At 37.7% G+C, this 72,089-nt stretch overlaps 1 non-coding gene across 1 annotated transcript; it reads right to left on the bottom strand.

Moving 5' to 3' along the window:
• Positions 1-52,374: 52,374 nt before the first annotated feature.
• On the bottom strand, positions 52,375-52,507 carry LOC123456967. Its single transcript, XR_006634824.1, has one exon. It is a non-coding gene; the product is annotated as a small nucleolar RNA SNORA51 (small nucleolar RNA).
• Between the last annotated feature and the right edge of the window lie 19,582 nt (positions 52,508-72,089).

The following is a 72,089-nucleotide window of genomic DNA, read 5'->3' as shown; positions in this document are numbered from 1 at the left end:
AAATTCCACAAATATGAAACCTTTCTATCTTAAGGAGTATATCAAAATGGCTTCTGATTTCCTGGTAGGAAATAATAATTGAGTCATTGCTTAAAATCAAAAGTTCATGTGGATCTATTGGTTTGAAATATTAAAAAAGAAATGATCCATCTCTTAAACTTAGAAAATATATAGAGAGGGCTGGAGGGATGGTTTAGCGGTTAAGGCGTTTGCCTGCAAAGATGCACAAGGAGGCGCACACATCTGGAATTCGTTTGCAGTGGCTGGAGGCCCTGGAGTGCCCCTTCTCTCTCTCTCTCTCCCTCTTTCTCTGTCAAATAAATAGATAAAAATACAATATTTTTTTAAAAAAGAAAATATATAGAGAAAGGAATATCCTTTAGGTATTTCTTCAATAAATCATATTTACAGTTTCTTGGTAATTTTTATCACTAATGTCCAAAATGGCAAGAGCACATTCTAAGACCTTCTAGCTAGCCATTGATACCCTACATTGAGGTTATTGAATATCCTTCCAATACCAAGCTAGTCCTTTGCTAGTCTGGTGGGAACATGTGGGTTTTTAGGTGCCTTAGTTCCTAAGTATCATTCCATCTTGCCATTAGAACAGTCTTCCCTTTCTATTATTTTCTCAATTATGCTTATTTATCTTCCCAAATATACTTCTAGTTACATAAGATTCAGAGTGCAGTAGGCATTTTTGAGACCCAGACCTCTGAAAAGGAAAAGTGTCCAATGTTAGTCTAGGTCTGAAAATTCAAGTCATAGAGAAAGATAGAAAGAGGAGTAAAGGGATAGAAGGAGGGAGGAGGAGAGAGAGAGGAAGACAGAAAAAGAGAGAGAAACGAAGAACACAGAGGGACAGGAAACTTTATGAAGGAAGGAGAGAAAATTGTTTTAACGGAATGTCACAAATGTTTTGTTGAGATTTGAGGCCATATTTTGGAATATAGGGACATATGGTGACAGAACATGAAGGCAATATCAATTTTCTGAAGTTATGGAATGGTCACATTTTTTCTTCATAGAATCAAAACAATTTTGTAGACAGAGATACTGCCTCACCTAAATGATGGATTTTACTTTGAAGGAATATAACCATTATTAAAGAGCAAACCAACAGAAAGCCAATTAGGCCTTCATCCTGGGAATGTAGCTGAAATTAATTTGATTTGTTGAAAGTCTTTTTGTCTCAGTTTATGGAAATTAAGTGCCACTTCCTCTACTACCTATCTGTAATTAAAACTGCTTTATTTAGGGGCATCATACTTGGAGATAGAAATGATTTGCTAAAGTTTTGTAAGATACCTGGTCCAGCAGGACTTTTTTAGTCTTATGTTGAGGGCTGCCCTTCTTTGCAGCTGACACATGACATGGCAGAAGCTTAGATTAAAATATAGTACAAAACCTTCTTTCAGTTGGTTGGAAGATTTAGTACTGTCTTCTCCTATAAATAGGCAGCAGATGACTTAACTGAAATAGCATTTTTTTTTTTTTGTGGTAGCTGCAAGAGGGATCCCTCAAGGCTAAGGACAAGGCTTTGGGAAACTTCCAGAACTAGCTTTCCTCCACTAGCAAACCTGGACTATAGACACAAGAAGTCAGGGATGTCAGTGACCTTTTTCTTGATATTTCACTTCCATTTTCAGTGTCTCTTTCTTCCTATACCTTCTTTATCTTCCCCTCCCCCCCAATACACACTGCTTGTCCCAAACCCCAGGGACCTCAGGGTGCTCTATTCATTTCTCATGATGCTATTCATGATCTGGACTTTTTCTTTCAATAATGACTCCTAAGGCCAATACTGAGATATTAATTTTTTCTAAAATACCTACAAGCAACATAATGGCATTCCTTTGGATAGGCGTTTTCAGTTAGCAGAGCCAACCAAGAGAATGAGGATAGTGGTTACAAGGAGGGACTTCATGAAATTTGTTTTGAATATTTATATGTTTGCTTGTGTCTTTTCAAATTAGTCTTAAAAGCACTTTAGTTTAGGGCTTTGAGGATTGTGAAAAAGATTATTTTTCACAATTGCAATATCTGAGGATCTTGAAACCCAGGCCCAAACAGAAACCAGTTTTAGAAAAATTTCATCACACTTTTTCTTTTAGCAAATTGCTCTCTTTGTCCTTTACCAAAGCTTTGGGAGCCCTTCTAGTTCAGTAATTTAACATTAAAATGTGTTAGGGATTCTCAATTAGCTAGTTACTACATCCTAGACTCCCAAATCCAAGTTAATCTTATTGTTTGACATTCTCTGGACTCATTTGGACTATAATAGAAGAATTTACTAGGTAATATATTAGCTGGATATTGGTTACTGAGTCATTGACTTTGGAAAGTGTGTCAAGGTCAACTGGATTGACTTCATCAAACAGTTTTAATCCCACTGAATGCTGCTGCTTTGGGTATAGTGGGTTAGCTAGGCACTGGGGAAAGAAACACTACAATAATGGTTGAAGATCAAAGCAGGTGTATAGGGCTGACTTTGCTCTGGAGAGAAGTCTCAGAGGGAACTTTCATTTCTATTCTACTATTGGCTAACCATTGGGATTCTTCATTGGTCTTTAGGAATCCTTTCAATTTCTTAGCTTTCCTTAAATTGTTCTCATTTACTCAGACTAAGGTTATTCAATGGAAGGTGAAAAGCTCAGTTACACAATTGCTTTGTTTCTATTTGACTTGAATTTGATTTTTTTTCTCTTTTGAATTGTTTGAAATGACCTATTCTCCTGAATTAAATGTCTCATTTGAAATTCTTCTTCCTTTTCTAGTAAGAGAAAAGCACTTTTGGGGTTATTTTCCTGAAAGTAAATATATCCTAATTGATTTTTTTGAGGTAGGGTCTTACTGCAACTCAGGCTTACCTGGAATTCACCATGTAGTCTCAAAGTGGCTTTGAAGTCATGGTGATCTTTCTACCTCCGCTTCCCAAGTGCTGGGATTAAAGGCATGTGCCATCATGCCTGGATTCTTAATTGATTTAAAAAAATTTTTTTTGTTTATTTATTTGAGAGTGACAGACACAGAGAGAAAGACAGATAGAGGGAGAGAGAGAGAATGGGCACGCCAGGGCTTCCAGCCTCTGCAAATGAACTCCAGACGAGTGCGTCTCCTTGTGCATCTGGCTAACGTGGGACCTGGGGAACCAAGCCTCGAACCAGGGTCCTTAGGCTTCACAGGCAAGCGCTTAACAGCTAAGCCGTCTCTCCGGCCCTTGTTTTGTTTTTTAATGTAAGGTCACCACACCATGCCAGGCAGATTCTGGCCTTTAAAAAAATATTTATTTGCAAGCAGAAAGAGATAGAGAATGGGCACACCACGGCCTCCAGCCACTGTAAATGAACTCTACATATGTGCCCCTTGTGTATCTGGCTTACATGAGCCCTGGAGAATTGATCCTGGGTCTTTTGCCTTTGCAGGCAAATGCTTTAACCACTAAGCCACCTGTCTAACCCCATAACTTATTTTTTATAGAGAGAATAAGAATACGTAGAAAGAAATGTTCATAGTACATTGGCCTTATTCAAGCTATGTTAAATTCTAGAAGTTGCTCATATTGGCCTGCCTATACATAGGGATTACCACTCTTTCCTCTCCTCTTAATCGTCATTACCATACCGACATACCCATATCCAGAATGAGGAAATATTTCTCTCATTTGGAGAGAAGGAAATGAAGGAGCCACTTACAAAACAGGTATCAGTGAACCCCAGGTATTGACACTATAATTTAATTTGTCAAAGTAAGTTGGTCTTGAGTTCCAATCCTTACATTGGCAACCATGTTTAAAGGCATTAATTGCATATAGCTGTAAGGCTCTGAGAAACTTCATATTCTGAATGAATTCTCGTTTGATCTTCACATTTACTGGTATACATCTTACTGTTGCCCAATATGGTTAGTTATGGGTTTGAAAGACTGTTTTTCTTTGTAACACCTGTACATTTGTCAACAAATCATGTCATTCTTGTTTGGACTATGAAGCAATGGAAGTGACCTGGACTCCCTCTTCTATAAATGTCATATCCTGTTTCTGGCAGTTTCAGTCATGTTGAACTCCCATAAGTGATGCCTCAGTTCAACATAGCCCCTTATCATGAAAAGTCCTCACTATAGGGGTATTTAATTCATAGACACACAAACATAATCAGGAGGAAATTATTCACATAACTCAACAGATTCTCAACTTTACCAAATGTTTAACTTCAAGGTCTGCTTAAATAGCAAATCACCATAGTTGACTTAAAATTACTTGATTTTCAAAAGATATATTTGAGGTTTCTAAGGACATTTATTATGCTAAATTCTATAAACTTGTGTTAACTCTGCAGATACTATACTAATTGAATATGGGATATTTGAATTCTCTTTGTCAAGTTGAGGATGCACATCTGGCTTTACAAAGTACTGTGTTTCAAGGAAATAAGGTATTTTGTAGTATTCTCATGTGTTTTTATATCCCTCTAGGTTGTAGGTCATCAGCCAATCAGCCATATTCAAGGATTCCATAATATTGGTAAGCTTTGATATTCTTATTTTCTGTGGAATTTCCTTCTTTCCTCACTCTTCTATCAGCAAAAGTAGTTTGTTTTGACTCTAGGATATATTCCTGCCAGAGGCTTTCATCAGTTACAGAGCAGTATTCCACTACTCATCCCCAATTCCCCTTACTGACAGACTGGTCCTGACCTTTCCCTCCCATTCCGATAATTGGCCAAATGTCTTATTTTGAGAGCTAGTCTTTCCTTTATATCTTGGCTCTGATTATTGCCTTACTCCCTACGATTAAAATCTTACCTTGGTAACTGTCCAACATCTTTATTCACCTAGGACTGGCCTCTACCTTGATTTTGTCAGTGCTACTATCCTTCCCACAATGCTGTGGATAGTCCTTGAATTCCAGCCCATGTCTGAGCTCTACTAGCTAATAGGCCAACAGTCAGCTTAAGTGACTAACCAAATACCACCCTTTCTTAGATTTTGATTTTATTTTTTGTTTAAATAAACCAAGGCAGGAGTTATGTCTCAGTTATTGCAATTTCTCAAGTATTCACCTTGGACTTTTCATGTGTTCAGTTCAATAGGTGAGAATATGAACAAGCAAGTGAATGAACAAATAAATTAATGAATGAAAAAATGAAATAAGTGACAGTAGATTGGATTGATTACAACTGATTATCTGACCTACAGCCCATATCCTTATGGGTCCTGTTCTGCCTGACAGATTGGATTCACCTTCCCCATGCCCTGCATCATCAGCAACAGAGTATAATTCCTGAAATTTCCAGCCAACTTTCATATGTAGATTTATTACCAGGCCTTGTCTTTATTCAATGCATCCTTTGTCCTCAAGGGGACTATATTCTATGAAGACATTCATGACAAATGTAAATCACTAGTGCTCTTATTGAATGATGAAGATTTTCTGATTCATGTTAGGAAACTATAACTGGAATAAGCATTATTCATTCATAAATATTTTTGGAGCACCTGTGTATTAGTTATGTCCTCACATAAAAGACGGGCATATTTAGTCTGAGATGACTCCAGAAATGTTTACTTACAAATTACTAATTAAATAGGCCTGGAAAGGATATGAAATAAAATATAATATAATAGGGGCAGCTATGAAGAGTTAGTATCTATGAGAGTCCAAAAGGTGAGGTGAAGGCATGTACAATGTATCCTGAAGAAGAGGGTAGAGTAGAAGAGGCTATATTGAGAGAAACAATGACCTTCTATGATGGACACAACTGCCCCAAGGTGACCCTACAAAGAGGACTATATCCTGTAACTCCTTTCCTTTATCTCCCAATATTTTTCTCCTGGAACTCCTCTCTGGAAGCCAGAGAGAAGTGAGGAGAAGCATGCAAACTGGCTCTGGGGGAAAATTATGTGTAACAATTTGATATATAGCTGTTTTTAAGTGCTGAGAAATTTCTTTTTAAGTTTTTAAGTGCGAGAAATTTCTTCACAGGAATGCTAAAGAAGACAAAGTACCACTATTGTGTGACAGAAATGAGAAGAGTCACAGACACTGGTAGAAAGTTGTAATTAACTGTGAGTAATACACATACATGAATAAGAACTTTCAAGACCACTACCTGCTTATACTGTGGCAAGGCCAGTATTCTCTGCTAGTAATTTAATGTTCTCTTTGTGGTTAGACTCCTTCTTGGTATGTGTTGACTAATAGAGACACGATGTGCAATGAAGTTCATTAGCAGTGAGAACAATGGGTTCCATTCCAATGGATTCACTGGGTCACAGTTAGTAGCTTCCATGATTGCTTTGATGTGTGCAGGAGAGATTGAATAGCTATAAAGACTGTAGCCAGAGTAAACTAACAACATTTTAGCCAGCAACAGGCATTATTAAAACAAAATATCTAGTTCTTTAATAGATAACACAATGTTGATTATTGGCTGACTCTATAATAGGAAGTTGTAGGGCTGCAAAATGGAGTACATCATTCCAGCCCAAGCATTGACATCCTGGTGTACTACAGAGCTGTGAAGGCCAAGGAAAACATGTCCGAGAGAAACATATCATCTTCAGGTCCACATTTTGTAAACCATAATCTTCAATTTTTCTTATTTGTGGTACTAGGGAAGGACCCCATGAAAGGTCTTGCAAGTGCAAGGCAAATGATCTGCCACTGAGCTAAAACTAAATCTCTCACATCTTGCAACTACTGAATTTTGTAAGAAATGTGTGAGAGGATGATTAGTGAATAAGGTCTGTAATGGGGAAAATGTGGTAAAGGATCACAGTGTGAATAACAAATATGGGAAGGGGTTCTTTTTTTTTTTTTTTCTTGAGGTATGGTCTCACTCTGGTCCAGGCTGACCTGGAACTAACTATGTAGTGTCAGGGTGACCTCGAACTCACGGTGATCCTCCTACCTCTGCCTCCCAAGTGCTGGGATTAAAGGCGTGCGCCACCACGCCTGGCAAGGGAAGGGGTTCTTACTACTTAGTTAACATTCTTCATGTCTATAATTAAAATGCATCCTAATTTTAGTTATGGCTAAATCAACATAGGCAGTATTACCTTCTCAATTCCTCACCCCCCCAAAGGTTGGGGAATACTGATGTAATTTCATCTAGCAAGAACATAAATCTCTGCTATCTAAAGACATAATGCAGTAATGTATCAAGAGAAACTGAAGGGAGCAAGGTGATATCAATAGCTATGTGTAATCTATTAAGAATTAACTTGAGGGCTGGAGAGATGAGTCAGAAGTTAAGGCACTTGCCTGGAAAGCCTAATGACCTGGGTTTGATTCCCCAGTACTCACGTAAAGTCAGATTCACAAAGTGGCACATGCATCTGGAGTTTGTTTAAATGGCTAGGGGGTCCCAGCATGTCATTCTCCCTTTCTTTCTCTCCCTACAAATAAATACAATTTTAAAAATTGGCAACATTACAAAAAAAAAAACTGGTTGGGGGTGGTGCACACCTTTAATCCCAGCACTTTGGAGGCAGAGGTAGGAGGATCACAGTGAGTTTGAGGCCAGCATGAGACTACATAGGTCAGCCTGGGCTACAGTGAGACCCTATCTTGAAAAAAATAGAGAAAAAAAGAAAAAATAAATAAAGAAATAAAAGGAAAAGTGAAAAGACTCAGGGGAAAAATCCCCATACACATAACTGGCATGCTGCAAGGAGATTCTGATGCTGTCACTAGGCCACACTGCAGCAGTTTGTTTACTGTTAGGTTCCTGTGAACAGTTCAGTAATGAAAAATACAACCTTTTTAAAACTGACTTTCACAGAAGAGATTCTTTTTTGGGGCATGAGGTTGGGAGTGGTGGGAGTGGTGGGAGTGGTGGGAGTGGAGGGGATCAAACTGACAAAGCAAGAAATAGTTAAAACTATTTCATAACTATTTAAAGATTTATAGAAATTCTTAGAGACAAATTTTGGATATTTGTGTTAGTTTAATTTTTAGTGGCATATTTATGCCTCTAACATGCTTTGATACTAGTAAATCATGATGAAATTAGGGTTAATATGGCAGTATTATGTTGAGCCATCCAATTCTCTGGTTAACTTGAGTAGGCCCAAATTTCCACCTCCTTCTTTTTTAAATTTTATTTTATTTTTAATAATTTTATTTATTATTTATTTGAGAGTGACAGACACAGAGAGAAAGACAGATAAGAGGGAGAGAGAGAGAATGGGCACGCCAGGGCTTCCAGCCTCTGCAAACGAACTCCAGACGCGTGCGCCCCCTTGTGCATCTGGCTAACGTGGGAGCTGGGGAACCGAGCCTCGAACTGGGGTCCTTAGGCTTCACAGGCAAGCGCTTAACCTCTAAGCCATCTCTCCAGCCCTCCACCTCCTTCTTTAATATGCTTTCTTTGATAACTACATATATGTCTACCACCACACTCCCATCCATACAATACATTTGTTAAGTCATTTCTACTATGAAAGTACTTGGAGCATTTTGAAAGTATAATAGGTGCAGGAATATGAATACAGAAAAAAAAATCAGGATATAAATACCAAAAGTTGGACATTGGCCGGCCCAGGAGACACAGATGTTTAATACAGCCAAACAGAGAAGTGTGACAGATACCATAGCATCTATACAAAAATGAGATCAAGTCCAGAAAGGCCAACTTAAGACTTTGGGTCAAAGGGAAGAGTCTACATTCTAGAGGATTTCACAATACCACTGATTGGATGCAGCCTGGGAGGCCAGGGTCATGTATCATGAGGAAAAACCTGATGGTACTCTATATGTCAAAGCATTTGAGAATGCACAGATATATTATAGTGGCTGGGGAGGCCATTCTATAGGGAAGCATTTTCTTAACGTGCAAGATGTCCTAGCTTCCACCAACACTACTACACATAAAAAAGTCAAGAGTTGCTATTTTCATTAGGTAGTTCTCATAACTAGGTTTCTGCCATATATGTGTGCAATAACACTTTGGACTACCAGGGTGAAAGCCTTATTCTGAATTAGCCTATTTACACTATAAGACAATTCTGAAATAGGCCAGGGACATCTTTATATGCCAATGTAAATTAGCAAATGCTGATGTCTTCCCAGAAGTGAAGAAAGTTTACCAAATTTAGGCCAAGACCTTGATTGAGTGAGCTTATTATGAGTATTCCAGAATATATGACATCTGGGAACTGGCCAGTTATGGTGTCTTGTCATTTTGTGCTAAAGGAATATCAAGTATAAGTTTCCTTTTTTTTTTGTAAATGGATTTCTAGGGGAGCAGAAAGAAATTTACATACAAAGAATTTCATTTGAGCTGGGTGTGGTGGTGCACACCTTTAATCCCAGCACTCAGGAGGCAGAGGTAGGAGGATCACCATTAGTTCGAAGCCACCCTGAGACTACATAGTGAATTCCAGGTCAGCCTGAGCTAGAGTGAGACCCTACCTTGAAAACAAAACAAAACAAAATAAGCAAAGAATTTCATTTGACATAGGTTCTTTCCATGGATTTCAAGTATTTGTATTTTACTTAAAGTCACGTAGATAGAAAATAAGCAAGTAAAGTTTGAAACTTGGGTCTGTCTCCAAACTTTACATTATATCCATCTTAGTAAAAGCTGAGCACTTCAAACTAGTGTTTTTTTTTTTTTGTTGTTGTTGTTAGAAACTCTCAAATGTGGCTTCTTTTACATAGAACCATGAATAAAATGAAACATTTTTAAATTTTTACAAGTGAGTTCATCTTTTGGATGTTACTTACTGAATGTTTCATTATACAATGGCACTTCAATATTTTAATAATTATCAACTTTCTGTAACTAACTCCAGTCTGGATTAGTGAGAGGCTTTGTCTTATGAACTGATGAATTTATTGGCCATCTTTTCCTCAAAGGAGATGCTAGTAATGTTCTCTAAAACCCAATGAAGCTAGTATGTCTTTGAAATATAAAATACAAAATCCTTGATTTTAATCTGTAGACTATGCATTGTATTTCACTCTGGGGAAAATCCCAATCTTGCTTTATTATTATTTTCTTGGTTGTTTCTTTTAAATCCCAAGACTCAAATAATGCTTCAGAAAATATGAGAAGTTAAATGCCACATTTACAATTGTTTTGGAAAGGCCTAACCTTTATTAAAGTAACTGGGTAAATACAATCCAAAAGGGTTTATTTCTCTTGTAAATTAAATGGTATGTTTGTAGACTGAAAGGTCAAATTTTTTTCAGCAGTGTATGGTTTTCAAAAACTATCACCTTTTTTTCCATGAAAAATCAAGAAAGCTAATTTGTTTTACACATATGATACATAAGCCAAAATGCTGTTCATCTCATTTCAAGCTCAGTTACTTGGGGCATGAACACTTTTTTTTGATGATGTGTAAATGCTGACTTATGAAGACAGGTGTGAAAGAACTTTGGACTGAAATAGTTGGTTTACTTATACTCAAGTAACAGAATCCATTTTCTCAGATATGCAACCCAATTGTGCTCTACATGTCACTTTGGGTCTGTTGAATCATTTCTTACCTTGCTGAAAAAATATTATTTTTTTCTTTTTTCATTAAACAGAAAAATCCCTTTCTTTCCATTATCCAAAAATTCATTAAAATCATAGCCTATTTTAAGATCTCTCTTTGTCTGTATTTCTCTCTTTCTCCCTTTCCTACTTATTTAACATACACACACACAAACACACACACACAGAGACATCATATCACATCACATCAATCACATCACATCACATCACATCACATCACATCACATCACATCACATCACATCACATCACATCACATCACATCACATCACATCACATCCAAACACCGTTACACAGCCCAGGGATTCTGTTTACTGGCTTTTGGTTTCAGGTTCTTGTTTTGGCTTTGAATTTACCTTTGAAATCCTTTTACTTAACAATGAAATGCATGAGGGAAGTCATGTTTTGAGATTGCTGGCCTTCAGAAAATTTCCCAGAGCAAATAAATATAATTGATAAAGGGAATCTTGGAGTTGATTCATTTTTGGGTTTCAAAGATTATCATGAGCTTTTCCACAGATAAACAGGTAGTCATCTCAACACCAGATACTAATTGTTAAGTCAATGATAAATACAAAGACTGGTAAACACTTGCTTTATTTTGGATATATGAATAATTATTTCTTTTAATATGCTTTACTTTTTGTGAGTGGCATTTCAGATGGGCTTTGGAGAATGGGTATGATTTAATAAGCAGAAGTACACAGAAAGACTGTTTAAGCACACGGCTTAATAATAAAAGCCTAGGACAGAAATGCACAATATTTGTCTGCAATGCAGAGTTCTTATAGGGAGTGGTGGGAAATAAGACTGCAAAAAGGATTTATAACCATTTGGGGGAGGGATTCCCATGCCATTTGAAGAGTTTGAAGTTAGTTCTGTTGCTAATGGAGGAATGGCATTAAAGTATTTATTTTGTAGTGGAAATGTGAAATAGTTTTTGCAGGAAAATAATAACAGTTTATGTAAGATGGGTTGAAATAGAAAATTCACTTTTAAATAACAAAACTTGTCCTTCTGGTTGCAACAATAATACAAGTTAATTGTAGAAAATAAATAGGAGCACAAAGGGCAAAAAATCACATACAGTTTCATCATCCAGCCATACACATTATTTATACCTATATGTATCTGTTGCACTCATATTTTCTGTATATGGATGATATTGTGTATCATCTATATTTTTATATATCAAAAATAATTATTGAAGTGCATTCAAGTGAATATAAAACTGTTTTAAGTGGTAAATTATGGTACTTTTGTGTATAAATGGCAAGTTTACAATGTCATAAAACCGAGAAGTTTGTTTTAATAAACATAAGAAATAGTTGTAATTAGAATGTCAATTACTTGATCATAGTGCTTGTATAGTATGTAGTTTTTATAAGGAGGTTTAATATGGTATTTCCATGGTAGCTAATATTTCAAAAGTATTAATACAATGTCGAGCCATAACATTTTTCTCTAGATTTTAAGAACTCCAAATCAGTGTGTTCCAAATTAGTGATGATCATTTTGCATCATCAAACTTATTTAGAAATAGAAATTTTCACCACTACTTGTATTTTATTTTTTCTTCTTATTGGTCAACAAATTGACTGTTTCCTGGTCAGTTTCTTTCTATTGTTAGCACTTCAGTTATTTGGAGGGATGATTCTGACATTCTCATGGGCTTTTAAAACACTTGTCACAATGACACAAAAATTTAAAAACTATACTTATTATTAGAAAAAGAAATGTGGCTGTCAAGAAGCTGTAGAGAGTAATGTTATGTGTAGCCTGCTTTTTTACAGTAAGATTTTCCACAGTGTTTTATTATGTAACTGAAGGATTACAAAAATTCATTTTGCAATACTATGTTTTGGTTATTAATCTCTTAATTCATGTGTAGCTCTCTCCTCCTTTGCAAGTCATGCCTTGGTTGTATAAACTACTGTCTTACCTGTCATTGACTTCCAACTAAAGTGATGCTTCAGTGCTGCGTTCTTCGTTTAGCTTGTCAGGAGACTTCCCTGGAACCCCTTCTGCTTTATAGCCCTGTATTTCATAACTAGAATGTGGTTGCAACAGGCTCTTGTGGCTGATACTATAAACTGTGCTGTAATGGCTCCTAGGATTAGATAGAGGCTATTATACCTCTAGCCTGGAGTGCTAATGCCTAAAATTAGGTATGGAATTTGTAAATTGTAATGAAATGGGAAAAAAATGACTTTCAGATATATTTTGGCCCTGTACTGTGCAATCACAACCATAATTTATCAGAGAACCTTGCCCTCTCTCTCATGATTAAATGCTGCACTCTTCCTTAACTAGACCATTGAATTATATGTGTAAATCTCAGTGTCCCTTAAATATTATTAATGCCGTAAAACTGGGATGCTTTAATTACCAATATTTTTTCCCTTCTTGAATTATTTGCTCTTTCTGGGTTGTCTCTGTGACTTCAGTACATTAGTGGCTGACCCAGTCACAGACCTATAGCCTTTGCCCTATCATAAAGTGCGTTTTTGTTTAAAGAGGTGGTAAGAATGCATTTAGAACATTTCCCTTAACGACAGGGTTGAGAACATGAAGCCATTTTTACTACAAAGGCCCCTGGAATAGAGGAGTCTGAAAATCATTGTTTGGGAGAATCCTTTACCCAGGATTCAAAGGAAGTACATATCAGAACACAGGAAGACATGGACATAGAAGTCATACTAATTGGTAATTGATTTAGTGTGTCCCAAGAGGGATTTTTATTGTGCAAAGGGACTCAATGCAACATTCCTAAAATGTGAAGCACTTCTTGGGACATTAAAGTTTATTTTTGCAAACTTTATTGTACTATTATAAAAGGCTGTCTTCTTGCAAGTGTATAATAATGGGAGTTGAGCATATTCCCCTTCCTTATAACCCAGTACCATTCACCATTCACCCCAGATTCCCTCCTGTTAGTCTCCTGTGTTTATGTACAAAGCTTGGCTTTGGGCGGGGGGCTTGGAAGCTTTTATTTGCAGATCACTGCTTGTTTGGTCAGCACTGGACACATGCTAATTGGCTGAGTTCTCCTGCACGTGAAATTCTTCTAACATGAGCCTCCTTGTTTCTCAAAGTACTGTGTAGCCAAGTGGAGAAAACAGAAAGAAGGTCATACAGTTTTTATTACCTGAGTGCTTACTATGTCCCAGAACCTTTGTACATAATTATTACAACTTTAGGAATTTTAAACTAGCTTCACATATCAACAGACTGATGCATTGTCAGAATTGTGCAGGAATGTGGTAATACTGATTCCAACTCCTTTCTATCATAAAGGAGTATATTCTATAAATATCAGCCAATGGGATTTATTTGGGAGCTTTTCATAAGTGTCCATTATTGTCAGATGTGAACTAGTATATAACAAGAGGCACATTGTAGGTAAATTTATTTTAAGTTCATAAGTTAATTCAATAAAGGGTCCAAGAGATTTTCCTTGATATTTATTCAATATGGTCTCTAAGAACTTCCTTTAACATAAGAAATGATAATCTTATGGCATAGTAAATCTCTAAAAAATTGTTCAAAGGCTAGAAAATATTTCTGAATTTGTTTCTTCGTGGGATTATTTGTATTTACACTCTTCCATTATAGGAGTGGATAGGTATTATACGCAAATTCACATTTAGCAATTTCTTGACACATCTGCTTAAGGTACATTCATTGAGGGAGTGTGAGGCATCAAAAGGAAAGTCAGCCCTAGAAGTCAAACAAGGATAGTTTTAAATTAGTTTTCTAGTCATTAGTTGAAAAATCTTGGTGAAATCACTTCATTTTTCTTGGCTTTAATTTCCTCATCTGTTCATATTTTTTTAAAAAAATTCTTTTGAAAAGAACATGTTTCTATAGGTGTAATCATTTCCTTTCCACTATCACTACTAACCACAGGAGCATTCTAACCAATCACATCCCTATTCATACGGATGGGTTCCTTGACAGATACATAATCAAGTTAGTGAGAGCCATCTTCCACAATTTGGAAGAAGAGAAATTGTTTTCCTGTAAATGTGAAGCTGATGTAATATGATTCTGGAGATAATGTGACCATTTTATGATTACAAGGAACAAAAATGTCTCAGCACAAATTAGATCCATACCAGGAATGAAAGAATCATTTCAATGACATCCTCTGAGTCCCTAAATCAAAATATGCCTGAAGTTAGTAAGGTCTTCCCTTGAAGGCTTGCATTTATATGAAGGAGTAAGCCCCCAGCCTCTTAAAAATTCTCATTTTGAAAAGCTAGCTTGAGATGGCTTTTCTATCTATTGAAATCTAAATACTACTAATTGCTATAAGTCTATATAGGTCTTAAAGTTAAATGATATGTCATTTAAACATATCTGATGCAGAACTTAATGTACCAGAGTGTATTTAGGTCACCGTTTATCTTCCTTTAGTAGTATGTACAGAGTCTGGAAACAAGAGAAGACTACCATTTAATCCCAGTGATATACTCTAGGGTGTCCATGTAACTTCACAGCCATTTACACTGGAGATCTTCGAGCAGTGTTTATTAGTTGGATTCTACCAGCTTCTCTCCCCAGTGTTTCATAAAGAACACAGGTATCTCAATGAATCAGTGCTCAAGCTCTAAAGTGAGCCTTTACTAATCTCCATACAGAAGTTGCTTGAATGAAGTCTGCTCACTTTAAGGCTAGGAAATTAAAGAGATGACTGGTGGTTTATATATCCCAGGACCAGGGTACCAGTACCTCAGTTTCAGATCACTGTTGATGTGCTTCTGAAATCACTGACATGGGTATATCTAGCTCTAATTCATTTCCAGTTTTTCACAATTTTATATTAAGCTTTATACATTTTGTAAATTCTACCATAAGTTAACTTGGCTGATGTAACTTGTGGAAGCAAATCATGTGATCTCTTTACTTAAAACTCTTTATTTTCATTTAATTTCAGAAATCCAAATGTTATTATATATCAACCCTTCACAAACTAGTAACTGTCTAGTCTTCAAGTATGATAGATGGTCATTTTCTAATATAAACTCACTACTCCAGTCAGACCAATGCACAGACAATTCCTTAAGCATTTCTAGTCCTCTCACACACTACTTCTATTGCCTGGAGTGATCTTTTACCCTCTACATTCTATGAATGGCAGCCTGTTACTTAACACTCAGGTTAAGCCCCCTACCCACTGTGGAAAGAAGTCAGTGAGGTTGTCTCTCTGTGCCTTCTCATGTGACTCAGATACACTTTGTATTTTCCACTGTCAGCCTGCAGCACCATCATGTCTGATTTCTCTGTCCCCATCTTTAGACAAGATCTCCTGTCAGGACAAGATTCACATCTTATCAGTGTTTCTCATACCTAGCACAGCTTGTGGAATTGTATAGACATTCAGTATATGTTTTGTCTAATTTGCACGAAGTAGCCAAACTCTAATCATTCTGCCAAATTCCTAATGCAAAGTATTGTTTGGTGTTAATACAAAAATAAATGAGCATTTTATAGGATAAAATACCATATTTTTGACAATGTTGAAAAGTCTGAGCTTGGAACTTGCTTTATTGTGGTATCAGTGTAGGGAAAATCAGATTGATCACACAGAATCTAGAAAGGCACAAACAGTTCAGAGTTGTAAGAATTTAGTACTTATTTTTAGTTTTCTTTGTTTTTGAGACACAGTTTTGATTAGAAGTCCTGGATAGCCTTGGACATTAAGCAATCATCTTGCCTCAGCCTTCTCAGATCTCAAAATCTACATACTAATTTATGGCATATATCATCATGCCTAGCTTAGAATTCAGTATTTTACAAGGATGCTTGAAGAGTACTTATTCCACAACTAAATCTATTATAGCAACTGACTATCCAGTAAGGAAATAGGACACAAACAACTTTTTATAGGATCACCAAGGAGTTTCAGATGTATTAATCATCTAAATGTAAAAATTGAAAAAGAATATTAGAAAGATCATATAAGTGAGATTAAAAAGAATGCCTGAATTTTAGCATTATCAAATTTTGCCTGCATGAGCTTAGCCAAATCATTTCATCTTTGCATGTCTTATATTCTTCATTATCTATGAAATGGATATAACAAAAGCACCCATGTAAGTTTATTAGGAAGATTAAGTGAATTAATGCATGTAAAGCAATTAGCATAGTGTCTGGTACCTAGTAAAGTGGGTTGCTTATAAACAACAGGACTTTATTTCTCATATCTCAGAGCAATGAGAAGCCTAAGATCAATGTGTTGAAAGATTGCAAACTTGATTTTTGCTTCATACACAGCCTACTATCTCATTTATTAAGGAAGTATTATTACTATGTAATTATATACTAGAAGAGTGAAGGGGTTCTCAGGTGGCACTAATCATATTTTTGATATTTGTGCCCTCACAGTCTAATCATCCAAAATCATCACCTTTGAGAGTGAGAATTTTGATATATAAGTTTTGGGAGAACACCTTCATGAAGACTAGAGTTGTTCATGTTTCAATTTCACTCATTCTTAAGGCTCACATAGCCTCCCCTCTGCAGCATCTCTCTTGATGTTCCAATTTAAATTATTTGGCTTGTGAGATGGCTCAGAGTGCTTGTCAATTTAAATTATTACATATTTCTCCATTCTCTTTATTATATCATCCTGATTATTATGTCCCAAAATACTGAAACTAATAGATAATTAGATGTGGGTGTAATTAGATGTGTTCATTGTCTACCTAGACAAGTCCCTCTAGCATGCTCATGAGGGAGCACAGCTATCTACCTTATAGCAACCAAGAAGCAGAGAGAGAGGTAGAAAGGTGTTGAAATCCAGGTGTGTCTTTCCAGTGTATACTTCACTAACTGATTTCTTCCAAGATATATATATTCCCTACTGTTCACTTCCTCTAATAGTGCCATTAAATTTTGAATCATCAGTAGATTAGTATATTGATGAGATCAGGGTCCTTAGGATCAAATAACTTCTCAATGATTGGAACCTCAGACTGGATTCCTAGTCTGACTGGGGACCTAGAAGCTTTAGGGGGCATAATACATATGTAAATCAAAACAATGAATATGTGTGTTGGAGGAATCTGGCCAATTATTTGATTTCCTATAAAGCTAGTAGTATATTATGATGATAAAATGTAGATGACAGAGTAAAATGTGTTAAGTTCACTGCTTTATTGTCTGCTTGATCAGCTTTATACCATATTTAAGAAAAGTATTCTACCTCACTTTCCTTTAATTTTCTCATCTGTGACTTTGGGCTAAATTTAATGGATTATTTTCAAGTGTGGGGATAGTAATCAAGGAAAAGAAAGACAACTTTGTAAGAAGAGAGTTAATGAAATGGTTCTTCAACTCAGAATATATACTGGATATATGTGTATGTGTGTCTGTGTATATGTAATTTAAATTCCTCTCCATTGATGATTGTTGCAGTTACCTTTGCATGCTTGGTGGGAGGATAGAGTTCATTTTGGCTTACAGTGTTGAGTCGAAACTTCATGATGGTAGGAATATATGGTGGAACAGAGATTACACATCACCTCCTTGCCATAGTAAGTGGAAAACAGTAGCTGTAGTGTGAGTCAAGCTCTGGCAAGGGAGATCTGGCTATAATACCCCAAAGCCTACCCACAGTAACATAACTCCTGCAATGAGATTCCATCGCCAATCAGCTGGGGATCAAGCACTCAAAACACATAACTTTGTGGGAGACATTTAATTCAGACCACTAAAATGATTAAATAATAGTGAGTGACCAAATGAATAGATGGATGAGTGAAAATATTGTGAGAATCTCATTGGTACTTTCAAATGTAAACTATTTTTTACATTCTTTCGATAGACATTATATTAACTCTTCCATAAGTTCCAAAATGAATATTAGAGATTAAATGAAGTCTCTTTTACTTTGTGGACTTTATTTGAAAGTAATAGATATGGACATATTCAGTATGTAAACAACACATTCTGATACCATCATTTCCATAATCCCTGCCCCTTTTCTGAAGAGGACCTCCTCTTTGGGGATTCAGGTCATTCCCATGGAGATTGGGGGTTGTGCATTGTTGGGGTAGCTGTCAGTTATGAGGAAGAGGCAATGTCTCTGTGAATAATGTCCAAACTTGTGGCTCTAACAATCTTTCTACCCTCTCTTCTATGAAATTTCCTGGGCCATGTTGGGTGCATTTTTAGTCTACTTCAGTGATGGGCTCTTAGAAGCCTCTGGATCTCTGGTTTGGTAGGTTTTGAGTGTCCTCAGTGTTATCTCCTTCACCCTTGTGCTGATATCAGGTTCATTGAGAAAGCATCATTCTTGTTCATTTCCTCAATTCCTCTATGGTTTCAGGAGGGGCTCTGGAAAAGTGTGATGGGTCATTTCTCTCTTCAGGATATACTTCTGTCTGAAAAAAATAAGTAGATTCTCCAGTGGAAACTAAAGTCAGCACAGGTTTAATGGAATAACCATTATTAGTTTAGAGAGAATTTAATGGGTGTAGACCATCTTGCAGCCCAAGATTAGTGGGAGCTTGATATTGGAAAGCAAACTCATTTTCTGGATATGATTTTGAATTGTTTCCTTCCCACTGAGCAGATATGTTAGACAATCCAAGAACAATTGGTTACCCACCATGGCTGTGTGCCACTATTGCACTTGTGTGAGCATCATGTCATGTTGTTAGCTTCTGAGTAGCTTAGACCTCGAGTTGCTCAGACAGATGTTGGATACTTTCCCCCAGTAGCTCATGAAGCACCTTCTATCACTACACAGGCTGTCTAGGGACTTGCTCTCTTCCAGATTCCATACAGGTTTCTCCATGTTCTATACTGACAGCATATGGTGTCTTTAGTAATAGGGTCTTACCATTAACCACTGGTGGGTAATCAAGTGCTATGACAAAAGTCTGTCTTGTTTTGGGAAACCTTGTAGGTCTCTGATCAACAACTCATTTTGGGTGTTAACATCATGCTGGTACTGGGAGTTACATGGCCAGTGCAAAGGGAACAGAAAGAAGGAAAAGAAAGAAAATAGAAAATCAAACAAAAGAAAAAAAAAACATGATAAATTAATGTTAGGCCTCATCTCACCCTCTCAAGTGTCCTGTAATTCAGGTGTTCTTTTTTTTTAATTTTTTTTGTTCATTTATTTATTTATTTATTTGAGAGCGACAGACATAGAGAGAAAGACAGATGGAGGGAGAGAGAGAGAATGGCGTGCCAGGGCTTCCAGCCACTGCAAACGAACTCCAGACGCATGCGCCCCCTTGTGCATCTGGCTAACGTGGGACCTGGGGAACCGAGCCTCAAACCATGGTCCTTAGGCTTCACAGGCAAGTGCTTAACCGCTAAGCCATCTCTCCAGCCCAATTCAGGTGTTCTTTTTAAGGTCCCATTGAGGGTTAACTACTTTTTAGTCTGTCTTCCCAAATATAGTATTCTGTAGTACCAGTTCAATTTTGGTTTAGTTTTGTGTTCCCCCTTATCCTCCCCTCAAGCCCTACCCTCCTTATTTTCCAGGCCTATTAGGTATGTCAGCATCTCTGGCTGATTCAGGTTAGGAGCTGCAAATGAGTGAGACCATGCAAAGACTGTTTGTGGTTATCCATTCATCCAATGATGGGCACCTAGGTTGATTATATTTTGTAGCTATTATGAATTGAGCAGCTGCAAACATGGTTGAGCAACTATCTCTGAACTGAAGCATGGAGCTTTTAGGGTAAATTCCCAGGCAGGAAGGGAATAACTGGGTCTGTTGGTAACTCTATAGTCAACCTTTTTAGGGGTCTCCATATTGCTTTCCATAGTGGTTGCACCAGCTCACATATCCACCAACTGTGAATGAGGGGTAACATTTCTTCATATCCTCAACAACATTGGTTGTCATTTGATTTTTAAATGATTGATAACCTTACTGGGGCAAGGTGGAATCTCATAGTTGTTTTTTTAATATTTATTTATTTTTTTGACAGAGAAAGAGGGAGAGAGAATGGGTGTTCCAGGACCTCCAGCCACTGCGAACGAACTCTAGACACATGCACCCTCTTGTGCATCTGGCTAACATAGGTCTTAGGAACTCAAACCTGAGTCCTTTGGCTTTGCAGGCAAACACCTTAACAGCTAAGCTATCCTTCTAGCCCTCATAATTGTTTTAATTTGCATTTTCCTGATGGCAAGGAAAGTTGAACATTTTCTTAAGTGTATGTTTGCCATTTGTATATGTTCCCCTGAGAACTCTATATTCAGTTCTCTGCCCCAGTTTGTAATTGGGTTGTCTGACATTTAATTTTTTTGGGGGGGGGTGAGTTATTTGTAGATTCTTGAAATTAGGCCTCTGCCACTTCTAAAGCAGAAAATAATTTTCTCCCATTCAGTGGGTAATCTATTGACTCTGCATATGGTCTGTGAAAAAAAAATCATCTTCAAGAGATTCCAGTGGTTGGGTCATTTTTTACCTTCCTGAGCTACTATGGTTTTGTTCAGGAAGCCTTTCCCCACTCCTATATCATGGAGAGTTCCTCCTACTTTTCATTCCTGTATTAGGAGAGTTTCAGGTCTTATATTTAGGTGTTTGATACATTTGGACTTGATTTTTGTGCTAGTGAGATGTGTGGTCAAGTTTCATTTTTGGGCATATGGTTTTCCAGGTTGTCCAGCACCATTTGTGGAAGATGTTTTCTTTTCTCCAGTCTATATTATTAGGGAATTTGTTGAAGATCAAATAGCTGTAGTTACTTGAACCTAAGTCTGGATCCTCAATTCTGTTCCACTGGTCTATATTCCTATTTTTGTGCCATTAACATGTTATTTTTTTTAACTATAGCTTTGTACTATAGCTTTTGATCAGGTATGGTGATGTATTCAGGGGTGTTTCCTTTGCTGAGGACATGCTTGAATATCCAAGGCCTGCTGTCATACTACATGAATTTTGAGATCATTTTATTCGACTTCTATGAAGAATGATGCTGGGATTTTTGTTGGTATTGCATTAAATCTATATATTGATTTTGGTAGAATTTTCATTTTCACAATGTTATTTCTGCCTATCTAGGAGCATGGGGGGTCTTTCCATTTTCTCAAGTCCTCCTAAAATTCTTTCTCGAGTGTTTATATATTTTTATTATCTATATCTTTCACGTCTTTGGTTGGTGCTATTTCAAGGTATTTTATTTTATTTTTTTGTTATTGGAAATGGGACCGTATCACTCTGTATCTTTGCCCTTTCCATATAGACAGGCTACTGATTTTTGTGCTTTGATTTTGTATCCTGCTACTTTTCTGAATGAATTAATCATCTTTAAGAGTTTTGAGATGGGGGCTCTTAGGTCATTTATTCATAGGATCATGTCATCTGCAAATAATGCTAACTTGACTTCTTCCTTTCCAATTTATATAACTTTTTTAAACAGCTGACTTTTCAATTTTTATTTATTTATTTATTTGAGAACAACAGGCAGAGAGAAAGAGGCAGAGAGAAAGAGAAAGAGAATGGGTACACCAGGGTATCTAGCTATTGCAAATGACCTCCAAATGCATGTGCACCTAGTGCATCTGGCTTACATGGGTATTGAGGAAATCAAGCCTTGAACCAGGGTTCTTAGGCTTCACAGGCAAGCACTTAACCATTAAGCCAACTCTCCAGCCCCCAATTTATATATCTTTTATTTGTTTCTCCTGTTTTATTGCTTGGGCTAGGACTTCTAGTTCTATGTTGAAGAGCAGAGGTGACAGTGGGTACCCCTGTCTTGTTCCTGATCTCAATGAGGATTCCTACAGTCTCTCTTCATTAAGTATTATTTGTGCTTTAGGTGCTTCATATATGGCCTTTAGTATGTTGAGTTATAAACTGCCCATACCTGTTCTATCCAACATCTCAGTCATGAAGTGATGTTGCATTTTTACAAAGGTCTTTTCTGCATCTATTGAAATGATCAGAAAATGTGGTTTTTCTGATTAAGCTTATTTATGGGGTGTATTACATTGACAGATTTCCATATGTTGAACCAATCCTGAATTCCTGGGATGAAGCCTACTTGATCAAGGTAGATAATGCTTTTGATGTGTTGTTGAATTTGGTTTGTGAGAATTTTGTTCAGGATCTTTGTATGTAAGTTCATCAGGGATATAGGCCAGTAGTTTTCTTGTATCTCTGTGTGGTTTTGGTTTAGGGTGTTACTAGCTTCATAAAAGGAGTTGGGGAGGTTTCCCTATTCTCCAATTATGTGGAACAGTTTGAGTAAAATTGGTTTCATTTCTGTCATGAAGGTTTGACATAATTTGGCTGAGAAGCCATCTGGTCCTGCACTCTTCTTTTTATAGAAAATTTTTTTATTACCTTTTCAATTTCAATGGGTGTGATAGGTTTATTGGGGAGATTAATTTTACTAATATCTGTTGTGATCTCTTCATTTTAATCTTGTTAATTTGAAGTAGTTCTTTTTTTTGCTTGATCAAATTGGCAAGGGATTTATTAATTTTGTTCACTTTTTAAAAGAACCAACTCTTTGTTTCATCAATTTCTTAGTTGATTTTTTTTTTCATTTCCAATTGATTAACTTCTGGTATGATCTTGATTATTTTGTTCTATCTGGATCTTTTTGGGTTGGATTATTCTTGTTTTCCAATGCCTTTAGATGTACAGCTAGGTTATTGATTTGGGATCTCTCCATCTTTGTTATGAAGGTATTTAGTACTATGAATTTTTCCCTAAGGACTACCATCATTATGTACCATAAGTTTTGGTATGATGTGTTCTTATTGTCATTCAATTCTAGAAATTTTTCAATTTCCTTTTTTATTTCATCCGCTACCCATTTATTGTTTAAAACATTTATTATTTAAAAATGTGTTGTTTAGTCTCCAGGAGCTGATAGAGTTCCTGGCACATCTCTTGTTAATTCCTAGTTTTACAGCATTGTGGTCAGATATTATGCAGGGAATTATATAGATTTTCATAAATGTATGCATGCAAGCTTCATGGCCCAGTATATGATCTGTTTTGGAGACAGTTCCAAGGGCTGCTGAGAAGAATGTGTATTCTGTAGATTTGTGATAGTATGTTCTTTCAATGTTCATTAGGTCTAGCTGATCTATGATATTATTGAGCTCTCTTACTTTCTTGTTAATTTTATGTTTGGATGATCTATCTGTTGATGATAGTGGAGTATTGAAATTCCCAATGATGATATTATTGGTATTTATTTCTGGTTTGTTATCAAGTATGCTTTGTTTTATGAATTGTGGTGCACCTGTGTTTGGTGAATAAAGATTGATGATTGTGATATTCTCTATTGGATTATTCCCTTGATGAGCAAGAATTGGCCTTTGTATTTTCTGATTACTTTTGGTTTGAAGTCTATTTTATCTGATATTAATATAGCAACTCTTGCTTGTTTCCTATTTCCATTTGCTTGGAATATAATTTTCACCCTTTCACCCTAAGGAGGTGCCTGTCTTTAGTGGTGACTTGGTTTTCTTGAAGACAGCAGATTGAGGGGTCCGTTTTTCTGATCTACCTTGTTAAGCTGTTGCAGTTAGGTCAGCATTGCTGGTAGAAATTGCCCAACCAAGAGCAGCTTGTGGGAAAAAAATATGTTTATTTTGTCTTGCAGACTCGATGGGAATCCCCATCATGGCAGGAGGAAACGATGGCATGAGCAGAGAGTGGACATCACAGATGCACCATAGCAACAAGAGAGTGTGCCAAATACTGGCATGGGGAAGCTGGCTATAATACCTATAAGCCCACCCTCAATAATATACTGCCTCCAGGAGATGATGGTCCCCAAATCTCCATCAACTTGGAACCTAACATTCAGAACACCTAAGTTTATTGGGGACACCTGAATTAAACCACCACATAACTTGTGTCTTTTGGTGGGTGAATTAAGGCCATTAATGTTTATGGTAATAACTATGAGGTTTGATTTAATCTCTGTCATACTATGATGCTTTATGTGTTTTAGTGTTTTCCTGGAATTTCTATTTTTTATTAGATATGGACATATTTAGTATGTAAACAACACATGTTGATACCATCCTTTCCCTCCTCCCTGCCACTTTTCTGATGAGGACTTCCTAACTGGGGATGCAGGTCAACTCCATGGGGATTGTGGGTCATGCATTGTGGAGGCAGCAATTACAGGGGAGAGGCAATGTCTGTGTGCAAAATGTCCCAGCTTGTGGCTCTAACAATCTTTCTGCCCCTTCTTCCATAAAATTACCTGAGCCATACTGGGAGCATTTTATGTCTATTGCAGTGGTGAAGACTTTTTAGGAGCCTCTGGATCACTGTTTTGGTAGGTGTTCAGTGTCTTCAGTGTCTATCTCCTTCACCCTTGTACTGATATCAGATTCACTAAGAAAGTAGCACTTTCGCTCATTTTCTCAAATCCTCTGTGATTTCAGCTAGGTCCAGGGTGGAGTGCACTGGGTCATTTATCTCCTCAGGTCATGCTCAAATCTGAAAAAGAGAAACATATTCTCCAATGGACACTGAAGTCAGAACCAGTTAAATGGGATAACCATTATTAATTTAGAGATAATTTAAAGGTGTAGACCTTCTTATAGCCCAAGATTAGTGGGAGGTTGACAATGGAAAAAAAAAAACAATCATTATCTGGATATGATTCTAACTTGTTTCCCAGTTCCAGATATGGTTTCCTTTCAACTGTTAGCTAATCCAAGAGCAGATGGTTACCCACTACTATTACACTTGTGTGAGCATCATGTCAGGTTGTTTGCTTCTGAGTTGCTTGGACAGATGTTGGCCACTTTCCCCTGGTAGCTCATGTAGTGCCTTCCAGAACTAGATGTGCTAATTGTCTGGGGACTGGCTCTCTTCTGGATTATAACTAGATCTCTCCATGGTATGTGCCAACAGTGTATAGTGTCTTCAGCAGTAGGGACTTACCATTAATCTCTGGTGGGTAATCAAATGCTCTGTTAGAAATCTGTCTTGTTTGTTTTGGGAGATCTAGTAGGACTCTCTGATCAACAGCTCCTTGTGGATGTAAACTACATCCTGGTACAGGGTATTTCAGGTCAGTCCTATTGGAAAAAAAAAGAAAGAAAAACCAGGGAAGGAAGAAAAACAGGAGAAATTTAAGGTTGGTTTCCTCTCACCCTCTCCAGAGCCCTTTGATTCAGGTGTTCCCCCTAAAGTATCTTGAGGGTTACTGTTCAGTCTAACTTCCAGGATATATGATTCTATGGTATTAGTTCGATTTTGGTTCAGTTTTGTATCCCCTGCCTACTTTCCCCTTCCCCCAGTACATACCCTCCCTATTGTCCATGACTCAAGATGCTATTCATGTATGTCAGCAACTAGGGCTGATCCAGGTTAGGAACAGCAGATGGGTGAGATCATGAGACAATTATCTTTCTGTGATTGTGCGAATTCACTTAGAATGATCTGTTCCAAATTTGACCATTTTTCTACAAATTTCATAGTATTATTTTTTTTTCTTACTGCTGAGTAGTACTCAATCATGTAGATGTATCTTATCTTGTTTATCCATTCATCCAATGATGGGCCCTGGATTGATTCCAGTTTTTAGCTATTATGAATTGAGCAGCTATAAACTTGGTTGAGCAAATATCTCAGAACTGAGATGTGGAACTTTTAGGGTTAATACCCAGTGAGGGAATATCATAGTCTGTTGGTAACTCTATATTCATCATTTTCAAGAGTCTCCATATTGCTTTCCATAGTGGTTGTACCAGCTAATATTCTCACCAACAATGAATGAGTGTTCCTATTTCTCTACATCCTTGCCAAGATTTTTGTCATTTGATTTTTATGTTTTCTATCCTTACTGGAGTAAAGTGAAATCTCATAGTTGCTTTAATTTGCCTTTACCTAGAGGATAGGGATGATGAATGTGTTTCTTTAAGTGTGTGTTAGCCATTGGTAATTCTTTACCTGAGAACTCACTATTTAGTTCTTTGCTCCTCTTCTGGAGTGAGTAATTTGCATTTTATTGTTTAGTTTGTTGAGTTCTCTATAGATTCTAGATATTAGGCTTATGTCTTTGGTATAGCTGGTAAAGATTTTCTCCCATTCAGTGGGTAATCTATTGGCTCTCCTTATGGTGTTTGTCTGTGCAAAAGCTTTTTAGTTTCCTGAGATCCTATTGGGTGAATGCTTTTTAATTTCCTGGGCTATTGGGGTTTTGTTCAGGAAGTCTTTTCCCAGTACTATATTCTGGAGAGTGTCTCCTATTTTTTCTTCCATTAGTTGAAGAGTTTCAGACTTTCCAGCTTTTTGAGCCTTCTCTAGGTTTGGTTATTGTGCCCTGCTTCTGCTAGGCTCTTGAGGTTTGTTTAACTCTTCTGTGTGGAGAATTGCCTGAAGCACTCTGTGTAAGTTTGGCTTTGTATTCATATAGTTATAGAACTTAATTTTTAAAAAAAAAAATTCCAGGATATGTTTGGATATGCGAGGCCTTCTGCCTTTCCATATGAAATTTGAGATCATTTTTTCAATCTCTGTGAAGAACACTGTAGGGATTTTAATTGGAATAGCATTAAATCTATATATTGCCTTTGGTAGGATTGTCATCTTCACAATGTTAATTCTGCCTATCCAGGAGCATGGGAGGTCTTTCCGTTTTCTCAAGTCCTCCTCAATTACTTTTTTGAGTGTTTTTATGTTTTCATTGTATAGATCTTTCACTTCCTTGGTTAACGTTATTCCAAGGTATTTTATTTTTTTGTTGCTATTGAAAATGGGACTATGCCCCTTATTTCTTTCTCTGTATCTTTGTCATTTGCATATAGAAATGCTACCAATTTTTGTGCATTGATTTTTGTATCCTGCTACTTTGCTATAGTAGTTAATCACCTTCAGGAGTTTTGGGATGGAGTCTCTCGGATCTCTTACATATACAATCATGTCATTAGTGAATAGAGCTAACTTAACTTCTTCTTTTCCAAATTATATCCCTTTTATTTCCTTCTCCTGTCTTATTGCTTGAGCTAGGACTTCCATTACTATATTGAAAAGCAGAGGTGAGAGAGGACATCCCTGTCTTGTTCTTAATGGTCTTAATTCCTCCAGTATCTCTCCATTAATTATTATTTGGGCCTTCAGAGCTTTGTATATTGCCTTTATTATGTTAAGATATGTACCAACTATGCCAATTCTCTCCAATGTTTTGATCATGAAGTGATGTAGTATCCTCTCAAAGGCCTTTTCTGCACCTATCAAAATGATCATGTGGTTTTTATGTTTAAGCTTATTTATGTGGTGTATTACATTGACACATTTCCTTATGTTGAGCCACCCTTGTGTTCCTGTGATGAATCCCACTTGGTCAAGGTGCTTTTGATGTGTTGTTGGATTCAGTTTGTGAGTATTTTGTTCAGGATCTTTGCATCTAAGTTCATTAGGGAAATAGGCCAGTAGTTTTCTTTTCTTGTGACATCTCTGCCTGGTTTTGGGATTAGGGTAATACTAGCTTCATAAAAGGAGTTGTTTAGCTTTCCCTGTTCTCCAATAGTGTGGCACAGTTTTAGGAAGATTGGTTTGAGTTCTTCCATGAAGCTTTGATAAAATTCAGCTGGGAATCCATCTGGTCCTGGACTCTTCTTTTGGGGGAGGTTTTGTTATTACTTTTTCAATCTCCATATCCTCAGCAAAAGAAATACCTCTGGTGGCATCACCATACCTGATGTAAAGCTATATTACAAAGCCATAGTAATAAAAACAGCATGGTACTGGCATAAAAACAGGAATATAGAACAAAGGAATAGACTTGAGGATCCAGACTTTGGGTCAAGCAACTATAGCTACTTTATATTCGACAAAGGCCTGAAAAATATAGGCTGGAAAAAAGACAGCATTTTCAACAAATGGTGCTGGACAAACTGGATGCAGGAAACTGAAACTTGATCCACACATTTCACCATACACTTCACTCAAATCCAAATGGATCAAAGACCTCAATATAACACCAGAAACTCAAATCCTACTGGAAGAAAATTTAGGAACTACTTTCCATGATATAGGAATGGAAAAAGACTTCCTGAACAAAACCCTAGTAGCTCATGATCTTAAATAGTCACTCAACCGATGGGATCACATGAAGATGAAGAGTTTCTTTACAGATAATCAAAACCAATAGATTACCCACAGAATGGGAGAAAATATTTGCCAGTTATCCACCTAATAGAGGCTTAATCTTTAGAATCTACAAAGAACTCAAAAATCAAAACAGTAAGAAGTCAAACACCCCACTTACAAAATGGGACAAAGAGCTGAACAGGCAGTTCACAGAGGAAGAAACACAAATGGCAAACACACACTTAAGAAAATTTTCATAATCCCTAATCATCAGAGAAATGTAAATTAAAACAACTATGAGATTCTACCTTACCCCAGTAAGGATAGCAAACATCAAAAAACCAAACAAAAATAAATGCTGGTGAGGATGTGGAGAAGTAGGAACACTCATCCACGGTTGGTGGGAATGTAGGATGGTACAACCACTTTGGAAAGCAATATGGAGACTCCTGAAAAAACTGACTATAGAGATACCATCAGACCCACTTATTCCCTTACTGGGCATCTACCCTAAAACCTTCAAACCACAGGCCAGAGAAATTTGCTCAACTATGTTTGTAGTGGCTCAATTCATAATAGCTAAGAGCTGGAATCAACCCAGATGTCTATCATTAGAAGAATGGATAACTATGATGTGGTATATCTATACAATGAAAATCTATACAGCAGTAAGAAAAAATGACACAAATAAATTTGAGGAAAAATGGTTGAACCTAGAACAGATATTCTCAGTGAACTTACCCAGTCACAGAAAAAAAATCACATATAGTCTCACTCATCTACAGCACCTAACCTGAATCTACCCAAGATATCTTTCATACCCAGGAAGTAGACATTAGGATGGGTGGGGAGGGAGTAGAGTGCATTGAAGGGGTTTGGAAACACTAATCTATTTATTACCAGAAATGAAGAATCCATTACCCCTGGGTGATAGCCTCTCCTGGTGCTGCTGGTAATTGATGAAGAAACAAAGAAATTGTATTTAGCCAGTAACCCTGTTATCTCTGGCCTGAATAGGACTCCTTCCCCATACAAACCTATATAAACCTATGTGTAAAAATAAAATCTTGAGACCTTGACAAACAAAAAAATAAAAAATTTTCCAGATAAATATTTTTATTAGAAATTTCTTTAGTTCATTTTAACTATATCAAGTTATACACATACACACATATTCATAGATACATACACATACCATATATATATATATATATATATATATATATATATATATATATATATCCATTGTTGTTCAACTTACCATTTCTCTGAATGCTTTTATATATAGAATTTATTTATTTTAGGTTTCAATGTATGCCCACAGCCATAAAGTAATTCTCTTTTTTGTTTAATGCTTTATTTTATTAAATTTATTTTTATTAGAAGTGGACATACTTAATATGTAAACAACACATGTTGGTACCATCCTTTAAATCATCCTTGCCCCTTTTCTGAAGATGCCCTCCTTGTTGGAGATGCAAGTCAACCCCATGGGGACTGTGGGTCATGCATTGTGGGGGCAGCAGTTACAGGGGAGAGGCAATGTCTATGTGCATAATGTCCCAACTTAAGGCTCTAACAATCTTTCTGACCCCTCTGCCAGAAAATTCCCTGAGCCATGTTAGGTACATTTTAAGTGTACTTCAGTGATGGGCTCTTAAGAGCCTCTGGATCTCTGGTTTGTTAAGTGTTGAGTCTCCTCAGTATCTATTTCCTTCACCTTTTTGCTGATTTCAGCTTTATTGAGAAAGCAGCATTCTTGCTCATTTCTCCAATTCATCTGTTGCTTCAGCTGGGGCCAGGGAAGAGTGCACTAGGTTGTTTATCTCCTCAGGTCCTGCTCAAATCTGAATAAGAGAATCAGATTCTTCAATGGAGAGTGATGTCAGCACAGGTTAAATAGGTGAATCGCTATTAATTTAGAGAGAATTTAAAGTTTGTAGACCAACTTATAGCCCAAGATTAGTGGGAACTTGACTTTGGAAAGCAAAATCATTATCTGGATATGATTCTGACTTGTTGTACAGTTCCAGATATGGTTTCCTTTCCACTGTCCACATCTATTAGCCAAACCAAAAGCAGTTGGTTACCCATCGTGGCTGTATGCCAGTATTTCACATCAGGTGGCTTGCTTCTGAGTCACTTAGACATTGAGTTGCTTGGAAAGATGTTCGCCACTTTCCCCTGTTGGCTCATGTAGCACATTCAAGCACTAGCTGGGCTAACTATCTGGGGACTGGACTTCTCCCAGATTCCATCAAGGTCTCTGCATGGTCCATATTGACAGCATATGGTGTCTTCAGTGGTGGGTCTTACCATTAACTTCTGCTGGGTAATCAAGTGTTCTGACTTGACAGGAGGTTTTCTTGTTTGTTTTGGGAGACCTTTTAGGTTTCTCTGATCAACAGCTCATTGTGGATGTTAACCATATCCTGGTACAGGGAAGTAAAGGCCAGTGTCAAGAGAAAAGAAAAAGACAGAAAAAAAAGAGAAATAGGAGAAATTTAAGGTTGTTTCATCTTACTTTCTCCAGATCCTTCAATTCAGATGCTCACCCTAAGGTCTTGTTGAAGGTTCAAACTTTTATTATAACTTCCAGAATATAGGTTCCTATGGTACCAGCTGAATTTGGATCCATTTTTGTGACCCCCCCTACTCTCCCCCTTTCCCCAAGTTCTACCCTTCCTATTGTTCAAGCCTTGAGATGCCATTCAGTTATGTCAGCAACTCAGGCTGATCCAGGTTAGGAACCACAGATGAGTGATACCATGTGATGATTATCTTTCTGTGATTGTGTGAGTTCACTTACTATGATCTATTTCAAGTTCGACCATTTTCCTCCAAACTTCAATGTGACATTTTTTTCTAACTGTAGAATTCCATTGTGTAGCTATACCACATCTTGGTTATCTATTCCTCCAATGATTGTCACCTAAGTTGTTCCAGTTTTTAACTATTATGTATTGAGAAGCTATAAAGATGATTGAGAAAATATCTCTGAACTGAGATGTACAGCTTTTCAGGTAAATGCCCAGTAAGAGAATAACAGGGACTGTTTGTAACTCTATATTAATGCTTTTCAGAAGTCTCCATACTGATTTGCATTGTGGCTGTACCAGCTTACATTCCCACCAACAGTGAATGAGTGTTCCTATTTCCAAGTTATTTTATTTTTTTGTTGCTGTTGAAAATGGGACAGCCTCACTAATTACTTTCTCTTTATAATTGTCTTTTGCAGGTAGAAAAGAAACTAATTTTTGTGCATTGATTTTGTATCTTTCCACTTTACTGAAGGAATTAATCACCTTTAGAAGTTTTACAGTGGAGACTTTTGGGTCAGTTATGTACAGGATCATATAACATGCAAATAGGGATAACTTGATTTCTTCCTTTACAATTTGAATCACTTTTATTTCTTTCTCCTGTCTTACTGCTAGGGCTAGTAGTTCTCATGCTATGTTAAAGAGCAGTGGAGAGAGTGTGCACCTTTGTCTTGTTCCCAATCTCAGTGGGCACTCATTGAGTCTTTCCCCATTAGCTATTATTTGGGCATTAGGTGCTTTATATATAGCCTTTATTGCGTTGAGATATAAACCAGCCATGCCTATTCTTTCCAGCATTTTGATCATGATGTTGTGTTCCATGATTTTGATCATGATGTGGTGTTATATTTTGTCAAAGGCCTTCACTGCATCAATTGAAATCTTGGTTATTTTTTCAAAGAACATACTCTTCATTTCATCAATTTAAAAAATTGTTTTCTGAGTTTCTAATTCATTAATTTCTGTTCTAATCTTGATTATCCTTTTCTGTATGGAGCTCTTTGGGTTGGATTCTTCTTGATTTCCCAGTGCCTGTAGGTGGTCAGTTAGGTTGTTAATTTGGAATCTCTCTGTCTTTGTACTGAAGACATTTATTTAGTGCTATGAATTTTCCCTTTAGGACCAGCCTTAATTGTTTCCCATAAGTTTGTGTAGGTTATGTTTTCATTATGATTCAATTCTAAGATTTTGAATTTTCTTTTTCATTTATTTCATGACCCATTCATTGTATAAAAGTATGTTGTTTAGTCTCCAGGATCTGATGTAGTTCGTGATGTGTCTCTTGTTGTTAATTTCTAGCTTTAAAGCATTGTGATTTGACATGATGCAGAAAGTTACTTCACTTTTCCTTACTTTATTGAGGCATGCTTTATGGTCTAATATATGGTCAATTTTGGAGAAGGTTCCATGGGCTGCTGAGAAGAATATATATTCTGTAGAGTTGGAGTGAAAACTTCTGTAGATGTCCATTAGGTCTAGTAGATCTATGATGTTGTCGAGCTCTATTATTTCCCTGTTGATTTTCTGCTTGGATTATCTGTCTATTAATGATAGTTGAGTATTGAAGTGTTCAACTATGATGTTATTTGTGTTTGTTTCTGTTTTGTTGTCAAGTAGATTTTGTTTCATAAACTGGTGTACCTGTGTTTGGCAATTTATATTTATGATAATGATGTGTTCATGTTTGATTGATCCTTTGATGAGTAAGAGGTGGCATTATTTGTCCTTTTTGATTATTTTTGGTTTGAAGTCTATCTTATCAGATATTAATATAGCAGTGCCTGCTTGTTTTATATTTCCATTTGCTTGCAACATCATTTTCTATCCTTCTACCCTTAGGAGGTGCTTATCTTTAGTTGTCAGGTGGCTTTCTTGAAGATAGCAGATAGAACAGTCCATTTTTTTAATATATTTTTTCAATTATTTATTTATTTATTTATTTGAGAGTGACAGACACAGAGAGAAAGACAGATAGAGGGAGAGAGAGAAAATGGGTGCACCAGGGCTTCCAGCCTCTGCAAACGAACTCCAGACGCGTGCGCCTCCTTGTGCATCTGGCTAACGTGGGACCTGGGGAACCGAGCCTCGAACCTGGGTCCTTAGGCTTCACAGGCAAGCGCTTAACCGCCAAGCCATCTCTCCAGCCCCAGTCCATTGTTTTGATTCACCTTGATAGCTTGTTCCTTTTGATGGGTGACTTGATACCATTAAGATTATTACTATGAGGTTTGAATTACGCCCTACCATGATGAAGTGTTTTATGGGGTTTGATACTTTCTAGTGTTTTGTACTATGTTAAGCCTGGTCTGTTTTTAGTTATTGTGATCTTCTTGTGGGCTCTTGAGATTGGATGTTTGACTGTTCTGTGTGGAGTACTCCATGAACCATTTTCTGTAGATTTGGCTTTGTGGTCATATAATCATAGAGTTGACTTTTTCATAGCAAGTTTTCCTTTCACCGCCTATTATGAGGGATAATTTTGCTGGGTAGAGTAGCTTGAGTTGTAAGCCATAGTTTTTTAGACTTTGAAGTGTTCCTTTCTGGAATTTCTAGCTTTCAAAGCTTTCATTGAGAAATTTTATATAATTCTCATGGGATTTCCTTTGTATGTAGTGAATTGTTTTTCTCTTGCAGTTTTTAGCACTTTCTCTTTGTTTTCATTGTTAAGAGTTTTAACTATGATGTGCCTTGGAGAGTTTCTTCTTTGGTCCTGTCTGTTTGGTGTTCTGTGGGCTTCTTGTATATGGATGGGCTTCTCTTTTGAGAGATTTGTAAAATTTTCCTCAATAATTTTGTTGAATATGTTCTGTATGCCACTGGCTTGGATTTCCTCTCCTTCTGGTATACTGATGATTTGGATGTTTGGTTGTTTAAGAGTATCCCACAGTTCCCTCATATTTTGTTCACTTGATTTTTTGAATTTAGCAAAGTTTTTGACCTCCCAATCAATTATTTCTGTCTTGTCTTCCAGGCCAAAGGTTCTGTTTTCCACATGAGAACCTCTGTTTGTGAGGGGTTCTTGAGAAGGTTTTCTTCTTGTTTGTTTGTTTGTTTTCGAGGTAAGGTCTCACTCTATATCAGGCTGTCCTGCAATTCACTATATATTCTCAGAGTGGGCTCGGACTTATGATGATCCTCTTACCTCCGCCTCCCAAGTGCTGGGACAAAAGACATGCACTACTATTCCTGGATTGAGAGGGTTTTTTTTGGATTTTTTAAATTTTTATTTATTTATTTATTTGAGAGCAACAGACAGAGAGAGAGAAAGAGGCAGATAGAGAGAGAGAGAATGGGAGTGCCAGGGCCTCCAGCCACTGCAAATGAACTCCAGATGTGTACACTCCATTGTGCATCTGGCTAACATGGGTCTTGGGGAATTGAGCCTCGAACTGGGGTTCTTAGGCTTCACAGTCAAGCACTTAATCACTAAGCCATCTCTCCAGCTCGAGAGGTTTTTTTTTTTGTTTTGTTTTTAAGTTTTCTTTGATTTTTGTTTTCTGCTGTGTTATTTTGCATCATGTCTATCTCTTTTTTGAGGTCTGATTTCAGTTTGAGTTCTGATTTTCTTGATGCTTCCTGGAATTCTTTGCTACCTTTGATCAAGTCTTTATTAATCTTAGTCATCTGGTTGTTGAGATCTTCCATTTCTTGACTCATCTTCAATTCATTCATATCTCTTTTGAGGGTTCTACCATTTTCTTCAATCAAGATAAGCTTGCTGTCAAAAGTTGAATGCTTTAAAAGATGATTCTCTTCAATTTTGTTGATAATATTGTTGGTTCTTTCTTGGTTTGCTTCCAATTCAGCTATTCTTTTGATCAGGGTCTCATTGGTTGTTGTGTTTTCATTTTAGGATTCAATTTCTTTTGATTTCTCTATTATTTCATTGGATACTTCCATTGTAGGACTAGGTGTACTTGGTAGAGATCTCTCTGTTTTCTGACTTTCATTGGACTTTTTTGCATTGTGGTCTACCCATTTTAGGGAGACTATTTTATTGAGGAGGAAGCAAGTTTTTGTCTTTTGGCCCATGCACCTTCTGACTCAGCTGAACAGGGATGTTGTTACACAGTGACCAGAGCAACAGGCCTGATTCCATAGTCCACACAGGCACAAGGCCTCCCCAAGCAAGGCACAATGAGACCTACTGGCACCAGGAAACTGGGAGGAGGCAGGAAGCAGGAATCTGGCCTATTCACTCCATGCCTTTCCTGTCCTCACACCATCCAGTGCAGGCAACCAGGACAAAGGAATTGGAAGGAGCTGGGAAACAGGGATCTGGCCTACTCACTCCATGCTGTGCTTGCTCTCACACCATCCAGTGCAGGGAACCTAGAGCTGACTTTTGTCATGGAAAGTTTTTCTTTCACTATCTCATATGAGGGATACCTTTGCTGGGTACAGTAGTTTGGGTTGGAATCCATAAGTTCGTAGACTTTACAGTGTTCCATGCCAGGCCCTTCTGACTTTAAGGATTTCCATTGAGATGTCAGAAGTAATTCTGATGGGATTACATTTACATGTAATATATTGTTTCTGTCTTGCTGCATGTAAGACTTTCTTTGTTTTCGTTGTTTAGAGTTTTAATGATAATACGTCTTGGAGAGTTTCTCCTTTGGTCCTCTCTGTTTGGAGTTCTGTTAACTTCTTATATCTTTTTTTTTTTTTTAAATTTTTACTAACATTTTCCATGATTATAAAATATATCCCATGGTAATTCCCTCCCTCCCCACCCCCACACTTTCCCATTTGAAATTCCATTCTCCATCATATTACCTCCCCATTACAATCATTGTAATTACATATATACAATATCAACCTATTAAGTATCCTCCTCCCTTCCTTTCTCCACCCTTTATGTCTCCTTTTCAACTTACTGGCCTCTGCTACTAAGTATTTTCATTCTCATGCAGAAACCCAGTCATCTGTAGCTAGGATCCACATATGAGAGAGAACATGTGGCGCTTGGCTTTCTGGGCCTGGGTTACCTGACTTAGTGTAATACTTTCCAGGTCCATCAATTTTTCTGCAAATTTCATAACTTCATTTTTCTTTACCGCTGAGTAGAACTCCATTGTATAAATGTACCACATCTTCATTATCCACTCATCTGTTGAGGGACATCTAGGCTGGTTCCATTTCCCAGCTATTATAAATTGAGCAGCAATAAACATGGTTGAGCATGTACTTCTAAGGAAATGAGATGAGTCCTTTGGATATATGCCTAGGAGCGCTATAGCTGGGTCATATGGTAGATAAATCTCTAGCTGCTTTAGGAACCTCCACACTGTTTTCCACAATGGCTGGACCAGATTGCATTCCCACCAGCAGTGCAGAAGGGTTCCTTTTTTTCCACATCCCCGCCAACATTTATGATCATTTGTTTTCATGATGGTGGCCAATCTGACAGGAGTGAGATGGAATCTCAATGTAGTTTTAATCTGCATTTCCCTGATGACTAGTGACGTAGAACATTTTTTTAGATGCTTACATGCCATTCGTATTTCTTCCTTTGAGAACTCTCTATTTAGCTCCATAGCCCATTTTTTGATTGGGTTGTTTGATTCCTTATTATTTAACTTTTTGAGTTCTTTGTATATCCTAGATATTAATCCTCTATCAGATATATAGCTGGCGAAGGTTTTTTCCCATTCTGTAGGTTGCCTCTTTGCTTTTTTCACTGTGTCCTTTGCGGTGCAAAATCTTTGTAATTTCATTAGGTCCCAGTGGTTAATCTGTGGTTTTATTGCCTGAGCAATTGGGGTTGTATTCAGAAAGTCTTTGCCAAGACCAATATGTTGAAGGGTTTCCCCTACTTTTTCCTCTAGCAGTTTCAGAGTTTCTGGTCTGATGTTAAGGTCTTTAATCCATTTGGACTTAATTCTTGTGCATGGCGAGAGAGAAGAATCTATTTTCATCCTTCTGCAGATATATATCCAGTTTTCAAAACACCATTTGCTGAAGAGGCTGTCTCTTCTCCAATTAGTATTTTTGGCATTTTTATGGAATATCAGGTGGCTATAGCTACTTGGGCTTACATCTGGGTCCTCTATTCTGTTCCACTGATCTATATGTCTGTTTTTGTGCCAGTACCATGCTGTTTTTGTTACTATGGCTCTGTAGTATAGGTTAAAATCAGGTATGGTAATACCACCAGCCTCTTTTTTGTTGCTCAGTATTATTTTAGTTATTCGAGGTTTTTTGTGATTCCAAATGAATTTTTGGATTGTTTTTTCTATTTCCATGAAGAAAGCCTTTGGAATTTTGATAGGGATTGCATTAAATGTGTAGATTGCTTTAGGTAAGATTGCCATTTTCACAATATTGATTCTTCCAATCCAGGAACAAGGGATGTTTCTCCACTTTCTAGTGTCTTCTGCAATTTCTCGCTTGAGTGTTTTAAAGTTCTCATTGTAGAGATTCTTTACTTCCTTGGTTAGGTTTATTCCAAGGAACTTTTTTTTTTTTTTTTTTTTGATGCAATTGTGAATGGGAGTGATTCTCTGATTTCATCCTCTGTGTGTTTGTTGTTAGCATATATGAAGGCTACTGATTTCTGTGTATTTATTTTGTATCCTGCTACATTGCTGTAGGTTTTGTAACAGCTTGCTAGTAGAGTCTTCAGGGTCCTTTATGTATACAATCATGTCATCTGCAAATAATGATAACTTGATTTCTTCCTTTCCAATTTGTATCCCTTTTATGTGTGTCTCTTGCCTTATTGCTATGGCTAAGACTTCCAAAACTATATTAAATAGAAGTGGAGACAGTGGACACCCTTGTCTTGTTCCTGATTTTAGTGGAAAAGCTTCCAGTTTTTCCCCATTTAGTAATATGTTGGCTGTAGGCTTGTCATAAATAGCCTTTATTATATTGAGATATGTTCCTTCTATTCCCAGTCTCTGTAGGACTTTTATCATGAAGGGATGTTGGATTTTGTCAAATGCTTTCTCTGCATCTAATGAGATGATCATGTGATTTTTGTCCTTCAACCCATTTATGTAATGTATTACATTTATAGATTTGCGTATGTTGAACCATCCCTGAATCTCTGGGATAAAGCCTACTTGGTCAGGGTGAATGATCTTTTTGATATACTCTTGTATTCTGTTTGCCAATATTTTGTTGAGAATTTTTGCATCTATGTTCATGAGGGAGATTGGTCTGTAATTTTCTTTTTTTGTTCTATCTTTGCCTGGTTTTGGTATCAGGGTGATGCTGGCCTCATAGAAAGAGTTTGGTAGAATTCCTTCTTTTTCTATTTCCTGAAAAAGCTTAAGAGGCAATGGTATTAGCTCTTCCTTAAAAGTCTGGTAAAATTCAGCAGTGAATCCATCCGGGCCTGGGCTTTTTTTAGTTGGGAGATTATTGATAACTGTTCGGATCTCCATGTTTGTTATAGGTCTATTTAAGTGATTAATCTCATTTTGATTTTATTTAGGTAGGTCATATAGATCAAGGAAATCATCCATTTCTTTCAGATTTTCATACTTTGTGGAGTATATGCTTTTATAGTATGTCCCTATGATTTTTTGAATTTCTTTGGAATCTGTTGTGATGTTACCTTGTTCATCTCTGATTTTATTAATTTGTGTCTCTTCTCTCTTTCTTTTGGTCAGATTTGCTAAGGGTTTATCAATCTTGTTTATCCTTTCAAAGAACCAACTCTTTGTTTCATTAATTCTTTGGATTGTTCTTTTTGTTTCTATTTCATTAATTTCTGTCCTAATCTTTATTATTTCTTCCCATCTACTAATTTTTGGTTTGCCTTGTTCTTCTTTTTCCAAGGCTTTAAGGCGAAGCATTAGGTCGTTTACTTGCGACCTTTCTAATTTCTTAATATAGGCACTTAAGGCTATAAATTTACCTCTTAGAACTGCCTTCATTGTGTCCCAGAGATTTTGGTATGTCGTGTTCTCATTATCATTTGACTCTATAAATTTTTTGATTTCCTTTTTGATTTCTTCATTGACCCACTCATCATTTAGTAGTGTATTGTTTAGTTTCCATGATTTTGTGTATGCTCTATAGCCTTTCTTGCTACTGATTTGTAGTGTAATTCCATAGTGGTCAGATAGAATGCAAGGAATTATTTCAATTTTCCTGAATTTGTTAAGATTTGCTTTGTGTCCTAATATATGGTCTATTTTAGAGAATGTTCCATGTGCTGCTGAAAAGAATGTATATTCTGCAGCCTTTGGATGAAATGTCCTGTATATATCTGTTAGGTCCATTCCTTCTATGACCTCATTTAGTCCAGATGCCTCTCTGTTTATTCTTTCCCTGGATGACCTGTCAATTGATGAGAGTGGGGTGTTAAAGTCACCCACCACCACTGTGTTTGGTGTTATCTGTGACCTTAGTTCTAATAGTGTTTGTTTGACGAATTTGGGAGCCCCCATGTTAGGTGCATATATGTTTAGGATTGTAATGTCCTCCTGTTGGAGTGTGCCCTTAATCAATATAAAGTGACCTTCCTTATCTTTCTTGACTAACGTCGGACTAAAGTCTACCCTGTCTGATATTAGGATAGCAACCCCTGCTTGTTTTCTAGGCCCATTTGCTTGAAACACCGTCTTCCAACCTTTCACCCTAAGATAATGTCTATCCTTTGTAGAAAGGTGAGTTTCTTGGAGACAACAAATTGTAGGATCCTGCTTTTTAACCCAGTCTGCAAATCTATGTCTTTTCGTTGGGGCATTGAGGCCTTTGATATTAAGAGATATTATTGAAAGGTGCGTATTTATGTTTGCCATTTTTTTGTGTGTGTGTGTGTTACTGGTTCTACCTGTGCTCTCTTCTGTTAACTGGTATTTGAGTATGGCTTGTTTTTTCTAGGTTCCTTATATGTGTGCTTTTCCTTTTGTTCAGCATGGAGGATTCTATCAAGTATTTTCTGTAGAGCTGGTTTTGTCTTCAAATACTCCTTTAACCTGCTTTTGTCATGGAATGTCTTTATTTCTCCATCTATTTGAATGGATAACTTTGCAGGATAAAGTAACCTTGGTTGACAGTTGTTATCTTTCAGAACTTGGAATATATCACTCCAAGCCCTTCTGGCTTTAAAAGTTTGTGTTGAATAATCTGCTGTAATCCTGATGGGCTTGCTTTTGTAGGTAACTTGATTTTTCTCTCTAACTGCTTTCAATATTTTTTCTTTGGTGTGTGTGTTTGGATGTTTGATTATAATATGGCGAGGAGAGGTTCTTTCTGGGTTTTGTCTGGCTGGGGTTCTAAAGGCTTCCTGTGTCTGTATTGGCACCTCTTTCCCAATTTGGGGGAAATTTTCCTCTATGATTTTGTTGAAGATGCCTACTATGCCCCTGGAGTGGAGTTCTTCTCCTTCTACTATGCCCTGAATTCTTATATTGGATCTTTTCATAGTGTCCCGAATATCTTGAAATTCCCACTCATACTTTTCTATAAGTTTGTCTTTCTCTTTGTTGGACTGCATTAGGTCTGCCACCTGGTCTTCTAGCTTAGATATTCTGTCCTCTCCCTCATCCATCCTACTGGTGAGATTTTCTACAGAGTTTTTTTTATTTCATTAACTGTGTTCTTCATTGCTAGTAATTCTGACTGGTTTTTCTTTATTATTTCTATTTCCCTATTTATGTCTTGTATTGCCTTCTTTATTTCATTAAATTGGTGTCCTGCCTCTTCTTTGATTCCTTTGATTTCCTCTTTGATTTCTTCTTTGATTGTTTTCATGTGTTCTTTGACCTCTTTGAACATATTTATAATTATTCTTTTGAACTCTTTCTCAGGCATTTCCTCTAACTCTTTCTTACTGGAGGACATTTCTGATGTATTAATACTTTTAGGTGGATTTATATCGTCTTGCTTTTAAGTGTTTCTTGTGTTATAATGTATATATTTTTGCATCTTGGATTAAGTTAATTCTTGGATTTTGAAGCTAGCTGTGTATTCTTAGCTGTATCAATTGATTTGATGTAATATATTTTCAGGGTAGGACCTTAAGGTATTAGGTGTGGCTCTTAAGACTCTCAGAGTATCTACAAAGTTGTTCTTAGGGGTTGAGTTTCCCTGCTATAGGAGTAGTCAAGCAGGCTGAGTGGAATAAAATACAGGTAGATTCTAAAATTTAACTAAACACTATACACATTCAATCAAAAACAGCCCCGAGTATGTATGCAAGAGTAGTTATTATAATGACCAGATCCTCTATCAACAAAGAGGTTTAGATTTCTGGTCTGTTGAGGGATCCAAGTCAGCTTGTGACCAAGTGAGACCCTTCCCTGGTGCAATCCCAGTTACCTTGGGTGATTTTGGTCTCAGTCAAGTTGCTGCCTGGGTCGTCGGGCTGCTGTTCTGATTTCTGGAGCTGGGCACTTGCTTTTCCTACGGGGCAAACCGAGCTGCTGCTGCTGCCTCTGCTGCTGCTGTAGCTGCCACCACCGGAGCCACCACTGCTGCTGAAGCTGCTGCTGCCGTGTCCACCACCGCTGCTCCCCCCGAAGCTGCTGCTGCGGGATCTGCCACCGCTGCCGCTCCTGGGTCCGCTGCTGCTGGGGCAGCTGGTACCGGTGCTGGAGTCGCTGAAGTTGCTGCCGAACTCTGCTCCTGCTTGGGTCCTGCTGTCAGCCCAAGTTGGCGTGGCCAGGTCCCGGGCCGCTGCTGTGTTTGCTGGAGCTGGGTTCAGGCGTTGGGGGAGGGGAGGGAGCCGTGGCTGCTCTGGTTGTCTCGCTGCTCCACGTGTTCTTCTACCTCACGGTCTTCTCCTCCGCTGCTCGCTGCCGCTCTCCCCTCAGATTTCCCGAGTTGCAGATAGCGCGGTGTGAGGGGAAAATCCCGCACCTGGCTTTTCCTGCGGCTCGAGCTGGTCTGGTGGTTTTCTGCTGCGCCGCAGCCGTGGCGGTTGGCCGAGCTCCTGGAGCCGCTTTTCCCGCCTGTGCAGGCTCTGGATGCTCTATAACTCTTCTACTTCTCCGCTGCCGCTTCAATTTCCTATACACCTCACTTTTTAGGAAAAGTGTGTATTTTGCTGAGGTTTTTTGGTCTTTTTCCCCCCTAGGCTGCTTTGGCGTGGTACCTACGCCGCCATCTTAACCGGAAGTCCAACTTCTTATATCTTGATGGGACTTTCTTTTGAGAAGGTGGGGATGTTTTCTTAGATAATTTTGTTGGATAAGTTCTCCATGACTTTGGTGTGAATTTCTTCCCCCCCTGGTATACCCATGATCTGAATGTTGGGTTGTTTCAGGATATCCCACAGTTTCCTAATTTTTTTTTTTTTTTGCAAAAAAAATTGAACTTATTCAGGTTTTGGACTTGTGAACTGTTTCTTCTGTCTTGTCTTTCAGTTCTGAGATTCTGTCCTCCACATGACTAATTTTGATGTTCAGGGATTCTAGGGAGATCTGGACTTGTTCAATTAGGTTTGTATTTTCTATTGCCTTTTTCTTTATGGTATCCATCACTCTGTTGAGCTCCCTTTCTGATTTTCTTAAAGCTTCTTATAATTCATCCTTGCATTTATTTATGTTTTCATTGAGTTTAGCCAGCTTATTATTGAGGTCCTCCATTTTTGGCTGTCCTTCAGATCACTTAACTCTCTTTTGAAGTCTCTCTGTTTTTCTTTTTCTTTTTCTTTTTCTTCCTTTTTCTTTTTCTTTCTTTCTTTTTTTCCTATTAGGTCCTGCCAAGCAAGGACGGAATTCATACAACTGTTGGCCTTTTGCTGATTTTTTGCAAGTTCTGCCAATTGCTTGGCCAGGGTCACATATCTTTTATCTTCATTTTGGTGTTCTGATTCTGTTGTCTCATATATATATATATATATATATATATATATATATATATATATATATATATATTTTATTTTTATTTATTTATTTGAGAGCTAGAGAGAGAAAAAGAGAGAGAGAGAGAGAGAGAGAGGGAGAGAATGGGTGCGCCAGGGCTTCCAGCTACTGCAAACGAACTCCAGATGTGTGCACCCTCTTGTGCATCTGGTTAATGTGGGTCCTGGGGAACTGAGCCTTGAAATGGGGTCCTTAGGCTTCACAGGCAAGAGTTTTACCATTAAGCCATCTCTCCAGCCCTCTTTTATCTTTTAATTAGAGACTTCCATTTGGGGACTTGGCAACGTTGTTTGGGTTCCTTCCATCTGATGTTTCCTCTTGTTCCTTTTGCATTGTGGTCTGCCCATCACAGTGTGGGAATCTTATTCAATTCAGGAGGAGGCTTTAATTTACGCTTTAAGTGTCTTCAGTGATTATTCTTTTTTTATATTTGACTAGATTAGGCTTTTGACAGCAAGGGATACTGTCTGCTCAGGCAGGAGGAGTAGACACAGTACAGATGGCAAGCTGGAGACCCTGTGGAAGATTGGGGAGAGGAGACTAGAGATTACTTGGTCTTGGATGCAGGTGTTGGGGAGGGGGAATGGGACCATGCTGAACTGTTGGCAGGTAGAAGGGTGTGTGTGGGGGGAGATGGGACAGTGTAGACCTGTTGGTGATTGGCCCAGTGGAAGATGCTATGGCCTGGACCTGGTGGCATGGACTTGGTTGCATGGCAGGGACAAGGGATGGGATGGCATGAACTTTGTGGTGTGGTTGGATGGGGGATTGGATTGTGCAGACCTAGTATCACTGACTTGGTGGCATGGACTTGTTAACATATGGTGGGCCACATGAATGGGAAGGTAAGGACCCAGTGGTGCAGGGGGATGGACTGGTGTGGATGTGCTGACAAATGAAGGGGTGGGAGGATGGAACATCTTGGACCAGTTGGCAGAGACTGTGTGGTTTGGACCTGGTGTGTGGACTCTGTTGTGTGGACCTGACAGGATGGTGTGGACCAGATGGCATGGACCTGGTGGTGTGGTGGGGTGGAGGGATGGGATAGCACAGTACCAGTGGTGAGGAAAGGGAGGAGGAAGGGAGCAAAGCCATGGGAGGGTGGGAGAAATGAGGGATGATTGGCATGGGGAAAGGTGAGAGGTCCCTGGCCCAGATCTGCAGAACCTGCAGGTAGCACAGGAGTGAACCTGGTCTGTGGCATGGCCGCTGGGATAGCTGTGTGAGGGATCTGGTGGGTCTAGTGGGCTACCAGAGCATGTGGTAATCAGTGGATTCCCTACTGTGCTCTTCTGCACCCTCCCACTGGAGGTCTGCTAGGCCCTGCTGGCCCTGGAACCACACAGATCTTGCCTGATGTTATAACTGGAGTTGAAGTGTGGTTAGGTGCACACCATCTTGACCAGAAGAGTGAAAGTATCTTTAACTACTTAGGCATCTCTCTAGCCCTGAAATTAGTTTGAGGTTGAAGAGGTATATATTTACTATAGTATTTGTATTCTTGAATTTGGGATGCATGTTCATGTAGTAAATACTTTTTAAGTGCTTTAGTAATTAATGTAATATAAGACGTTCATCCATTATATTTTTCAAACATTGCTCTTACTAATAAAATATTTTAATAGCTTATATATGACAAATGTTTGTGTATAAGGACTAAGGATGATGCAGTTATTTTCTCTTCCTTAATTATTATTAGTTTTAATAAAATTACAGATGATTTTCCAGGCAAGCAGCAACATCTGTGATAGATTATTATCTATCATATATTATATAGATATTTTATAGATATTATTATATAGTATATTATCTATCTCATTGCAACATCTTGAGTTTATGATAAAAGTATTAAGTGATAATAGTAAAACTGCCTTATGGTCTTGTGTCTTATTGTGATAGTAACTCTTCTAGTTTTATGGTCAACAGTGACTTTTGAATCATAGTAAGGTAATTATATGCATAATCCTTATTATTAAGCAAAAGCTTTGTGTATGTGCATGATGAATGTATATTTGTGGATGTGTGTCTGTGTTTGCGTATGGATGAAGATGTAGATGTACATATGTCATGGCACACATGTTAAAATTAGAGGACAACCTCAGATGTTGGACCTTTCCTTCCACCTTGTATGAGCTAGGATCTCTCATCCTAACCCACTGTGTTTGACAGGATCACTGTCCCATGAGCTTCCTGGGATTCTCATGTCTCCGCCTCTTACCTCCCTGAAGGTACCTTGCAGTCAGGTTTGCACTGCTGGCAGAAATCACCTAACCAAGAGCAACTTGTGAAAAAAAAAATGCAGTCGTTATTATATCCATATATTTTATTTTAAATTGGGAACAATTTAAAATTAAATAAATAATTTAGCATTAGAAATGATGAAGAGTTGACCTTATATTCATTTAAATAGATGATGAACTTTGAGGATACTGGCTGTTAATAGCAATTTAAATACAGCAACAATTAGATTGATCAGAGAGTAAAATGAACATAGAACATTATGCAAAGATTATGTCATGCATTATGAATTGATAAACAGAAAATCTGAATGCTTCATATTTATTGTGTTTTTTTCCAAGGAAAACTGAACGGAATAAGATGTCATTGAACATCATAACTCAGAATAATGACCTTTTCAGTCTGACTTAGAAAGACTGTCATAGAAAACCAGTAACTTCAGGAATCGTTTTATATATATAGAGAGATAGATAGATAGATATAGATATAGATAGATATAGATATAGATTATATAGCTATATAGATATATAGATATAGACCATATGCCCACAACAAGCTCATGAAGAAAATGCTGTTATGGTTGCTACCTTATAAAACGGTTCTCAAATAGATTAAATAATTTGCTCAAAGTTGTACCACTGGTAACTAATAACATTGAAGCTTGAACATAGGGTATCTGATCTCAGTACCTTAGCACATGAATTTCTAGGCTTTCTTTGGTGTGTTAATGAGGGTTGAAATTGCTAATATGGTGGATATTTTTAGCATAATTTTCTTCAATATTCTGGCTGTCCCATATTAGTATGTGGGCAAGAAACACCTCCTCCCTTCTGTAAGAGATTTGGTCTCCTCCCCATTGGCTGTAGCACACTGGCAGGACATAGCCAGCTATAAATGCTATACCAGTGGAGGTCAAAAGAGAGTACAGTCAGAAGAGGGGTTGCCAGGTAGTATCAAGGGAGACAATGCAAGTATTTTAAAAATTCACAATGATTGAGATGGGGAGGTAATATGAGGAAGAATAGAATTTCAAAGGGGAAAGTGCAGGGGGGAGGTATTACCATGGGATATTTTTATAATTATGGAAAATGTTAATAAAAATGGTGACATAAAAAATTACATTAAAAAATAAAAATAAATAAAAAATAATAAAAAATTCCAACCAAAGTGTGGCCTTGAAGCAACTGTTTAAAGCATGTATTGTTAACCATAGTTCTTCAAGATGGCGAAGACTTGTCAATATGATCTCTATGATTTTTGCAGAATCTTCATGAGCTTCTTTGTGCTGATTAATTTCCAACTTGCTTTATGAATATGAACAGAAAAAAAAACTCACCAGACACATGGACAGAATCTTTACTTTGATGGAGGGTGATTAGGTTTAGCAATAAGGTATTTGGCCCCACCAAAAGAGTGGGGAAAAGGAAGGGTGTTAGAAGAGGATTATGATCATGTATATTGTTTATATTATAGAAGTTGTCAACAAAAAGTTTTTAAAAGTTTCAATTTTGTGTAGATAAGCATTTATACACATTTGTACCATATGCGTCTGCATATATAAGAGACATGGTTTAGTATATAACATTTTATTTTATTTTTTTAAATTTTTTATTTATTTATTTGAGAGCGATAGAGACAGAGAGAAAGACAGATAGCGGGAGAGAGACAGAATGGGCGCGCCAGGGCTTCCAGCCTCTGCAAACGAACTCCAGACGCGTGCGCCCCCTTGTGCATCTGGCTAACGTGGGACCTGGGGAACCGAGCCTCGAACCGGGGTCCTAGGCTTCACAGGCAAGCGCTTTACCGCAAAGCCATCTCTCCAGCCCAACATTTTATTTTTTTTTTAATATTTTTTTAAAAATTTTTTATTTATTTTATTTGAGAGCGAGAGACACAGAGAGAAAGACAGATAGAGGGAGAGAAAGAGAATGGGCGCGCCAGGGCTTCCAGCCACTGCAAACGAACTCCAGACGCGTGCGCCCCCTTGTGCATCTGGCTAACGTGGGACCTGGGGATCCGAGCCTCCAACCGGGGTCCTTAGGCTTCATAGGCAAGCGCTTAACCACTAAGCCATCTCTCCAGCCCCCAACATTTTATTTTATACTAGGCCAGAAAGAACAAATGGAGGGACACCCTCAACATTTAAAATGTGAATTATCTTCATATAATTCCAAATATCTTTTAAAAGTTTTTGTTTGTTTGTTTGTTTGTTTATTTATTTGAGAGTGACAGACAGATAGAGAAAGAGGCAGAGAGTAAGAGAGAGAGAGAAAATCGGCATGCCAGGGCCTACAGCCATTGCAAATGAACTCCAGACACGTGCCCCCCCCCCTTGTGCATCTGGCTGACATGGGTCCTGGGGAATCGAACCTCGAACAGGGGTCCTTATGCTTCACAGGCAAGTGCTTAACTGCTAAGCCATCTCTCCAGCCCCCAAATAATTTTAAATAAAGCATTTCAAGATTTCTTGTGGAAAATTTGGCAATTTTTTATTCTAGTTTATTTTAATGAACAAAAGAAATTGTGTGGCTAAGACAAATACAAAAGAAACATTATGATGGATGAAAGTGAAAAAATTATAAAAATAGAAAAAGGTTCCAGTAAGAAAGAGTTCAGTGAAGGGGAATGGACAAGGGCAGGGGAAAGAAGATACTGGGAGGGGATTATGATTTAATTACATTATGGGTATATATGAAAATGGTCAATAAAAAAGTTGTAAAAAAGTAAAACAACTAATTTTTGAATAGGGTAGTTATTCTACCAGATATCAAAGCAGCCTATCAAAATAATTAATGTAATTGGCATAGGAAATACCAGATAGACACAAACAATATCATAGATGATCCAGAAATTAATAATGTTGTTATTTATCTGTATATTCATCCAAAATATAAGAACTTGCTATACATTAATGCATTTAAATAGACTGGAATATTTTCCAAAGGATTTGGAGACAATTAGATAGCAAGGTGTGATAATTTCATATCCATCTAAATCTCATACAGAATAATATTCCAGAAGAAATAAATATTTATATGATGGCATTAGAAGAAAGCTAGATGTTTATATTGTTTTCATGATGACACACATAGACAAAGATCTTCTGTATATGATACATAGTTCAGGAAAAGCATGGAATAATTATTTAAATTGTTATTAATATACACCTACACACATATTTGCATGGACCTTTTATAGCAAAGTACAGCAAAATAATGTTGAAAGAGCAACAAGTTGGGAAATGACTTCATACATTCATGGCAGACAAAAGATAATATTCTCTATATATTAAACAACCATGTTAGGCAAAGCTCTTTTAGTCACAAGTGATAGATATCAAGTCAAATAGAAAAAATGAGAAACACTGCAATATAATAATGAGCAACAGAAAAACAAAACAAGGGCAGCATTAATAAGAAAGATATTCAGTTAGAGTATTCAGGAGGTTTGTTGAAGTGAATGTTGTTTAGGAAAAAAACAGGCTATAACAGTATGAATTGTGTGTCTATACTTGTACAAATCAGTGCATTTACAGATATTTATATATGCCTATAAAATTTGCAAGCATATACTGGTAACCTACCCTGTCTATTATGGAAGGCAATAACAACACACAGATATTGAGAAATGAGTGCTATTCAGAACTAAGATGTATATGTGTGTAAAATACACACTGAACATTGAAGACTTGGCAAAAAAATATAGAATATGTCATTAATAATTTTATATTAACTTCATGTTGGAATAACATATTGAAACTCGTCAGATAAAATTTATTAATTAAGTCCACTCCCATTTTTATATTCCCTTGTAGCTCCTGGAAAGTTTAAATGTATGTATGTATGTTCTCTCGTTATATTTCTATTTTTTTATTAACATACTTTGTATGGATATTTCATGTGTTGGTACCATCTTTTTCTCCTCCCTGCCTCCATTCCACTGGGGGCCCTCCTCAGTGGGGTTTCTGGCATTCACCATGGGGTTGTAAATTATGTGTTGTGGGAACAGCAGTCAGTTATTGGGGAGGGGGAATGCCTCTGGGCATCATGTCCCAATCCGTGGCTCTTAAAATTTTCTGCCCCCCTCTTCTAAAAAAATACTGAACCTTGGTGGGTGTGTTTTAAGTCTACTTCAGTGATGAGTTCTCAGGAGCCTTTGGATTTCTGCTTTGGTGTGTGTTGAGTATCCTCTCTATCTCCTTCACTCTGGTGCTGATTGTCAAGTTCACCATGGAAACAGCACTCTTGCTCATCTCCCCAATTCCTCTTTGGTTTTGCTTGGGCCTTAAGTGGGATGTGAGGGGTGGTTTATCTCCTCGACTCTCACTACCTTCTGAAAAAGAAAAAGAAAAAAAAATACAGATTAACCAACAGAGTGAAGTCAGCATAGGTTAAATGGGATAAGCATTATTAATCTACGTAGCCCCTGTTTTGTCCAGACTAGTGGAAGCTTGACATTGGAGGGCATAATCATTGTCTCCATAGAATTCAGACCTGGTTCCCAGTTCAGATATGGGTTCTTTTCCACTGAGAAGATCTCTCAGCCAATCAGAAAGCCATTGGTTCCTCATTAAGACTTTGTGCCACCATTGCGCTGGTGTGTAGTTCAAGTCAGGCTAGTTCCTTCTTAGTAGCTTAGACCCCTCCTTGCTCACACTTTTCCCCAGTAGCTCAAGTAGCACTTTCTAGCACTAGATGGGCAGTATAAGGACTAGTATTTTTTCTGGATTGCAACCTGGTCTTTCCATGTTCTATGCTGGCCACATAGGGTGTCTCCAGCAATACCTCAGATGGGTAATTCAGTGGTTAAACAAAAACCTGTCTTGTTTTGGGGACCTCATAAATCTCTCTGGTCAATGCAGGTAGTACCAATTTCTACTACTGGGGGTTATAGGTCAGAACCAAAGTTTTTATTTATTTTTTATATTTTTTTAAATTATTTATTTGAGAGCACAGACACAGAGAGAAAGACAGATAGAGGGAGAGAGAGAGAGAATGGGCGCGCCAGGGCTTCCAGCCTCTGCAAACGAACTCCAGACGCGTGCGCCCCCTTGTGCATCTGGCTAACGTGGGACCTGGGGAACCGAGCCTCCAACCGGGGTCCTTAGGCTTCACAGGCAAGCGCTTAACCGCTAAGCCATCTCTCTAGCCCCAGAACCAAAGTTTTTAGACTTTGAAGTGTTTCATTTCAGGCCTTTCTGGCTTTCAAGGTTTCCATTGAGAAACCTAAAGTAATTCTGATGTGATTACCTTTGTATTTAGTGAGTTGTTTCTCTTGCTGCTTTTAGAACTCTCTTTGTTTTCATTGTTAACAGTTTTAACTATAATGTGCCTTGGAGAGTTTCTTTTTGGCCCTATCTAGTGTTGTGTGAGCTTATTGTATCTGGATGGGCCTCTCTTTTGTAATATTGGGAAAATTTTCCTCAATAATTTTGTTGAATATGTTCTCTGGCTCTTGTCTGGATTTCTTTCCCTTCTTGTATGCCCATGATCTGGATATTTGGTTGTTTTAGGGTATCCAATATTTCCCTCATGTTTTTGGACTCCTTATCGATTTCTTCTGTCTTGCCTTCCATCTCAGAGGTTCTGTACTCCACATGAGTGATTCTAATAGTGAGGGATTCTAGAGAGGTTTTTTTTTTTTTTAAGCTCTATTTTATTTTTGTTTTCTTTTTCTTAATTTTTTTTTATTATTATTCTGTATCAGAGTAAGAGAGAGAGAGATAGAGAATTGGTGCCCCAGGGTCTACAGACACTGCAATCAAACTCCATATACATGTGCCATCTTGTGCTCATGTGCAACCTTGTGGGCTTGTGCTACCTTGTGCATCTGGATTACATGGAAAAGTAGAACATGGGTCCTTAGGCTTTGCAGGCAAGTGCTTTAACCACTAAGCAATCTCTGCAGCCTGTGTCCATCTCTTGTTTGAGGTACAATTTCAGTTTGAGGTATGATTTTCTTGATGCTTCTTGGAATTCATTTTTGCATTTGATTAAGTCTTCATTAAGCTGATTATTGAGATCCTCTTGTGTTTTAATCACCTTCAATTTATTTATTTCTCTTTTGAGGGCTCTCTGTTTTTTTTTTTTTTTCCAATTAGATTATGCCTAGTGACAAAAGCTGTGTGCTCTGAGATGATTCTGATCAATTTCATTTATGCAATTGCTGTTTTTTGATGTTTTGCTTCTAGTTCAGCAATTCTCTTGAACAGGGTTACATAGCTTGTTGTGTTTTCATTTTGGGATTTAATTTCAGTTGTTTTCTGTATATTTTCATTGGAGGCTTCCATTGTGGGACTAAGCATCCTTGGAGGAGATCTCTCAGTTTTCTGGCTTTCGTTTTTTTTTTTTTTTCATTGTGGACTACCCTTCTTAGGGTAAAAGTCTTATTTTATTGAGGAGGAAGCAAGCATTTGTCCTTGCAGAACCTTCAGTGAGTTTCTGTTTTAAATGTGAACCAGATTGAAGAAGGATGGGATTATAACTACAAATGCAGATTGTGGAGGTTGCAAGTCCACCAAGGGTACTTTGGAACTAGGAAGAGGGTAACTGAGAGCTCAGGCCTACTACCTCCCCTTGCACACATTCTTCAACACAGGAGGGTAACTAGGGGTTGGGGAACTAGAAGCTGGAAAGTTGGGGAGCCAGGAGCAAGAACTCAGCTTCCCCAGTAGCCCTTGCTCACTCTGGCTCAGGGCAACAGTTAGTTAGGGCCCAGGGGTTAGTCAATCAAGAAGCCAGAGCAAAAGGCCTGCTTCCACAGACCACATGCAGGGTCCAACCCTCCACCCCTCCTGCCAGAAGCAGGGGTACCATTACCAGGGAATTGGGAGGTGGGGAATGAACAAGGATCACTGGCTTACTCACCCTGTGTGGACATTCTCCAGACCTCTCATTATATTTCTTTGACAGAATATTTTTATTTATTTATTTTTCTGTATCTCCTTATTCACAATATAGACCAGGCACAGTGGCCTAGGCTGAGGTGTACATGGGGTAGGTTTACTTTTCTTCTATTTTCTATACAGTCAATATAAGAACACAGACTGTGGTAAGCAGTAGGAGGCTGAGAATGTTTTTATAAACAGTTAAAATGCTTATTTATGACTTGGTCAAATTATGTAAGTACACTTTATTTTATATATCCAAGTATTCAGTCCATACAATGTAAGTTATTTAGCTGAATATTATACATTACTTTATATTGAGAAAAATGTATGATTTCGTTTGTAAGGGAAATTCAGTGAACAGAGATAAGCATCTTTACCTTGCAGTGATTTAGCTCATATTGTTCTTTGTTGTTAGCAGCTTATTCATCAAGCTTCTTTCCAAGTTTTTTTTTTTTTTCTGTCTGCTCAAAAAAAAAAAAAAAAAATCCCACTCCAAGAAAGGATTTGATGAGGTTTTCAGGCAAATTCGTTCCAGCTGCAAAGGTAATTCCCAAGGAGATTCCACATGTGCTTTGAGCTATAGCTGAGGGTAAACAGATGGCTGAAGACACCAGCCAAATGAAACTTGGGAGAGATTTTAAGAATAATCAGCCGTTTAAAGTCCAGGTCAGATGTGGCTTTTACTAGAGCATGACACCTGATGGAGATCACACATACAGGTGTCACACAGAGACTTGGGTGATGCTGATGTTCAGCTTGAGAAAAGAGATGTCAGAAAAAAAATCACAAAAAACAAGAACTAGACAAGTGCAAGGATTTTGAGGGACCTTAATTAAAGATGGTGTCATAAGAAGTATGTTTTGAAAAGGGGGCTGAAGTGACACTTTTCATGGGCCAATGTGTTCTGGTACTCAGGGGATAAATAAAGAGTGGATTCCTGGTCAAGTCTCAGGTATCATACTGCATTAGTTTTCCTTCATTTATCTATGTAAGAATTTGAAGTCAAAAGAACCAAGAAAAAGATGAGCCAACATAATGATGAAGGATGGATATGACCAACAGCAGATTCTTGTCAAATCTGTGTCAGTGCAGGGATTTGGAACCTGTATTGAAATAGCTGTATTCACTTCAGTAGGGCATGGTGAGTTCATGGTGGAGCAGGACTTGCAGTACTTACATAATGTGCTTCAAAGATAGCTCTTTCAACTAACTAAGCACCAAGGACTTAGCTTCTCTTCTAGCTATGCTCTTATGATACCATCCAAAGATATTTGTACTTATTAGTTTGTGAATTTTTGTGGTTCCTTCAAGTTAGCCTATTTAAAACCCTGTACTATAATAGACTTTAATATGTAGGCATATGAATCTTATTTTGATTTAAATTTATTCTTGCCATTTTCATACATGTGTATGTACATGCATATTTTGATCCAAATTCCTCCAATTAATCTATTACATCTCCATTTCCCACCAACCAGAATACCTCTTCTTCCCATGAGATCCTCATCCTACTTCTAGTTTTTGTTTATTATTATTTTTTAAAAAATTATTTATTTCAAATAATTTTTTAAAAAATAATAATCACTCGAAGAAAGGATAGAATGGGTGAGCCAGAGCCTCTAGCCACTGTAAAGGAACTCCAGATGCAGGTGCTACTTTGTGCATCTGGCTTTACCTGGGTACTGGTGAATCAAACCCAGATCATCAGGCTTTGTAGGAAAGCAAACCTAAACACTGAGTCAAGTGACCCAAACCACTGAGCAATCTCTCCAGCCACTTGTGTATTATTTTTTGAGCTACATATTTAAAATAGGGTTGGTTGCTTGTATAATAGTGGTTGGGAGGTTTATTTATGAGCAATTCTCCAATGGCTATACAACTACAGGACATGACTTCCCCTCCCTCAACAATCATCAGTTTCCACTATTTGTTCTGGGAGTACTGGAGTCTCAAGGACTTGTTCTCTCATCTGTGACGACATATTGACAGTCTCAGTCATGTACAGGAAACTGCATCTGCTGTGAATTCATAAATGTAGCCTTGTAATATCCAGAAGACAGCATTCTACAGCCCCAATTGCCATGTTCCTACTCTTGCTTTCTTTTAGTCCCCTCATCTGTGATGTTTCCTGAGCCTTGGAGTGGGTGGATTAGATGTCATGTTTAGAGCACAAATTAGTCACTTATTCTTGGTAATTTTGCCATCTATACAACTTGCATTCACTTCTACCCTTTGCATAATGAGACCTCTGTGCTTGAGACTGTGAGCAGTGCCAGCCTATGGGAACAAACACAGATTTTTAAAAAAAATATTTATTTTTATTTGAGTCAGAGAGAAAGGGAGAGAGAAAGAAAGAGAGGGAAAGAGAATGGGTGCCCCAGGGCCTCTAGCCACTGTAAATGTACTCCAGACACATGTGCCACCTTGTGCATCTGGTTTACATGGGACCTGAAGAATCAAACCTGGGTCCTTAGTTTCATAGGCTAGCTCCCTAACCATTAAGCAATCTCTCCATCCCCAAACAAAGACTTTTTTAACGAAACTTTTTTAAAAATTATTTTTATTGTTTATTTTTATTTGTTTGAGAGTGACAGAGAAAGAGGGAGAGAGAGAGAGAGAGAGAGAGAGAGAGAGAGAGAGAGAGAGAGAGAGACACACACAGAGAGAGAAAGAGAGAGAATGGGCATGCCAGGGCCTCTAGCCATTGCAAACAAATTCCAGATGCATGTGCCCCTTTGTGCATCTGGCTTATGTGGGTCCTGGAGCAACAAACCAGAATTCTTTGAATTTGCAGGCAAACACCTTAATCCCTAAGCCATCTCTCCAGTCCCAAACACAGATATTTTGAAGGCAGTTTTGACAAAGCATGTGAATCTTTAAGGCAGATCCTACATTTATGTCTCCAAACTGTACTAAATATAAGCTCAATAAATTAAATCCTTTTAAAATACAATACTATTTAATGACTAAAATGATGTTATACAAGATTTATAATACTAAATAGTGAATTATACTCATGAAATATTAAGTGGTACAGACACATTGAATTTAATTTTACATGAAAATGTATATCTTATACATATTAAAATTTGGGAAGACCCAAGTAGTTTTTCTCTAGGTGTTAGAATTCTAAGGTAGTTTTCAGTTACCTCTTATATCTAAAATTTGTGTGTGTATGTGTGTATGTATTGTGTGAATGTGGGTGTGTATGTACCATGGCAAATAGAGTGTTGATCCATGCCTTCTACCATATTTGAATGTGGGTTTCTTATTCATGTATGCTTATTCCAGGATAGGAGCCCACAATCTTCCTGGGATTTGCCTATCTCTGCCTTCCATCTGACCTTAGGAGCCCTGGGACTATAGACACATGCTACCATATCCAGCTTTTCTGTGGATTCTGGTGATCTTAATTCATGACCTCATTATTGTGTGGCAAGTGGTTTACCAGCTGAATCAGCTTCCCAGCCTTTCATTTGAATTGATTTACTTCCCAACCTTTCTATAATGAAAATGTATTATTATTTTTGAAAATTTTTAATAAATATCATTAAGAGCTTTGTGGGTATTTTTGAGGTAGGGTCTTCTGTGTTTCAAACTGCCCTTGAACTTTCTATATAGCTAATGCTAACTTTAAACTTATTATCTTTCTGTCTCCACCTCCTAAATACTGGGACAATAACATGAACAACCATACTCTGTTTTTTATTTTGTGGTAATTGGAAATCACCTTGTTTTGGCTACTGCTGTATTCTACTCCTGTCTTTATCACTGAATTGCTATATGACCTTGGACAAATCATGCTCCCTGATGTTTGCCTCAAATTCAACTTGGGGGTTTGGCATGAATCACAAGATTTCCAACAATGTTCTGAGAAGACCTACCTCTACAACAGCTCCTCAATCTCCCAAGGGAGCAATATTACTTCAGTTAGAGTAACAAGCTGGCTTAAGATTTCAGTTTTAGACAATTGTATTTTAAATGGATTTTTCTTTGAGTAAAGGGACTTTCTCTCTCTCTCTCTTTGTCTCCCTCCCTCTCTCTCTCTCTCTCTCTCTCTCTCGCTCTCTCGCTCTCTCTCACACACACACACACACACTACGCACTCATAGGTTAAGATTTATAAACCATCTTGATAGCCTTCTAAATTTCCTTATAGGATTGACAGATCCTATTATTTAGATTTTCTTTTTTGACACTTTCATACATGTGCATAATGCATTTTGATCTTGTTTCCCACATTAGTTCCTTTTAACCACCCCCATGCACTAAAACCCTTCCCCTCAATAAATTCTCATTCTACCTTTATGCCTTTTTCTTTGTCCATTGAATTAAATTAGGGTTGTTTGCATGATCATGGGTAGGAGGTTATTTACTGTGGAATGGGCAACTTCCCAGCAGCAACACCACTGTAGAACATGACTCCCCCTCTCCCAGCAACTATTAGCTGCTGTTAGCTACTCTGGTAGGTGTGGGATCTCATGATGCCATCCACTATCCATGATGAAATATTGAGAGGCTCAATCTTGTGAAGGAAACCACCATTGCCATGTTCCATATTTTATCCAGAATACAGCATTCTGCAGCCCTCTTCCCAACTTCTCCTATTCTTATGTTCATTCATCCCACTCTTCTGCCAGGTTCTCTGAGTTTTGGAGGAGGTGGATTAGATGCCATGGTTAGGGCTGAGGCTACACATGTCACTTATTTGTGGCAATTTTTCTCACTATGCATCTCTGGTCATTGAAGAAAGAAACTTCTGTGATGGAGGCTGTGGTAGTTTGAATAGATGCACCCCAATATATTCAGTGTTTTATTAGTTTGTAGTTTGCATCTGCAGCCACTTGGCTGGAGGCGGTGTCACTGGGTGGATCTTAGGGTCCAGACGGAAGGTGTGATGGTGGGTTTGAGATTTCAGTCAAAAGATATGCAAATATGCAAAGTGTGTTTAGCTGGAGTTCCTAAAGTGTGCTATGTTGTCTTTTTTTGGTGGGGGGGGGGGGGCTTTTGGCTTGTGGATTTTTTTTTCCTCTCTCTCTCTGCTTGGACCTGTGAAAGCAGGCAAGCTTCTTCTGCCATGATGGAACTTACCCTGTAAGGCTCAGTAAATCCCTTCCTCAATAACTGTGCCTGATCTGGAAGTTCATCTCAGTGAACCTGAAGCTGCCTGCCACAGAGACTTTGAGTACTACTAATCTATTTAGGTTTCTTACTAATTCCTTAAAGTCTTTTCTTGATTTTTTTTTTTCAAATCTGTGCAGTATTATACTGACTTTTGGATAATGCACTTGGTGCCAGGAAATAGCCTCTTCTTTCCTGCCTGCCTACCAAGCTGTGTGCAGACATAGTATTTTGACATTAGTCAGTAGAATGGATTAGTCCGGTTCTAAACAAAATCAAAGCTAGTCAGCAGTAAGGAGAGTTCCCTGATGGTCAAAGGTTCTTTGAGGCTAAGAATGGTATTTTGAGGCAGTTGGAAGATGATGTCTCTAATGGATCTGTGATAAGAAATCTATATATTTTCTTGAGAGTGAAAAGCAAATTCATTGCTAGCGGTCAGTTTTAAATATTAAGACCCAGGAGAAAGGGAGAGATGGAGAGAGGAAGAGGGAGAGGGAGCAAGGGAGAAAGAATAAAAGTAAGTGAGAGAAATCACTTTTTATTTGTTCTTGTAACGTTTTGATTGAGTACCTTATATGCCTCACTGGCAGCAAAGAGGGGAAATGAGTATGTTCTACTCAGGAGAAAACCAACTGCAGCATCTAGTTTGCATCACTCCTCAATATCCCTCGTCATGAGCAAGTGTTCTTTAAAAAGTGGGCAGGACTCCTGTACTCCAAAAGATAGGTAAATATGGCAAATTTGGTATCTGAATATAGTTTTCACTGTGAAATTGTACACAAAACCAGAGGGTATTTTTTTTTAATTAAGCATAGCCAAAAATGAAGAAGGTACTAAATTTGTCTCTTGAACACATAAATGGATTTTATCCAACCCTGAATGTTGTCTAACCTCCCCTTAAGTCCCAAGGATATCCATATTCCTCCACTCTCATTTTATTCCCTTCATTATGAAATATAATTGTTGATCAACTTAGTCCCACTGAATTTCATGCTTTCCCAAATAATAGAAAGGCAAAAATATATTTTAAGCAGAGGAGTACATCTATAATAGAAGAATTTTGGGGGAGTACTGAGTATATAAAATGAGTTTCATGATGAAAATACCTAGCCATAAACTCCATGCTGTTTTGTCCAAAAGGTTCTAACTCTTATTTCTTAAGTAGCCACTTAATTGTAGGCATGAGCCTGTTCTTGTTTTCCTAAGCATGTATTTGTTGTGATAATTAAGTGTAAAAGTACAGAAAGTGAGCACTCATTAATTTTAGTGATGTGACAGTATGCCGGAGAAGGGAAGGCTAACTAAAGGAAGCTCTTTAGAAAACAGGCTCTTTCCTTGGGGGAAGAAGGAGTAAGTGGGAACCTAACCTGGGGCCCATGGGTTACATGAAGATAGCAATGAATGCAGCCCAACATAAAATCATAAATTGCCTGGTTCTTGAGAATGAATAGGTGACAATTTTGTGTCACAATGCCATGCAAAATAAACCTATAGCTTGGATACCTCTGATGGAAATAAAACAAATCTGTGAAAGTCATGCAAGTGACCAAATGAGTTCTATTAGGAAATTAAAGGGAAATTGCATGCAGTTTAGTGCCACTATTTTGAATGGTAGTCAAGATTTATCAGAGGTATTTAATTTTAGCACAGAAGAGAAGAAAAAGCAGTTTAAAAATAAACCAGAATTTCAGTAAAAAAGTCTAGTGAGTACAGTTTAATCTCAGGTAAAAGGGGATACATTTCCTGGTAGGATGGATGGGAAAAGCCAGGGCTACCAAAGCGCAAGCTTGAGCACTAACATTGCTGAGTTCTGTCAGCAGTTGTGAATTGTTGTCCATAACATTTTCAAAGGGCTCAACTAGGCAAGATGGTGTGGGTAGAGATATGGAAAACCTTTTTCATATGCAAATTACTATCCAGTTTATATGGGAAAACATCTCCCTCAAAAGTTCAAACCAAAATAATTCCAAAATAAATTGGAACAGAGTTGAATCAACTTAGTAATTTTTCCTGTAATCATAGTATTCCTTATGAGTGATGCTGGTATACAATATGACATTGATTTCAGAGGAAGCTGTGGGTCAGTATTGCCTGGAACACTTAAAAAAAATTTTGTTTATTTTTACTTATTTGAGAGTGACAGAGAGAGAGAGAGAAAGAGGCAGATAGAGAGAGAGAGAATGGGCCTGCCAGGGCCTCCAGCCACTGCAAACCGAACTCCAAACGCATGCGCCCCCTTGTGCATCTGGCTAACGTGGGTCCTGGAGAATCGAGCCTCGAACCGGGGTCCTCAGGCTTCACAGGCAAGTGTTTAACCGCTAAGCCATCTCTCCAGCCTGCCTGGAACACTTTAAAAGAATTCAGATTCCCAGGTTGGAAAGATGGCTCAGTGGTTATAGGCACTTGCTTGAAAAATCTGCTGGCCCAAGTTTAATTCCTTAGTACCTGTGCAAAGCCAGATGCACAAAGTAGCACATGCTTCTGGAGCTCATTTGTGGTGGCAGGAGGCCCTGGAGCACCCATTCTTTCTCTTTCATTCTGTATCTCCCTCTCTCACATACACACATAAATGAAAAATATTTTTTTTTTAAGAATTCAGATTTCCATCTTCCATTAAACAGATATGATTCAGTGGTTTGGAGTGGAGATTTGAGATTTAATTCTGTATTTATTTTCTTAAGACTAGCGTCTCTTGGAGCTGAGGCCAGCCTTGAACTCACTATGTAGTTAAGGACAACGTTCAGCTCCTGATCCTCCTGTTTCCATTTCTCAAGTGCTGAGATTACAAGTGTGTGCTATCATCCTGGGATTTTGGGTGACATTTTAGAATAGCTCCTCAAGTAATTTGAATGTTCTGGCATATTTGGGAAATATTGACTTGAGTAAGTGAGGAGATTGCTTGACAAAGCTGATGAACCATTAATAAAATCAGACAACCACAGGCAGAGCAATACACAGAGATGGATCATACATTCATTAGTAAATCTTCCTGGAATGTATCCTGGACAGAGACAAGCATCAGGCAGACTTGACTCTCTCCTTTAAACAGGAATCTTTTGGCCCTTGAAATGCATTAGAATCACTTGTGGGAACATTTAACAAATAACATGACTTGGTATTTCCCCAAAATTTTACATTTCAATTGGTGAGTGTGGCATGCAGGCATCAGTGATGTCTAATGTTGCCCAGGTGTCTCTAACTTGAGGTCAGGGTAGGGAACTTCTGTTCTGAAGGAGGTAGACAAGTAGATATGTTATTGAAATCCAAAGAGGCAAATACTTCAGAGTCTACAAGGTCTGAGAGACCCACATATCAGCTAGGTCTTGAGGCATTTTAAAATTATTGAAAAAATTTATATTTATTGAAATTAAATTTTAAAAAATTTATTTAGTTGAGGGAGAGAGCGAGAGAGCAAGAGAGAGAAAATGGGTGCACCAGGGCCTCCAGCCTCTGAAAATAAACTCCAGACACATGTGCCATTTTGTGCAACTGGCTTATGTGGGTACTGAGAAATTGAACTTTTGTCCTTAGGCTTCTCAGGCAAGCTCATTGAGCACTAATTCCCTTCTCTAGACCCAATTTTTATACTTGTATATAATGTATTTTTATTGTAACTCCTCCCATTACCTTCTTTTACTTCCTTCATTATATAATTTTATGGAACCCCTTCTTCTTCCAAACTAGTCCTTCTTCTATTTTGATGTCTCAGTTTTTTTTTTTTTTCTTGTGAGGGTGTATGACCCACTAAGTTTAAACAGTGCAGCCTGCATTGTGGATGATGGAGGCATTAGTATAATGAGTGAACGAATGCTACAATCAGAATATAGTACTTTGATTTATATCTGACAAATGGGTCATTTTAGCACATAAAATATATATTAAAAATAAAAGTAAAAAAGCTGGGTGTGGTGGCACACACCTTTAATCCTGGCACTCGGGAGGCAGAGGTAGGAGGATTGCTGAGAGTTTGAGGCCACTCTGAGACTACCTAGTGAATTGCAGGGTAGCCTGGGCTAGAGTGAGACCCTACCTCAAAAACAAACAAAGCACTATACTATACTATACTATACTATACTATACTATACTATACTATACTATACTAATTATACTATACTAATTGTGCTATCCATAAGATTGTCACAAAGAATTTATAACTTTACTATTCATAGTACACTATGGGCAGTTCAGTCTGGTAGTAGGATACTATTTGAAGTTCTACGAAAATTTCTGTCCTTTTCAATTCTGCTGTATCTGTCTGTGACTGTCATTCCTCACAACCAAAGATCAGGCAGGTGTTAGGAGGACCCATTTGCTTCATAAGTTGAAGATTAGGAAAGGCTAGAATCAGTCCTAATGCCCTTTCTGTGCATGTTAGGTACTTACATAGCTAGGGGATTGTTATATTGTGGAGCCATAATGGGCAAAGTTTTATGAGGCTGTTTTCTAGAACAAGGAATGTAATTTCATGAGTCATCACAGAATGCTCCTGAGATGATGGCTGAAGCTGAAGAGTTAGGACAGCCTAGATCTTTTGGGCTCAGGGGTACTAACATGTAGCCTTCCCTCTCAGCTTGGAATTACATGGTCTTTACAGTGGAGCCATGAGAAGTCTTGTGTATAAAGAGATCATGTTTGGGAAAGGTTAAAAAATCAACTGCATGGGGAAAGATACTCCAGGGAGACCCAAGCCATGTATTGGGCTAGAGACTTTCACACCTGCCCTGTTTGAGCTGTGTTGGAGACTCTCCAGCCAGCTGAGCTGCCTGCAGTGAGGTCTAGAAATGCAGCTTCCATGAGATGTCATGTACACTGGGGTGAGCTTTTAATAATGTAGTTGTCTTTGAGTCACCCATTGTTCCTATAAGGAACCCCTCACCCTGTTCTGTAAGTAACCTCAGTAAACCCTTTGGTTCACCAAAATTGCTTTCAGTGTGTTTTTACTTTGGTCTGTTGTGTATGCCCTATCTGTTTTGAATAGATGTGTTTTCATCTCCCCAGGGAAAGTTACCCATGAAAGCTTTTGGATATATGCAGTAGATTTCTTGAATCAATTTCTTACTGCTTCTTTAACAAATACAACAAACATCCTGACTTAAAACAAAGATTTATCATCTCACTGTGCCAATGGTCCAACATTTAAAATGGTTCTTCATTCTAGAGAAACTAGGGCACAATCCATTTCCTAGCCTTTTTTGGTTTCTAGAAGCTGCCTACATATATTGGTTGGGGATGCTTTCCATCTTAAAATCAGTGATCATCACAAGGTTTTGGTTTCTACCTCAATCATCATATTTCTTCTGACTCATAAGGATTTTTATGGGGAACTAGGGAGATGGTGAGTCACCTGCAATGCATGCATGGAGGCCCAGGTTCAGATCCCTAGTACCCATTCAAATGCTGCATGGGTATGTGATCCTACCTGTCTCCTGAGCATTAAAGAAGTAGAAAAGGGCTGGAGAGATGACTTAACAATTAAAGCACTTGCCTGCAAAGCCAAAGGACCCAGGTTTGATTCCCCAGTACCCACATAGCCAGATACACAATGTGGCACATGCATCTGGAGTTCATTTGCAGTGGCTAGAGGCCCTGACACACTCATTCTCTCTATTTCTCTTTCTCTCCCTCTCTCTCCTTTGTTTTCTCTCTCAAATACATAAATGAACAAATAAAAAAAGAAGTGGAAAAAGGATAAGGATCCCCATGGTCAGCTGGATAGCTAAACCAGCCAAATGTTCAAGTTATAGGTTCAAATAAGAGATCCTGAATCAGTAAGTGAACTGGTACACTATCAAACAAGACCCCCAACATCAATCTCTGGCCTCTATAAGCACATGTACATACATGCATGCTCACCTGCACAAATGTACACCTAACACATACACCCTCTCACACAACATACACACACATACCACACACATACACACTTGCAAAGATAAAAATGATCTTTCTGATTACATTAATTCCATGCAAATACATCAGTACCATACCTCCTTTCTCCAGATTTTACCACTCACAGGTTCTGGATATTAGAACTTAGAAATGTTTGGAAGGAAACTAATTCTGCTTGCTATACTGCTTCAGTCAAAAACCTTACATTCTGGTGGTTGAATCAGGTGGAAAAGAAACTCCAGATCCATGTCCAAAGGCACCTTGAAATTGTCTTTCTCCCTCAGAAATCATTAGTACCACATGTGCAGTGTTGAAGCAGTAGCAATCATGTGCTTCTTTTCGTTTTGTTCTATATGTACTAGTATTCATTCTCTCTTGCAGGCCTTTGCTCACACCTGAAATGTGCTACGTGTTCCCTTCTGCCAACTCAGGTTCCGTTCATTATTTGTGTTTTAGCTTCAAATCCAGCTTCTATATTGAATTCTCTGAATGCTTTTTATAGTTACTACCTATCCTGCATTCCTTTCTACTCAACATTTTACCTTCACTTGTCTCTCTGCTGCTTACCTTTGAGTGTTCAGGGTGTATGTGAAAGTCAGGCAGGTATTCCCAAGAAAGTAGGAATTTTGGCTATCATTTTAAAGTAAGGAAGAGAAAGGGTGTGAAATGATTTTGTCTCTAAGTCCCTAAACGTCTCGGACATCAGTGAAGCTGCCAAATCTCGTCCATTGCTTCCAATTTGACAATCCTTTGAGGCTAAACATTTTGCTCTTGGTTACTATAACTACAGGCTTGTAGGCGAACATTAGAACACAAACAGATGTGAGTCTTTCAGCTAGTTTAATAAGATCTGTAGATGAAGTCTCCCTTATAGCCAGTCCTCTAGGAGTAATCATATCAACCAGTTATAGTAATTATGCCAGCCTATGCCTAGGAGTCCTTCTTTCAGGATAGCCATCAAAAAAAAAAAAAATACCTAGGAAATTTGTTAGAACATATCTGTCAAAGTAGCTGCTTGATTAAACTAACAAGTTCAGAGTCCAGTGAAGGGAATCTGAAGGAATTGCCTCCTAAATTAATGACTGTGTGACAAACATCTGATATTCAGCAATGTTTATAATAGTATATATTTTTGAGATTATTCAATTTGCCATTGATTCATCAGCCAGAAATCTCCTAGATATATTTCAGGTATCTCCAAATAATTTTGAATTGTCCATAGGCAATCTGAAACAAACCATCCTCAAACAGCTAGTATTTCAGAGCAATAGTAGAAATACAAACATCTGGATAAGCATGGAAAAAGTCAATTCAAAAAGCAGACAGATCTTCTGGATACCACCATGCTTCAGTGTCTAAATGTCTACTTGGCATTTATGCTTTTTTTCTGGATGTTTCTTGGCTCAGAGACATATTTTAGGCAACAAAATAGCTGGGAGACTGCATGCACCAGGCCATTTTTAAGATATTTGCATTATTTCTAAATTTCTGGTGATTCAGACTCAAATATGGAAAAATAAAATCCATTCCTTTTGGGATGAAAACATAACAATAAAGATTGAATTAATATATGCTAGACACTGATTAAAGGACATGCCAAGACGAATGCTTCATTGATTCTGGTTCTAACTTTTTTGTGCACATTTCAACAGTAAACAATTTTTTACAGAGAGCTTAATATATTAGAGTTTAAAAAAGTCTTTGTTTTCTCGGACAATGGCCAGTTGAGTATCACTAATTTTATAAAACAGATAATCTTTCCATTTCTGGATATTAAGATTTTATAAAAGAGGTTTTTGATAGAGATATACCATAGGCTTTCTTCTACTACAGATTGAATTATCACTTAAATTCATGTTCCTTATTCCGTTACTCTTCTTGAAATTGTTAAGTCTTAGGTATATACACATGTTGCCCAAAGTATTTTAAAGTGAGAAATTCAGTCTTTAAGGAAGATTTTTTTTTTGCTTGACATGTTGAAACAAATATACCAGTTGATAAAGAAAGCTTCTAAATCACATAAAACAATTAAGCATTCATTGTGAACCTAAAACCTCAGAGAAAGACATTTCAACTCATGTCTGTCTCATTCCATAGCTCTTACCCTATGTTAAACCTCTTTCATCTGAGCTATTTCAATAGTCTTCTATTTGATATCCCATGCTTCTCTTCTATTCAGCCATCCATTCTCCACAACTGTTTCAGTGGGTCAATTTCTCAGTTTTGGATGAAAATCAGTCTGTTGTTGGATATTGCAAAAGCCGGAATCAGCACAAGTTTCCAGAAGCATGGATAAAATCCAAGTACCAAGTACCTCTCTGCCGTTCCAGGAACTCTACAGGATAGTTGTAAGAAACAAGCTCAAAGGGTTGCTGTGGTAACATTCTCTGAAAAGGTCTAAGTTGTGACTAGGGGATGTCTAAGGTCATATTTCTGTAATTGTTGTTGTAATTCCTCTGTGAGATTGTTAATTATTAAGAACATATTTTGTCTAGATATACCATGTGCTGTTCCCATCTTTTCCCTCCTCCCTGCCTTAATTCCGTAGGAGGTCCCTCCTCAGTGGGTTGCTGGTATTCTGTATGATGTTGTGGGTTATGCATTGGGGAAACAACAGTTATTGGGGGAAGGAAATACCTCTTGGCATGACATCCCAATTTGTGACTCTTAAAAAATATTTCCGTCCCCTCTTTGGCAAAATTTCCTGAGTCTTGCTGGGTGTGTTTTAAGTCTACTTCAGTGATAAGCTCTTAGGAACCTCTGGATTTATGCTTTCATGTGTTAAGTATTCTCAGCATCTATCTCTTTCACCCTGGCACTGCTCATAAGGCTCACCAAGGAAGCATCACTCTTACTCAGCTCCCCAGTTCCTCTATGGTTTCACTTGTGCCTTGACTGAGATGTGAGGGGTGGTTTATCTCCTTGGATCTCACTACCTCTGTATTCTTTAATGCCAGTGCACCTACCTCTCATACATCTGATACTACTCCTCCTGCCTAATCTCTGTGGACTTAATGAACTTTGGTTGCAGTCTGACAAGTCTGAATAACACCATGCTAAAAAACACTTAATACATGGTTTGTTAGTCCTCAAAAATATCTATAAAATATTACAATGTGAATATTATATTCATAATTTCTAATTGATATATATATCATATAGATCATTTCTATGTTATCTTCACTGGCTAAATAAAGTCTAACTTGACATCATTGTCCCAATTGTCATCATCTGAGTGCTAATTAGAGCGTCTGAAAACTAGCCACATTTTCCTTAGATCACAGTACAAAAAATATGTATATATATCACAGAAATCTGAGGTTTGCATTTATCACAGCCATAATTAATCCAGACTTCCTTGGGTATTAGTAAAAACACTAAAAATTATATATCCCATTTTATCTTCTATAAAGAATTCAGTTCATATTGAATGTCAGAATTTTAAAAGATCTTTTCTCCTAAATCATCCCTGTGATGTATGTCTCCTGTTGTCTCCTGCCTTGATTATTAGGAGGGTTTGAATTGTATGGTATTTGACAGTATTTCCAAACATAATGATTCTCACCTGCAGTATCATCATAGACCACTACTGCCCTCCCAATCCTGAAAACTGTTTCTTACTAAATTAACCTCCATTGGTGGAATAAAGGACATTTCTTGAAGGTTTTGCTTTACTTTAAGTGCTGTCTATATTTGTTGAGCAAATGAACAAACACTTTACTGTGATTTTATAACAATTTACTCAGATCCTGAACAATGGGAAGAACAATAAAAATGGCAAAGGATTTTTACACAGCTTTATTTGGAGTTGATTTTTCTAAGGGTGATAGCTGCAGGTTTTCTGACCTTGTGATTATAGTGGAGTGATTACAATTAAAGTAGAGTGATGGTGTGTTAGAGCAAAATCCCTCATTTTACACATGAGAGTTCCAGGCCTACAGAGAAGTTGCTTTGTTATAGTCACATAGCAAGTAGGATTCTAGAGATTTATTTCTCAGAGTTGAAGGGACTTTGGAGGTTATCTAGGAAAACTTCTGACCCAGTGCAGATTTTCCCTCAATATCATCTTATACCTCTTGTTGATGCCACTGTTCATTAGAATTTGCAACACTAAAACTTAATGTATATTTTTATTTAAAGGTAATTCAAACAATATCAAATACTTGGTTCTACTCAATGACAGAGAAAACACCAGGCTACATACACACTGTGATAACATAACCAACTGAACAGGAATGAACACTCAGGAGTTCATTGTTACTAGAAAATTTTCAGAGCCAGGGATGGGGTACCATCCAGTGAGTTGATGGCCAGAGAGGTCACTGATGCCCCCAAAACATTATGGGTCATTTCTGAGTCCCTTGGTTTCCTACCAGGACAGGATGGTAAGACCCTATTGCTGAAGAATCCACAAACTTGGGCTGCAAGGTCACTTAGAAATCCTGCTGGAACTGAGCTGAAAATCTCCTCCATGTAGACCAATTTACAGAAAGCTAGAAAAAGCCATGGTGCAGACAGCTAAATGGGAGAGAGAAATCACCAGTGAAGATACCCAACAGTGGGCAGTGCAAGCCTTATATTTGGCCAGACAGGCCAAATGAGCCAACGGGTGTAATGGTGGCACATCTCTTATGGGGGAATCCAACCACCCTCTAATTTGATTAGAGGCCCACTGCATGTGAGGGAATATATCCCTGATACTGAAAACCTACAACAGAGGTAATCATGAGACCTAGGGCTGTAACATCTGTTGCTGTCTGGTTAAATGTATATACTATGTTCACCAAAGTGCTCAGTAAGCACTTCTCTTAATGTTCATACCCAAATATTAATGTGACTCTCGCTTTTGGTTAGTGAAGCTTCTCTTTTCAGATAGTAGTGACCTTGGGATGACTCAGAAGACACCATGGTGCTGAGAAGAAGTGACAGAGGAGTGCTCAGCACTGAAATATCTCTATCACAACTTCCAAGGCTCAGAGTCCATTGCAGAAAAGGTGGAGGAAAGAATGCAAGAGCCAAAGGAAGGGTGGGACTCCTTACAATTGCTTCTCCAGACACAAAATGGTTTGGATATCCATGACCTCACAGTGCCTGACACTACCTACACAAGACCATAATAATAGGAGGAAAAGATGATAACATCAAAATAAAAGAGAGGACTGAAGGGATGGCTTAGCAGTTAAAGCATTTGCCTGCAAAGCCAAAGGACCCAGGTTTGATTCTCCAAGACTCACGTTATCCAGATGTACAAGGGGATGAATGTATCTGGAGTTCGTTTGCAATGGCTTGAGGCCCTGGCATGCCCATTCTCTCTCTCTCTCTCTCTCTCCCTCTTTCTCTGTGAAACAAACAAGTTTAAAAATAAATAAGATAGAATGATTGAGATTGGGAGGGGATATTATGGAGTGTGGAGCTTCAAAGGGGAAAGTGGGGGGAGGGAATTACCATGAGATATTGTTTACAATCATGGAAATTGTCAATAAAAAATAAAAATAAATAAAAAAGAATAAAAAACAAACAAAATATTTTATTTATTTATTAGAAAGAGAGAGATAATGGGTGTTCCATGGCCTATAGCCACTGCAAACAAACTCCAGATATATGTACCATCTTGTGTGTCTGACTTATGTGGGTACTGGGCAATTGAACCTGGGTCCTTAAGCTTAGAAGGCAAGTGCCTTAACATCTAAGCCATCTCTCCAGCCCTAGGGATTATTTCTTGAATAGTCTTTTGGTCAATGTAGCTCAGATATCATTAGTTATAATGGATACTTCATTTTGTCTTATTTTATACTCTTTTAACTAAATAAAGTTTTATAAAATCATGTGTCTAAAATCAACTCTATATAATGCTATGTTTCTTTTAATTTTGTACTGATTGAAGTTTCCTTTAATAATTAAACAAAGTTATGAAAAAGTGATAATTCAAATTACAATAATAATAACTGCAGACAGTTATGTAGGATTTTAACTGTACAAAGCTATGTGATAAGTAGATATGTTAAATGTTATTTTTATTCTTCACAACCTCCAGGATGTAGATTTTCTCAATGCATTTTGTAAATAATTGAAAACTTGGTGATGTAGAAAATCATGCTTAAATGAAACACAATCAGGTAAAGGGGACTTGAATCCAGGATAGATTCAAGCCAGTGCCCATGCACTCTTAAATATCATTCTGCTGAAAGAATATTTAAAAACTAAAAATCAGGAATGGGGGTATACCTTAATGGTAGAACTCTTGCCCATTGTAGTAGTCAGCTCCATTCTTCTGGCATGAACCTTCAATCCAAACACAATTTATGGGAGGAATGGCATTTATTTCAGGCTTACAGATCCAGAGGAAGTTTTGTAATGCTGGAAGAAGCTGATCCTGTTTACCAAACCCATGCACAGAGAGAAACTACCACCAGCACCACAAGCAAGCACACTCTGGAAACCTCAGGCAGTGCTCAAGCACTCTGTATACCTTTAGGCTGGATTTCTGATCTTCCCCCAGTAACTCTTTAAGGCTGGGCCCCAGGATCCACCCACAATGACACCTCCTCCAGCTAGGTAGCTAGAAATCCAAGTTACAAGCTTTAATAAAGAATTTAAGTCTATTTGAGGATATAAATTCAAAGTACCACACCAATCATGCATTAGAACCTGGGTTCAATCTAAAGTATTACAATATATGAAACAAATGATTATAAAGTCCAAGTTACAAAAGATAGAGGACACCATATTACCAAATACCTTACCTTTATTATTGAATATGTTCATTACAGTAGCCCTAAGAAGTACACATAGGCATTAGCCTCATTTTACAAATAAAGAAACTGAGCAGGTTATTTTTAATATTTTTTGAGCTTCTAGCTTATAAGTGGCAGATCCAGAAGTGGAAGAATGGGGATTTAAATACCTTATCTTCAACTGGGCACGAGGCCCATGCCTTTAACCCTAGAACTTGTGAGGCAGAGGTAGAAGAGATTTGCCTTGTGTCTGAGGTCAGCCTAAGACTACATAGTGAATTCCGGATCAGCCTAGGCTAGCATGACCCTACTTCAAAACTCTCCCCCATGAAAGGAATCTCTTATCTTCAAAGCCTATACAATCTTGGGTATTATTCCCAAAGACATACATCTTAAATAGGACAGATGGTAAATAAAATGTTTCCAGCTCAATATGACTTTTATATTGTGAATCTTTTTTTTTTACAAAACAATAAAAATATTTTTGTTTCATTTGTACTGTTTCTGAGAAACAAATAACCATTCACTTTTAAATGGTCTTTTAGATGAATTATAATGTTCTGTATGTTGCCTTAATTTAATCAGGACACATCTATAATATCAAATGACACCTCATTTGATGTTGGAGGGTACTGATGTTTTTAATAGGAGGCTAAAACTGCTAAACGGTATTACTTCCAGCTTCAGTTGCATTATGTATCAAATGGGAAGCATGTGAGCTTTATTCTGTCAAAGATGTAAACCCTATTACCAGAGCCAGATGAATGTTGTAACATCTGAGTACAAAGTTATTAAGTCAGTGAAAGTGTGGCAGCCTCTCTTACTCTAAAAAGACAGGTGCCACAGCCTTCTGGCTAGGAGGTATGACACAGCAGCTGACTGGTCAATAACATTTTAGGGAGCAGATTGGTGTGGTGGAGAGCAGGCTACCATGTGCTGGGCTGCATGGATTGCCTGAATGTTCATGTGAGAATTTATATTTTGATCTATATCTTCATTAACCACTGATAGTACCAAGGGAAAAATGAAAGTTGTGAATCACTTGCAACATTGGTGAGAAAAGCAATTGTACAGAATTTTGCTTGGGATTCTTTTGTTACTTGTGAAATGCCCATAAGGTTAATTTTTGTCATTTTAGTCCATGATGAGGGCCATGTATCCATGTTATTATAGTCACACATTTGTCAATTAATTTATATAATAAATTAATTACAAAAATTAATTCATTAGCTTTTTTTTGCTAGGCATTTTTCTAAGCAATAAAACTATCATGATAAGCAGGGTATTTTGTGATCTAATTGATGTCAGGAGCCTTTATACTCAAAGAGATATTAAAAATAGATGCTACATGTAGTGGAGTGTGGTGACTGCTATGATGGGGCAACGTGTTATGGGAAATAAGAGGGACATGGATTTGAAGGATGAAAGAAGGCAGCTTAGACAAGGTCAATGTTAGCAGGAAATTTGAAGGTAAGTGAAAATTATCTAAGTGAATTCATATTATAGGGAATAATGTTTCTGGCAAAGAAATCTGTGACAGAGTGTGATGAAGGGAAATGTAAGAGACATGACGAAAGCAGAGGTAAATAATATAGCACCTTACAGGTACTTTTTAGAAACTTCAGGTTTATCGTAAAAGAAATGGGAAGTCATTGCAAAGTTTTAAGCATTTGTTTCAAACTATTGTCTGATAGGTTTGGAAAGTTGTTGTAGAGGCTTGGATTAATTTGTACCCTGAAAGAAGATACCACATTTCCTATTTTGTCATATTTTCCATACCAACTCTACATCTTTTTTTCTGTAATCAAAGGATCTAGTTTCAACGTCTAGCAAAATTATGGTGCCCACATGTATCATTTCTTTTGCCAATAGACATCATTTATATACTTGTCTTAGGAACTTAAATACTCTTATAAGTTTGGTCTTCTCTCACTCTATTTCTTGGTAGTGTCTCTATTCAATTGCTGGTTCATTTTCACCTCCCTTCTTGTGTTCGTGTTGTATTTTCCCTCTGTA

Source organism: Jaculus jaculus, chromosome X (genome assembly GCF_020740685.1).
Source record: "Jaculus jaculus isolate mJacJac1 chromosome X, mJacJac1.mat.Y.cur, whole genome shotgun sequence".
Taxonomy (NCBI): domain Eukaryota; kingdom Metazoa; phylum Chordata; class Mammalia; order Rodentia; family Dipodidae; genus Jaculus; species Jaculus jaculus.
Note: the sequence above shows the minus strand (reverse complement) of the source record. Positions and strands in the feature narration are given on the sequence as shown.